Source organism: Eleutherodactylus coqui, chromosome 4, assembly GCF_035609145.1.
Source record: "Eleutherodactylus coqui strain aEleCoq1 chromosome 4, aEleCoq1.hap1, whole genome shotgun sequence".
Classification (NCBI taxonomy): Eukaryota; Metazoa; Chordata; class Amphibia; order Anura; family Eleutherodactylidae; genus Eleutherodactylus; species Eleutherodactylus coqui.
Window position 1 is genome coordinate 148,147,814 of NC_089840.1, and position 72,089 is coordinate 148,219,902.

The window sequence follows — 72,089 nt, forward strand, 5'->3', positions numbered from 1 at the left end:
CTTGGCCAGGCAGCGTGCAAGGGGCTAAGACCTCCTCAAGAGTGTGGTGCCAAGATCAGAGGTGAGATGCTTCCTCGTTACCCACCCTGCAATAAGTTGCTATTAAAATGCAACATTTCACCTCTTTAAAATGCAGCTGGAGAACCGCTGATTGTGGTCAGCATCTGTAATCGTCATGCTGTTGACTTGCCGAGTCCAGGTTGCCAGCTGCAATCAGCGCAGCTCCTCCTGCATCATGTATTGGCACGTTATTCTATGTCTACTCCTGGATATTACAATGAATAAAGCTGATTAATGTGGCCATGAAGGTTTGTAACAAATGTTCACAATACGGCCCAAGAAAGAAAGGAATAGACACAATACGTCCCCCCCCCCCCCCCCCCCCCCCGTTTTAAGGAAAAAGCCTGACTCGGGGCTGCCTCACACGAGCATGTTGGTATAGCATATTCCGCACGCATCGGATTTGCGTCTGGAATATGCGGTACCAATCTTCCATAGGTGGCAATGTTGCTGCTCACATGAAGAGCACAAAAATCATGAGCAAGAAAAGTGGCGTCACACAGCAAATACGTAATGTCATTATGTTTTTGCTGCATACTGTGCATGTGTCTCCCACGGGTGGCGGCACGCAGTGAATTATTGCTGTATGATCCTGGCATTTCGCACACTATTGTTCTGATGACCATCTCTTCCTGCGGCAGCGCTCCGTGCGGTGACAACGGCCGGTAACTGCGTCTTTTCTAAAAGTGTTTTGGTGAAAACCCTTGTAGACATAAGTTACTTTAGTCTATAGGAAATTATTGAATAGTCTCCATACTGCGTATTTCCTGTGTTTGTGAAATAATACAACGGAACAAAAAAGAACCATCTGTTGGCGCTGTCATCAGAAACTTATCGGGAATGGGTCTTTGGAACCTCAATTTCCTTCTGCTTAAGGGTGCGTTCCCACGTACCAGTTACCAGCTTATGCTGCAATTCCACCCAGCCGCGGCCGCTAATGTGAGCGCCGAAGGTCCATAAGATCGCGCTACCATTCTTGGCCGTGGCTGGGTGGAAGCGTAGCCGTATGCTAGTAGCTTAGCGTGGCAGTGCAGGCGAACTCCTTAGGTTTTACGATGCATTACAAGGCTATGGATGTTTAGATTTAAAGGTAAGGTGGCAGCAAAAGTGGACCAAAGAAGTCAGAGGTCACAAAGGACAATATTATCTAAAATTATGCATGAATAAACATATAATTGAAGGTCCGAACAATATAATTCATAAATGCCTTCTATATTTCAGTACTCCGTGGCAATGAGTTTTAACCAATCTGAGCAGTGGACATGAATGAGTGACAACCATCCATGGCCGGACTGCTAGTTCTGCTGAATGCCAGCTGGGCTGGAGTCTGCATTGGGCCACCCGTTCTGTCACCATTATGTGACTACACTGCTGATCACCATCCCTCATTTACTAGAGGACAAGTGGTGCTGTGATGTCGCCACCATGTGACCAGTGCTTAGGGGGCGGAGCTCGGTAGCATAGTGGCCTGTGATGTCGCCACCATGTGACATTGGGGGCGGAGCTTTGCTTGGATTCGAAAAACGATGGTTTCAGCCTTCTATAGGGTGAGAGCTAGTGGCCGATGAGATGCTGGGAGTTGTACTTCTCAGGTCTATACCACCTCTGTGATATCCTCTGGATATGCCAGCAGTTGTAGTCGTCTTCTGATATCGCATACTAGCGCGGACATGCTGAGTCATATAGTTCCCCCATCATGCTGGGAGTTAGAGTCCACTATCTTACACAGGGGCATAGCTGGGCATGTGCCCCAGACCTGGCTCGGATTTACCTGCTCTAAAGGTATACCTCATTAACCCTTTACTGTCCACCATGGATGTAGCCATTAATCCTTTCTGTTCTCTAGACAACCAGATTTCTGCTTATTAATTCCCTCCTTGCCTTAAACCACCAGCGATGCGCCTTCACTGGCAAGGCTGCAAGACATGGTTAGAAGACAGGCTGCCAAGAGCTTCCCGGCCATAAAGCTGTACCCGATATGGTGTATCTTGTGGACACCGGAAGAATGGGTGTAGAGAACGTGTATCCAGTTTGACAGCCAGGTGACGCCCACAGGTGGTGATTGGCTGCCGGAGGCTGTGAGTGTAGGCGATGGGGTGGCAGGCTCTTGCAACTCCGCTTCTGACCCACTACCCATGGCAGTGAGTGTTCCTTAAATGCTGCTGCTCTCACTGTCCCTACTAGGCAAGGTATCTGCGGCTGTGAGGGCTGTGCGTCAGCTTTTTGTTGTGTCCCCGGCAGTGCCTGTCTAGCAGTAATCCCAGTGTGTCCGCCTCAGCCGCCCTGCAATGTCCTCTGGCGACCTCTGCCCTCCAGGCTGCCGTAAGAGTTAACCTGTCGGCTCCTGTAACCTACACACTCTGTACCCCTCCCGCCTCCTGTCACGGACCCTGTCGCAGCACTGTTTGTTGTGGCGTTGCGGCTTGCCCCTCCCGGCTCCTGTCACTCACCGTGGGCCTCTCCTCTAATTTGTGCCGTACCGGTGATGCTGGGACCAGTGTGAGCATGGCTGCATGCAAGGATCGTCTGGGGAAGAAGGCATGGCGCGCTGTCACCACCACGAATTTAAGACCGAGAGTGGCGGCTGCTCTGGCTCCCTCGGCCCCTCTGCTGCCGCTGATCATGCTGCGAGGTCCCTCCCAGCCATTCCAAAAACCCACCCTAGCCAATCAGCAGCTTGGGGGCGTTACCTTGGTAGATACTGTCATTCACCAGGTCTCCACCTATCCTTCTGGTGGAGACAAGATACACCAGTACCGCTGTACCCTCCATGCCCCCTTCCTATCTTGTTGAAGCCCCTGCTGCTCAGTCCTCTGTGGGGAGGTTTCCCTGCTGCCTGCCCACATCTGACAACTAGTCGCAGTATGGCAGTGGGGTCAGACTAGGACTGCATGGCGAATGGAAGTCAGGGGCGGTTGCGTTGCAGTTTGGATTTCTTTGGTTCGTCTGATTGTGGGTGCAGCAATTTTGCAAGCCCTGACCACATTGATTTCCATTACTTTGCAGTGTCACAAGGCTATGCTGCGATCTTTGGCTGTTGGATATAAAGTACGTTTGTATAGAAATTACTGTCATTCCCTCCATGGGGGAACTAAAACTCCCAGCTGTAAACTCTGAAGGCCTGCTTGTCTGGTGGTCTGTTGGGGGCGTCCTGAGCCCGGTCACCTTGTGTTCCATCCACTGCCCCTAACACCCCCTAACAGTCTGGTCAGAATGGCCCAGGTGGGGGGACAATTCATCGGTAGGACCATCCAGCTTCTCACATCCTAATAATGCACCCCCTCTCAGATTCTGGTAACGGGGTGACATCTCTTCTCTGCGTCGTAGAGGCATCTAGTGGTCAACAAGCTCCACACAAGTGGAAGAAGAGGTCACTACACACAAGGAGCCTCTGAGAGCCTTTTATAGGACAAGGGGGGAACCACTTTTAGGGCCTCCGGTGACAAGACTGTTCATCTAATCAGCCCACAACTCTCATCATTTACAGATCTGCCTGAGATGGAACTGCATGCCGAGTTGTACAGCAGAAAAACAACTGTTAGGTGTTTTTTTTTTTATTGTTTTTTTTTATTTAATTTTTTTTTTTTTTGCAATTAGCATAAATTCTCCGACTGAACTCTGGTACCTTTTTTGTTGACCTGCGCCACCGCTGCTTTCCGGCCAGGTTCAGATTTCCATATTATTTAGCATGGCTACCAGGGAGTGCAGAAACTACATCTCCCACAATGCCCCACTGCCAATTGCTGACGAGTGCGCGCTCACGGTCGTCATTACAGAATGTAAAGGCACTGAGCATGTCTGACCGGTAAACAGCAGAGCGAACAAGTCGTAACCGATGAAGAACCGTATGAAGCATAGAACCATTACTGTGGATTCGCCAGAATGGGAATGTTGCCTCACGAGCAGAACTACTTTCCTTTGAATTGTATGGAGGTTGCAGCCCTCTAAAATAGAAAGTGGGCAAAGCTTCTGATGTAGAAGGAACTTGGGGGCCTTGAAGGCGAAAGGAGCTGCCGTCCTATGGAGGAGCGGGTTGTACTGTGGTCAAGTACATGGAGGGAGGTGCAAGAAAACGTCTAGAATCTTAGCCCGAACCACAATGGGATGATTGACTTGCAGCTGAAAGATACTTTCAGAAGAAGCTGTCATGTGTACATGAGGAATATCCCCATTTCTGGTCATTATATGACTTTGAATTATTTTTTAGGCTCCCCCTTCCCAGGAACTTTCTGGAAGCTGCAATTCTTGTATCTGTCTGTATGAGTGACTTATGAAAAGTTTGTTAAAGGGGTTGTCTCGTGAAATCAAGTGGGGTTCAGCACTTCTGTATGGCCGTGACTTTGTAATATACATCGTGCATTAATTATGAGCCATACAGAAGTTATTCACTTACCTCCTCCGTTGCTAGCGTCCCCGTCGCCATGGATCCGTCTAAATTCGCTGTCTTCTGGCGTTTTTAGACGCGCTTGCGCAGTCCGGTCTTCTCCCTGGTGAATGGGGCCGCTCGTGCCGGAGAGCTGGTCCTCGTAGCTCCGCCCTGTCACGTGTGCCGATTCCAGCCAATCAGGAGGCTGGAATCGGCAATGGACCGCACAAAGCCCACGGTGCACCATGGGAGAAGACCCGCGGTGCATCGTGGGTGAAGATCCCGGCGGCCATCTTGGTAAAGGAAGAAAGAAGTCGCCGCAGCGCGGGGATTCGGGTAAGTAATAAACTTTTTTTTTAACCCATCCCTTGGGTTTGTCTCGCGCCGAACGGGGGGCCTATTGAATAAAAAAAAAAAACGTTTCGGCGTGAGACAACCCCTTTAAGAGTATAGTTCTTGTTTTAAGATAATACATAATCGGTCAGAACCGTGGAGTGTAAAGTGGAAGCCTTCTAAGATTATAACTATATAAATGTATAGAATAGTCATCCGCTACTATTAGTAAGTAGTATTGCTGTTCTTCCCTTGCTGCTGGTCTATGGGGTTTGTGGCGCATTTTCTGGGTATGGAGTTTTCTGCCATTTTCCCTTAGGCTTCTCTGTAGGACTGGCATGACTTTAATGGGACATAACAAGCTACCAGTAACACTTGAAATACCCGACGTTTTTACAGGCATTTGAAACAAAACCCCTAAAAGTGTGTATGAAGGAGCCGGATGTCCACAACAGTTCATGGAACAAACCAATGAGAACTGAAGCAGCTGCCTGTCACAGCCAAGTGAATGCGTCATTTTACGTCTGGAAGCTGAAGGATTGCACGGCTGCGGCCAGCCGCTGTACTCCGCAGTATTTGCTAGGAAGTTGCTGCAGGCTTGCTGACATCTTGCTGCCTGTCATATGAAGCTCTGTCAGTTGCTCCTCAGCACAAGACTGCAGTACAGACTGGCACTTTTTCATCATGTATTACTAAATGTCTAGTTCATTGCTGAGGAGCAACTGGTAGGATTACATGGCATGTAGCGAATCTCTACTAGACTCAGCATACACGTTGAAGCCTCGCAGTTGTCTGCCATCTGCAATGGTTTTACTGCAATTAAAGTCAGTAGTTTTTTAAAGAAAAAGGTTCAGGAAGTTTTCCTCGCTTCTGCAGGAAGTTGCATCAGGTGTTTTATCTGAAAACCACTTTTCATGGCTGCTGATAATTTTCCCAATTGTTGCCAAAATTGCCGTCGTGACAAGAGGAGAGTTGACACTATAAGGGTGCCATCACACAGGGTGGGCATTACGCAACGGAGTGACTGCGGCAATTCTGCTGAAATCCTGGGTGGCCTGAATGGTGAATGCTGTGGATTGGGCCACATCTTAAATTGTGGATCAGCTGTGAAATATCCCCCTTGCAGTACAAGGACTGAACTCTGCAGCATAAACAGACATGCTGCGGATTTAGAGTCCGCAGTGCTTCCATGTTTGATTGAGGCGGATTTCAGACGGGCGAGTGCGATATCTGGCCATGAATCATGCCAACATGAAATTTCCCCACAGATTCTTACCCCAAAACCGCCTCGCATCACTTAGTGGAAGAAGCAATCCCTTGACAGCCGCGGCGGAGGAAGACAATGGGTGATTCGGGGGCACGCCCAAGGATAGGACGTGCCACGATTTTGTTTTCTGCATCGCGATGCAGGAGGAAATTGCTCATATGTAATGACCGTATTCAAAAGATTTTCTCGGCCGTGTGAAAATAGCCTGAGGGCGCTATCATATGAGTGCTATCTGCTGCTGCTAGTGTTCACAATCACCGGGCTGAACACGCAAGCACAGATGTAGCAATTAGCGCTATTACCCCGAGTAGTAACGGCGCTCGTGTAATAGCGCCCATACACAAAGCAGGAATCTTTAAAACTAAAAGTACTGTACTCCTTTTACTGAATCCCCCGCAGTGCCGTCCGCTACCAACCACTTCCACCACTGCAATGTGGCGAGGGCCGTGTCTAAACCCCAAGGTGCTTGGGGAACTAAAAGCGATATGTATGGACGGCGCACACTGCAAGTCATGGTCTCGTCTGTGAATGGGACAGGCTACCATTTTGTATTGTCTCACAGCAACCGTCGGCCCACGTGATAAAATGCTTACATATAGCCTCATAGGTTATAATGGGTCCATGTGCTGTCCGTAATATACATGGACCGTACAAGGACTTAAGATACACCCATCTGAATAAGCTGAAGTGGTAATATTTTGTGTATAGATTGTATGCTGATACTGTGTTTTGTGTGTTAACTTTTTTTCATGTATAACTGCATGGACGCTATTTACATTGACTTTTTGTATTAACTGTAACTAGGGCTTAATTTTGGAGTAGGGCTTATAGTTCAGGCATCCATAAAAATCATGCTAGGAGGATCATACATATATAATATTACATTTAGTATAGTCATATTATTTCTGTGTACAATACAGCAGCTGTCCAGTAACGGTACGGTATTAATAGGCTATGCCCACATAAGTTCTCCGTCTCCGGGGTCCATCTGAATCACCAAAATCGGGGATCTGAACTGCAGGCTAGGATTGTTCTAACGGAAACCCGTAAAGTCCATTTTTCACTTCCGTTGTGGTGCCAGGACCCGGCTATGTACTAGGTGGCAATGCCATGTGTAAATGTCGCCATAAATAGCAATTACATTTATCAGTCTGCTTTAAGGGTGCTATGACATGAGTACTAGTGCATGCTACCAGCGCTCATGTTTTCACGACAATTTTAATACAATTGCTCATAAACAGGTGAATCATGATAATTGGCAAGTGTAAGGCGTCATGTCCACGGGCAGATCGGATTCTGCAGCGACAGACCTGCGAAAACCATTTGTAGGAGATCGTGGATATAATGGTTTTTCCACGCAGATGGACTGTGATCATGCGTGCAGAAAAAATCTGCAGCCCCACCTGCCTAATTGACTTTAATCTTCAAATCCGCAATTGTATTTGTGGATGCACTGCGGATCATCCGCACTCATTGACTTCTATTGAGCCCGTCCATACGAAATCCGCACTGAAATGGAGCAGGCTGTGATTTGTTTTCCACACCAAATGGTTCGCAAATCAAAACACGCGACTTCTAAGCCCAGAGTAAGGCGCTGTTTACACCAAGCATGTTACATGTTGAACGAACGATGTCAGAGTTCACTCGGGCCGCCTGTTTATACAGCAGATGCATTGTTGGCTCGTTCACATGAGAAATCGTTTAGTCGTTCACATTCGCTGTATAAGGGCTCTTTCGCACGAGCGTTTACCGGCTGCCGTTTTCATGGCTGTCCGACATATGCTACGATCTGATGCATGGGATTCCAATGCATCAGCTCACATGGCCGTATTCCTGTGGTGTAAAAGCGCCCAGCTGGGCCAATATAGCGTTGGGCGCTTTCGTACCAGGCCGAAAAGATAGTGCTGGAACTATATTTCCAGTCTTGGAACTATATTTCCAGCCCGTATTTTCGGCCGCTGCATGGGCTCCTATATACCATCCGGTATTTCACTGCGGCAAATCCGCCTGCGGCCGCTAATTCCGGTGTGGCCAGCCATGTGGACGAGATTTGTCAAAAATCTCGTCTACAAAGGACGGCCAATCCGTCGCGGCAAAGCCAGCAATAACCGGCGCTGCGGCCAGAATCCCCGGCTGCAGCATGTCTATTTTTTATTTTATTTTTTTTACCTTTGCAGCCGCGCTGCTCTCTATGGGAGCACCAGCCGCAAAGGAAAAGCACGCGGCCAAGCCGCGTGCCTCGGGCTTTGAAGCTGCACTTCCTTGGCGGAAATCTCACGTTTTTTCGCTGCGGCAAAAACGCAAGATTTCTGGCGGGATTCTGCCCTGTGAGAACCCAGCCTAATTGTTCCATGTAGGAGGGCCTTAAGTAGAGATTTAAATGAATAAAGTTCTAGTTCTACTGGACGTCTGCCTATCTCCACCTGCTCCATAACATGCAGCCCGCAGATTGCACTGCATTGTCACAGTGATGGGTTCACTTCCTACATCCTGAACAGAAGACCCGAGAATATGCTTGGAATATGTCACTGCACTCTGAAACCAAGCAGAACGTTCAGATGCCCCCGCGTCTTTTTAAAATTCTATTGTTTATATTGATGTTTTCATCTGTTCATGTAAATATGTCAGGCGGAGGCACAACTGGCTGCATACACTCTATCTGCAGGGTCAGAAAAGTAAGCAAACTTCTGGCTGCATACACTCTATCTGCAGGGTCAGAAAAGTAAGCAAACTTTTTGAAACTCTCTGGCTTTCTGCATTGATTTCTAATAAAATGTGGTCTGGTTCCTATCGAAGTCACAATTGTAAACAGTTGAAAGATATTTTAATTTGATGCATTGAGTAAATATCCTCAGTATTTGCTCCTGATCGGACATGCCTTGAAAAATGCATTTCTGTGCCACGTGCGGAAATCAACTGCGATATTCCACTCGCAGGATGGAAATCGCAGCATGTCCTATTCTAGTGCGAGTCTTGTAGAGACTTGCACTATCCATGTCATCGCCAGACTGACTGCACTGCATTTGCGCGGCTGTGCGCCAGCCAGCGCATCCGGGGAGCAGAGAGAAGACGCCAGAGAGGTAAGCCGGGTGTCACTGCAAGGGCACAGGGTCGCATCCCGCTGTGAGGATCTCGCAGTCGGAATCCGACCCAGTCGTCTGCATTCGGCCTAAGGCTGCCTGTCCACAGGCGATGATCATGCTCTGTAAAGCTTTCCATAGGATTACTATGCAAAGCGCAGCACCGGCATCCACGAGTGGAGAATCAAAGTGATTCTCTGCTCGCGTGATTTAAACCGCGGCAGCTGCGATTGCCCCGATTCTCCGCGGTGAGCCTATCAGTGCTCCCCTGCGGCGAAATATTGCTAGTGATATTCTGCCTCGGCCGTGGACAGGGGGCCTAAGTGTTGTTCATGGAAGGACACCAAGAAGGAAGTCACTGCTGTACATAGAAAACATTGCAACGTTTCTCAAGTTTGCCTGAAACCACCTGAATATTCCACAATACCAAACTCTTTTTGCACAAATGCACGCTGCTACACTTAGGCCTTATGCACACGGCCGTGACGGGCTCCGCAGCGGAGTCCATCACGGCACCCCATCCCCAAAGACCCCATACTTGCCTCCGGATCTGCTGCGCGAAGTCCCGCATGTCGCTCCGGCACGCATGCGCAGTACAGCGCATGACCCGCCAGCGGTGTCACATTAACTGCCGGCAGCGTCATATGACGCGGTGGGCGGGGCGCGTGTTCACGCTGTACTTCTGCTGTGCTATAGCGTGACGGGCGGCTTCCATTGATTACAATGTTAGTTAGGGTTCCTTTCATCGTTTCATTGTCTCATCGCCTGGACACCTTGTAATCATTCAAGGAAAAATGAATTTTAGGGTGTATCAAAATGTTTTACAGGAGAATGTAAGGGCAGAAGTCCATGAACTCAAGCTGGGTGATGCAAGAAGACAATCGTCCTTCCAAAACAACATTATTCTTCAACCTGAGTCCTGACTAAACCATTTCAGATGGTTTTGCATTATCTACCTAGGGCTGTGCATGCAAGACATCCCGGAAATAGTGATCAACCGAAACTCATTTGCCGGGATGCATGGTCCACAATTACTCTTCAGCTACAGAAAATGTTTGGAGGCGATTACTGTTAATGGGGATCTATGGGTTATTAAATTCAAGGGTTCACCTTTCCTTCCTGCACTGTGGATGTGTACAGAATCTACCAAATAAAGTACATGAACCATCCAACTGTGCCTTAGTTAGATTATTTAGGTCATAATTATAGACCAATACAATCAGACTTCTTTTTTTTTTTTTACTAATTCATGCAGAAATCCTAGTAATTTCAAATGTTTCACTTTTCTTGCAACTGTATGCAGACTGAAGGGTAGTAAAGAGTGCTCACACTTTCTTTTGCAACTGTATTTAAAAGATAAATACAGGCCCATCACATTTGCTACATACATCCAACATACATTTGTAAAACAATACACTTGGTCAAGAAAAATCCAGTTCCATCTCAGGCAGATATGTAAATGATGAGAGTTGTGGCGTGATTAGCTGAACGGTTGTGTCACCTGAGGCCCTAAAAGTGGTTCCCCCCTTGGCCTATAAAAGGCTCTCCGAGGCTCCTTGTGTGTAGAGACCTCTTCTTCCACTTGTGTGGAGCTTGTTGAACACTAGACGCCTCTACGACACAGAGAAGAGATGTCACCCCGTTACCAGAGTCTGAGAGGGGCGCATTATTGGGATGTGAAAAGCTGGATGGTCATATCGATGAATTATCCCCCACCTGGGCCGTTCTGTCCAGACTGTTAGGGGGTATTGGCACCAGTGGATGTGTGAGGACACACAAGGTGACCGGGCTTAGGACACCCCCTACAGACCACCATAGACTCCTAGAATAATAGAGTTGGAAGGGACCTTCAGGGTCATCGGGTCCAACCGCATGCTCAGTGCAGAATTCACTAAATCATCCCAGACAGATATTTGTCCAGCCTTTGTTTGAACACATCCATTAAAGGAGAACTCACCACCTCCCGTGGTAACCTGTTCCACTCATTGATCACCCTCACTGTCAGAAAGTTTTTTTTTCTAATATCTAATTAGTGTCTCCTCCTTTTCAGTTTCATCCCATTGCTTCTAGTCTTTCCTTGTGCAAATGAGAATAGAGCTGATCTATCAGTAGAGTGGAGCATCTGATCATCCGACAAATACCAGCAGCTCCAACTGTTTTGTCCGCCATTCAGAGACAGGTGGCGTCTTTGTACACCCCTGTGTCTGTCGAAAACATTTCCAAGCACTTGGCTAAAGTACGTTTGGTCTTGCAGGCCTTATTACATGCACGGCCTGTGACGCCCACCGCTGTCACCGTTTGCAGTGGTGTCGTAGATGATGAAACTGGAAACTACAGAGTGGAATGGTTTGTTTTCAGTGATGAAGCCAGGTTTAGTTTGGGCTCTGATGACGGCCGTCTTCATGTCTGGAGTCCTTGGGGTGACCGCCTCAATCCTACCTTTGCTGCGAAGCGGCACGCTGCCCCTGCTGCTGTGATTGCCATATACGATGGCCCCCCAGACCGTCGGTAACCCCTAGTAGTGGTACGAGGGACCATGACAGCTCAGCGATATGTTCAGGACATCCTGCAGCCACATGTGTTCCTCTCATGGCGGCTTCCAAGAGGCAGCAGGATAATGCTTGGCCGCCCACCCAAGGAGGTCACAGGAATGTCCCCACAGCATTACCACACTTCCATGATGGCCCGATTGCCAAGTTTATTGCCAATAGAACATGTATGGGACCATCTGGGATGACCACTTCCACAAACTATGAGTTTATATGATCTAGAGGCTCAATTACAGCAAATGTGAAGCAATATCATACAAAACCTGTGTACCTCCATGCCCGCACATATCACAACTTGTATCTAAGCTAGTGGTGGTACAACAGGGTACTAGAGCCTCCATGCCCACCCATATCACATCTTGTATATTGTTTCCTTTCTTTTAGCGATATCGCCAATTGTTTTCAATTATATCAGTGGCCCTAAAACAATAAAAGAACATTGCGATATCCTGCTGCAGCTGTGACAGCCGCATCGGGGGATTCCTTCAGCCCCACAGGGATGTAAGGCTGTTTTCACATGGAAACGCCTTGCATCCAGCAGTTTCCACATGGATTTGCAGTCCGATATGGCCCTCGCCTGTGTGAAGTAGTCCTGACTGTCCCTAGCGGTGCTGTTCGCTGTAGCACACCAATGCCACTAGATTTAACATAGGAACTTTGACCTGGCCTGACAGATCACTCGATGTATCAAGCTCAAATATATTTTTTATATTTGTGTGTGTGTGTGTGTGTATGTATGTATGTATGTATGTATGTGTGTATATATATATATATATATATATATATATATATATATATATATATATATATATATATAATATATATATATATAAAAATTTTTTTTTTTTTTTTTTTTTACTTATTCTGGTTTCCCTGAAAATAAGATACTGTCTTATACTAAATTTTGCTCCAAAAGAGGCACAGTGTCTTTTTCTTCCAGGCATAGGGTTACTCACCTGGTCCGCAGCGTCCGATCCTTGCACTGGTCTCTGATGCTGTCGCAGGTTGCCGTGTCAGCCTGACCAATGATTCTCTTCTTTCTAGTAACGGGGTTTTGAATTACCTTGCCTCCGGCAAACGAGTGCTGTGATTGGATCAAGCTTCAGCCAATTACAGCCATTCAGTGATGTCATTCAGTGTAGCTAGGGTATATTTTCAGGGAGGGATTATATTCCAAGCCTCCTCCGAAAATCAGGGTAGGCCTTATTTACGGGGAAATATGCTTTATAAATTTATTATACTAATATAATCTTTATTTGTATAGCGATTTATTAAATTAGTATAATAAATTTATATACAGTCTTTCCCCAAAAATAAGATCTACCCCGATAATAAGCCTGATATGATATATGTATACACTCCTTCTAGGGGAAGTAATGTTATGGACAATGAGTACATATACTATGTCTGCATGGTTTTCTATGGGAGAAAAAACCCTAAGGCTGGGTTCACACAGGGTGGTTTTGCCGCGGCAAATCCGCCCGCGGCTGCTAATCTCGGTATTAGCCAGGCATGTGGATGAGAGTTCTCAGAAATCTCGTCCACACGGGACGGCCAATCCGCTGCGGTAAGTCAGGCTGGAACTGCGGCTGCGGCAGCCGCGGTTTCAGAATATGCAGCATGTCTGTTTCTTTTCTTTCCGTTGCGGCCGGCGCTCCCATAGAGGAGAGCGAGTGGCCGGGCCGCTTCAAAGCCGCCGCTGGTTTTTCCGCGGCGGTTCTCCCGGCGGAAATCTGCTGCGGCCAAACCGTGGAATTTCCGGCAGGAATACGCCCAGTGTGAACCCAGCCTAAAACTGAGTGCTTTTGTCATACTTTTTGCAGCTTCCGGTCACTATTCCATAAAGAGTTCCATTAAGCAAATTTTTTTTTACAAAGCAAGTCAATGGAAAGACATGTCAACTGTAGTAAAAACAACCATGGGGTGAGCTTAACGTAAAAACATGCATGTAATATTGTGGTGACAATGTAAATAATATCTAGCTGAAATCTGGGTTCATGATGGCTCTTGAAGGCTTGTAGTATGCAGCAGTAATAGGGTGTGTGAGGGCAGAGTCCAGGACCCTTCACCTGCTACATATGTCAGGTATACCAGTAAAACAATAAGCGCTCCTCCTCCTCTTATCACCGTCGTCCCCTCCCTGCAGCGTACGAGCCGTGCAGCAGAATGTGGATTTGCCACTCTGGAGTGTAACGCCCTGTAATAGTTCCCTGCATGGAGGGGCGCTGAGCTGCCCCAACCGGTCCAGAGAAGAGCAATGCCTGCACACAGCTGACCACGACTTCTTGTAGCCCACTCTACTTGTGCTACCAGTGTGTGAGTACCCCATATCTTACTTCCTTCTTGCAGCCGCTTTGTCCAAGAGTTGGACTTGTAACATAGTAACACAGTACGTCTCTCCTGAGCTATAATGTAAATCTCCAGCAGGAGTGACTAGCACTCGTTGACTGCCATCAGCAATGTTGGTGTAGGTAAAAGTTCCTAGAAACTGTTCCTGCGTGTCTGAACCTGCGCTCCTGCGGCGTGCTGCGGTCTGAGGAGGGTCCGGGGAGATTCCAGGCAGGCGGTGATTGTCAGGTTACTTTGTGTCATATGGAGTGAATGGGTTTGTGTAAAATCCTGTCCCCTATGGCAGCAGAATGTGACCTGGCGGGGCGCAGGACAAGGCCTCGTGCCGTCTGCATGTCACATGTGGCCGACTCCATGCCTTCACCAATCTATTCCTATACATATGCCGTCCAGGGAACTAGAGACCGCCAGAAATCGGCAGGCGACTGCAAACACAAGTGTACAAAACATGGTAATCCGTCTGCTAGAAAGCTGCGACCATCATGGAGGAACAGAATGTAAATGACACTTTATAAACCCCACCAGTATACCCAGTATACTACAGATAGAACCATGAGAAAACTACGGTGAAGCGTAGGCTTGGAGACGGCACAAGGGGGGCAGGCCCCTCATATATGCGATTAGGCTGTATTCGCTCCACGTTTCATCTTGTTGTTGTGGCTTTTTCATTTTTGCCTCTCAGCAATTTTTTTGTTTACAGTCTGTCCAGATGTCACTCTAAGCTAAGGCCTAAAGAAAAATCATACATTGTCTACATACAGCGTTTGTTTTTTGCTTGTGTTTTTGGGGTTGTTGCCTCTCCCACATGCAGCATCTCTGTATACGGCACTTTCCCAAAGCCTTTTCTATGGGGCTTCAAAGCCACAAAAACACAAAATGTTACGAAGTAGAAAACCATCAAATAGTTTGTTTTTTTTAAAAAATGCCACGCGTATTCAAGAACTTTTTAAAATGCTGAAAAAATGTGTGAGTGACCCATTAAAAGACATTTGTCCCAAATATGGTGTGAAAGTGGGTAGTGAATTGCTGTTCTGGCTACATATTGTACACTTTGGCCCAGGTAGCCGTGTTGGGCGATCTTCACATGCAGCAGACTTCTGGTTGTTGTGTTAATCTGAATGGAGTTCCAGAAACAACCCTTTCAGCTGAAGTTTAGTCTAGAAATCCCTGCTACACGTTTGTGGGGTGTGTTAGCACGGGGCATAAATGCTGCGGATTTTACAAGTGGAGAATCCGCAGTATTTACAGTACAAGCTATGCAAATAAGATTAGAAGGGTTTTCCAGTTGCTGACCCGACTTCACCTGGTAAAAAGTGTAGTGCTGCTGCAGCTCTCCCACTTTGTACTGACAGCGGAAGACAGGTGACTGCTGCAGCCAATCAGCAGCCGCAGCATGATCACCCATCCTACTGGTATTGGCACTCACATTCTGGACACCACGGTGCCAGGAGTTTGGAATGGTGACGTTGTGGTCTCATCGGCTGCAGCGGTCACCTGACTTCCACTGGGCCTTGGCAGCCGCTGTTCTATTCACTGGGGGAAGAGGAGAGGGGGGAGTCCTGCTTATTTTGTTATTTTATAGTATGGCCAGTTGTTTAAAAAAAAAAAAAAAAAAAAAACATTTTTAAAGTCTGACAACCCATTTACCAAATCTCATCGACATGGTGCAGATACATTCTATGCAGAATTGGGATATGCTGCAGATTGTAAATGCGCAGCAAGCAAATTGTTTGCAACGAAAGGTTGAAATCTGTAGCAGAATTCATAAAGGAAATGACCCATCTGCCCACAACTGCAGGGTGCCTTATTTTGTAGCATTTTTTTCAGTTTTTTTTTTCGCTGACTAAGAAAAGCCGCAAAAACCACCAGGAAAGATGCCTTTAAAAAAGGAGTTTTTCGTAAAAATGTGTGAAACCACCTAATCTAATATAAAAGAACCTACAGGCTTTTTCTTGCACCACACTTTGCCCCCCTTGCGTGACCTTTGGTGGATGATTTTGTTGTGATTTAGATTTGTGACATCACCACCACAGTAAAATCATAAAATTTGAGTTTGATACATTGAGCAATGTCAGGCCAGGTCAGTGCTGCTAGGGATATCGGGTGATCCACGGCCCGATATCGCACTTGCCATCCGCATGGAAACCCGTGGATGTGAGGCATTTTCACATGGAAACAGCCTTGCATTCCTGTGAAAACAATGGGCAATATTGCAGAAAGGGCATGCTGCAATTTTCTTTTTTTCCCCCTATAGCATCGCAAAGCGAGGCCATACAGGAAATCATTGCTAATGTGAATGAACCCATTTTATGTTCGCGTAGCCAACACTGCGTCAATCTAGTAGTGTTAGACCACTATCGCATTCAGAAAACTGCTGCAAAAACCTCTAAAAGATGAGAGCCTGAAATAAATCTTAAAAATGTCTCTTACAGTTCGGAGTGAAAAGTGTCATTTTTCTTTTCAGTCACATGTATCATTTCTAGCGAATTATTATAATTGTATCATTTGGCTGGAGGAAAAAGTATTAATTGGTTGAAAAATAATAAAACTGTGTTTGTCACGGAGTGTAACGATTTACAGAAAATGGTAAATGCTATGCTATACACGTATATTGCTCTCTTCCTCAGGTTGAGAGAAACGTCATGATGGTGGAATCTGCATCTGATTCGATTCGATCAACTCCAACCAGTCAAAATGGAGTTGGCAGTATTCCCAGCCAATCAGATGGCGTTGGCGCACGGGAAGGCAGTGCCAGCGGTGACAACAATGGAGACTTAAGCACAGCAGAACTCCTGCATTTCCAGCAGCAACAGGTAAAGGGAAAAAAGAACTATGGAAAACTAGAAAATCTGAACCCTGAATCTCAAAATATTTTCCACGTAGGTGAACTACTCGTCCGAGGTTACATCACACAACCGTTGGCACTCTGAACCTTGCAGCATTTAGCATTTTTGACGCTTTTCTACTTTTCCTAGAAAACACAATAAAGTGACACACACAATCACTTTGCCTGCAGTAGAGCAGCTTCTATTTCTTAATCAGAATTTAGGATTTTGACAATGCAGAATTACCCCCAAACACCTCAGTAAAAGCTCACGGTGGTCACACATGCTCAGTCTTCTCTCTCTGCTCCACTGGGTACGTGAAGGGATCCTGGGGCGGCGAGCGACTGAAACTGCAGCATCTTCTCTGCTTCTCAGAGTAAATAAAAAAGCAATAAGAGAGTGAGAAAGGAGACGTTTGTGTGCGACTAGACTTAGCAGGGTTTTAGGATGTTTTATTTGTATCTAGATTGTGACATTGAAAATAAAAAATCACCAAAATTCCTGAAACAAAAAGGAGAAAAAAAAATAGGTTCAACATGAAAACTTTCCTTATACTAGTACAACAGGCCGTTCTCCAGAGACACATTTCCTTTTAAATAATTGCTTGTTTGTTTTAAACTAAATTCTGTGTTTGGTTTTTGTTTTTTTTTAATTGCAATTTTCATAATATCCAAAAATCAAAAATGACAAAACAAGGAAGTGTCCCATTGGTATCATATAATACAGTATGGCCATCTGCAGACAACCGTGTCGGATCCCACTGTGAAAATTCTCGCAGCGGGACCTGACCCGAGCCCCTGCAGGGACTAGCGCGGCACTCACCTGCTCCCGCAGCTCCGGCACTGTGACGTGCCGGCTGCCGCTCAGCCGACGCATGCGCAGAGCGGAGCCGGCGGTCCAGCAGTGACCGCACAGAAATCGGGCATGCCACGATTTGTTTTCTCGCGCGGACAAATCGCGGCCGTCTGCATAGGATTGCGTTTTCCAACGCAATCCTATGGCAGCTTCCGCGGGCAGAAATTCTGCGGGAAATCCTGCAGCGGAATTTCCGCCCATGTGCAGGAAGCCTGTATTTTCATTCGCATATACAGGTTACATCTCAAGTAACGTACTGAACAGTCATGAACAAATCCAGGTCTTGCACGTATTGCCCACACATCCTGTCTGGAATATTCATACATGTTCTATATTCCTTACTGACATTAGTAAATAGATATAAATGGGAGGTGAGGGTATTATACAGATGCTAATTGTAGTGGGATTTTATCCATATATTCTGTTCTCGCCTGAACCTATAGGTTGGTATATATCCATACATCTTTCTCCTCCCTTTCTTCCCCCTTTTCTATAGCTCACGAACTTCATAACCCTACAAAAATAAAGCAAAGTAAATTTAGTATATAATTCTGTTTTTTTACAACTGGAATATTATTTGTTGCTTGCTATACATGATTATAGCAGCGCTGGATCAGAACTATACATATAGATATGTATCCTGTATATGTGGCCTAAGAATACAGCAGGACAGCCAGGGGATTTCACATTGTCCTACATGCTGTCAGTAGCCTATACTGTGTATTATACATGGGGTGTGACTATAGTGGGTGCAGAAAATGTGGTTGGTATATTAGGAGGGCCATAAGGTTTGTCTGACATATCAGACGACCAGCACTATGAATGGAGCATTATATATTTGAGAGCCTGATTTTTGCATTGGGGCTGGCAGCTTCCGGTAACACCTCTGATACTATACTGCACATCACTGAAATAAGGGTGACGGTGATTGTAAACCACCAATGGCTGCAAGGTTCTACGTTGAAATCAGTTCCACTATCATCATTATGTTAACAGGAACCTGTGATACTATTAGGGAACCCTATTATGACAGCATATTGATATATGTGTTTCAGTGCAGTAACATGGACTTGCTTCCATAGTTGTCTTTGTAGCTGTGTATTCCAAGAGGGTCAGTTGTGGGAAGTGTCGTAGGAGACACAAAGCGAGAAAGTAAAGGAATGAACACAGGATAAAATTGATGACTTTTCATTTAAAAGCCTAAAAACTAAGCGTTAGAAATGGCAGCAGATAAGAGTTATGTTGAGTGTATTCTGTATCCCTCTAAGCGCTTTCTCCTGTAGGCTCTACAGATGGCCCGGCAGCTTCTGCTCCAGCAGGCCACAGGACTGAGCACTCCTAGTACTGAGAACAAGCAACCGTCCGTTCAGGTGAGACCGCTGCACAGGTGACTTGTGAAGCAAATGTCTGTTCATAGGGGTAGAAAGATCCTATCTCTGCTGTATCATTTCCGCAGGTCCCGGTCTCGGTCACCATGATGTCCCCACAGATGATCACGCAGCAACAGATGCAGCAGATTCTGTCTCCAGCCCAGCTCCAGGCTGTTATGCAACAGCAGCAAGCGCTTATGTTACAGCAGGTGAGAAATCTGAATACGTCTGGATTGGGCTTGTACAAAACAATTGCTGCACATCCATATATATCTGACACTGCGTCAGCAGCCAGTGAGAAAACACAAGTAGTATTTAAAGTCCTATATGCCCATCTGCAGAATCCTACATTTATCAGTGTTACACCTCATCTGACACTTATTTGCCCCCAATTTATCAAGATCCTCTTGCAATATCCTTGTTTCCTCTCTTGTGGTAAATACTTTACATAGTTTTGTATCATCTGCAAACATTGATATTTTACTGCACAATCCTTCTACCAGGTCATTAATAACTATATTACAGAGGATAAAATCCATTACTGCCGCCTGTGGTACTGCACTAGTAACTGTGACCCCCTCCAGTACTGCCCCCTGTGGTACCTCATTAGTAACGGTGACCCAATCAGCATATGTACCATTAATTACCCCCTCTGCTTTCTATCACTGACCAGTTACTTACCCACTTACACACATTCTCATTTTATATACCAACCTTTCATGCAGCACTGTATCAAACGCTTTCTAAAAGTCCAGATACACAAGATGGAGTGACTCTCCCCCGTCCAGTCTAGAACTTGCCTTCCCATAGAAGCAGCAATTGAATGTGGCTTTCCTATGCAGCTATAGTCTCTCCTACTGTATATTGGCTGCATACTCCTAAGCCTTTACAGACTTCTACAAGCTTCCAACTTAAGATTGCTACTTTCTGTGGTGAGAGGTAGAGAGATCTAAAATACTGCATCTTGTAGTTATGCCGCTGTATTTCTGAAATGAAGTATATTATACAGTTTATGGAATATGTTTATATACACTATATTATATGATGGTATGGTGTATCTTGAAGCACCTGGACCTAAATGCATAATGTGTACCGGGGTCCCCAACGTCGCCTGCCATAGTCTTGGCATAGTCTGACGCATTTCAATGCATTAGGGAATCATACGTAAAAAATACATCTTGATAGTGAAAGACGTTGTTAGTAACAACGTCTTTCACTATCAAGATGTATTTTCTTTCTAGATCACCTGTACTTCTTGCATGCTGTACATGCAATGCAGTAGAGACATCCATTATGGTAGTTTTGCTATATTTGTGTGCTCGGTTTACAGTACGTAAGCTTGTCGGACAAGAAGCCTCCAGTCGCTGCTTCCCGGAAGTTATTGTTTTCCTTTTTATCTTGGCAGCTTCAAGAATATTACAAGAAGCAACAAGAACAGCTACACCTCCAGTTACTCTCCCAGCAACAGGCAGGGAAGCAGCAGCCTAAGGAGGTGAGCAGTTGGCAACCTGACGACTTCTCCAAATCTTGGTCCTAATCCTTCAAAAATAAGCCCTCACCTATCAATTACCATGCACAATGATTTCTCCACAATAACTGATGTCAGGGGGGGGGTCACGAGGGAAAGATTCGCCAGTGACTAATCTGCTGCAAAATCCACACGTCTTGCAGTGGATATATAACGTCTGCACACCCCTAGCAATGTGCCAGGTTTTTGTTGTGTTAAAAAATACAACAACGTTAAATAATTTCAGATTTCTTTCCACCTTCCATGTGCCCCGTTATCTGTACAATTCCATTGGAAAACAAACTTACTGTAAATCTTTTATACAGGAAAAATATAAAAATGACACAACTAAAATAATGTGATTGCATAAGTGTTCACGCCCTCTTATATTTAGGATGTGGTTGTATTCAGAATTGGCCAATCACATTTAGACTCCTGATAGTAGTAGTCAGCACTCCGCCGCCATTATTTACAAGGATTCTGGGTTCCCCCATATAAAAGTTTGGTTCTTCTAGCAGAATCTTTCTGACATTTTCTTGGTCAGTAAAGATCTTCCAGCACATCAAAGGGGTCCGATTGTTGGAAGGTATCAGTCAGGAGAAGGGGACCAAAACATCTCTAAGACATTACATATGCCATAGAACATAGTGAAGACGTCATCAGGAAGGGGATTACATTTGGGACAACAGTGACATCGCCAAGAACTGGATAGCCCTCAAAAACTGATGAGAAGACCAGAAGAAAATTGGTCCGTGAGGCCGACAGCAACATTAAAGGAGCTGCAGCGGTTATTGGCAAATACTGGTTATGTAGAGCATGTGACAATCCTCTCCCGTGTTCTTGATATGTCTTCCACGCTAAAAGATTTCAGTTTGTTTATCAATGGCATTGTACAGGTAACGGGTCACATGGAAGGTGGAAACTAATCTGAAATGATTCAGCTTTGTCGGAACTTTCAGCAGGGGTGTGCAGACTTTTATATCCACTGTACATGGGATTTGCTGTGGATTTTGGCCTTTGTAAATCTGCTGCTATTCCATAGAAAATCTGCATGTAAGATTTTGAGGTGGATTTCTCTACTATAGGTGAAGACACCCTTAACCCCTTCCTGACCAATTCTTTGATACCTAAGGCCTCATGCACATGGCACGCTCGGATTCCATGTGAGGAATCCTGCACGGAATCCGCCCGCTGCCAGCGACCCTGCTTACCTGTCATTTCCTCTTTTCTTCTGTACTGCGGATGTGCCATCGGTGCACATGCGCAGTACAGATTTTCCTGCACTGTCGATGACACGGATCCCGCAACACTTCCTCATGCAGCACTTCCGCAATGAGCATTGTAGGATGGCTTCCATTGACTTCAATGGAAGCCGTCCCTGCGTAGCCCACTCTAAAATCATTCTGTGATTTTATTTTCGCCTTGTTGTGTCAGCAAATAAAATTCGCTTGTGTGCTGGGAGAGGGGAATCTCCATTCACATCTATGGGCAAATTAAGCAGCGGATCGCTCGCGACATTGATTAGCGCGGGATCCACAATTCAATTTGCCCCGTGTGCATGAGGCCTAAATGTCCACATTTACAGTTCATATTTACAAAACAATACATTTTAAAGGTTAGTATTTTTTGTAACCCAGGTTTAATCTTTTTAATGTTTTTGTGGTATAGATTGAGCTTTCATATGGTGGCAGGACAGGTTTGGTGCCTATTTTAATTTTAAGTTTTTGGGTTTTTTTTTAAATCGCAAAATATGGCTAAAATAGTATAATATACAAAAAATGTTCTATTGTTTTATTTTTAATTTTGAAAAACTATATTTATACAAAAAAAACCTTCTTGGACTCCTGTATATAATGATACCAAATATGTGAACTTTAACCTATTTCATCACTATAATACCTGAGAACAAAGGTCCCTATTTATTATTTTTTGTAGCTCCTGTCATTTGGCTTTGGCTACCACGTTTCTCACTTCATGGCCAAAGAGCTGGTTATTTCAACTCCCTATTGCTTTTTTTGGGTCAAATTGTTGAAGTGCCGACCCAATATCTTTACTGGCAGGGAATATGCAGTGAGATTTGTCACTAAAGTGAAGGACATGTATATGGCTGCATGAACAGTTATGACAGAATATATATACATAGATGGTGGACGCGAAGGGGTTAAACATTGTCCAACTTGATTTTGAGTCAGAAACGCTATCTTTTCTCCTTAGGGAGAGCACCCAGAAGGTGAGTAAGTGAGGAGTCCTGTAAGGCTATTCATGCTCCTCTGGGTAATATGCAAATAAAGGAGATGGAACAGTACCTCTGCAGTGCCACCTATTGGAAGGCAGCATTCCTGCAAGTCAATGTTAGACTCTTTATACATTGTATATAGCGTGTGTTACACTTACCAGAGGGAGGCGCTGATGTCCTCCATCAGACTGCACTACCTACTTCTTCTGCACTGATTGTGTCCATTGTCACTGATGCTTTTTTCTTGCACTCCACTTCATTCTTGTGTGAATGTAGCAGGTTTAATCCTGCGTGTGTATTAGTCACTGTAGGTAGGCCGACCCACTAAATACCGGTTTGTATAACATTGTGTGTCTTACGGAGGTATGATCTTTCCAGGCAGCGCTGGGGAATAAACAGCTAGCATTCCAGCAGCAGCTATTACAGATGCAGCAGCTCCAACAGCAGCATTTGTTAAACCTCCAGAGACAGAGCCTGGTAGGACTGCAGCCGGGCCAGGGACAGGTCACACTGCCAGGCCTGCCACAAGGTCAGTGATGATAAGGGGCTGCATAATGGAGGGTGAGGAACTCTTCTATACCAGAGCCGGATGTTTCCTTACATGTGATCTTGTAATCTCCTTCCAGCTGTGTCCCCATCGGATCTTCAGCAGCTCCTAAAGGAGATGAGTAACTGTCAAGAAGATTCCAGCAAACCAGATAATGCCGAACTGAGCAGCACAATCTCTACCTCATTTCCAAGCAACAAGCTGTCGCCCCCCACAGTTCACCCGTCGTTAGTCAATGGCCAAAATGCCCTCCACAATCCGCGGCGGGACAGGTAATTATATAGGGGTGTCGTGGATATCTGCAGTGTTGTAATTCTGCATCATTCAAATGTTGGGAACTAATTCCTTACATATCAACCGTTTCCATAAAACAGGACAAAACGTCTCCGCTAGTCTTTTCTGTTGGATCATCTCTAACCTCCCTGCACTATTTCTTCTGATGGTTTTCATGGTGTACCTTCTTTCTTTCTACAGCTCGTCACATTATGAGTTGCCCCCCAGTTCGCACCCACTTTATGGACATGGCGAATGTCGGTGGCCGGGCTGCGAGGCTTTATGTGAAGATATGGGACAGTTTGTCAAGTTAGTATCAGAAGTAAACTTGTATAATCTGTTATACTCTGTAAAGCTTGTGTCACACATGGGGTCTCTTATTTGGCATTTTACACCCACTCTGATCTAAAAAAGAAGTTGAACATTTTGCGCAAACATTTGCAGCGTTTTAGTGTTTTCTGCCCTTTTATTTTCTTTAAATGTGGGCAGGGCTAATAAGAAGGGAGGAGGGGCTGGCTGCCCGATTTACTTCAGTTTACACCAAAGACTAGTGTCATTTCAGCTCCTAACTGGCGTTGACTTCACATTCTGGTGCACATTTATTCAAACACCCATCTTAATAAATGAGACTTCCCTTCAGTGCCCCCTCTTTATTAACACTGCTCCAAGCAAACTTAAGCCATAACCCTTTTAACAAAAATGCTTTACCTTCGGCAGGTTGGTCATGATTTTTGTAGTAAAGCAATGCTGCCTGCAGATGTTCCCGGTAGGTCCGGAGGGACATTGTGGTTTTAGAGTCCTTTTTTCATCACATTTGGTGCTTCTTTTTGCTTCTGACGTCTATAGATTTGCACTATAATTTCCGCACGTTTCTGGTGAGAATCCTAGTAAATGTCTCTGGCAGTGATGGGCCAAACTCCCTTTTTAAGTGCCACTCAAACTTTTTTTTAATTCAGGTGCAATCCGTTTAGTAAATGTTTCTATATGCCTGAAGGACGTCCAGGAGTCGTCATCAGACACACATCCATGATTTTATTGTTACTATGGTAACATACTACAAACTGTCACTTTGTTACCTTGGACTGAGAGATTCTGCACACTTGGTTACCCCTTAGTGACAGCCCCATTGCCTTTTAACGTCTTTGCTTCCTGGGCTTTAATCCTCAGGGACGTAAAAACATGCTTCCCCTGAGGATTAAAGCCATGGTGGCTGTGGATATAACCGCTCTATGCTACCGGTTTTCGGAGGTAACCGACAACCTAGAGCTGTCACGGGGGACCACGGTGGCCAATGGATAGCGCCAATCACAGAGTAAATAAGAAGGGAAAAAAGTTAGTTTCAGCTCCCCCGACGGATCACATCCATAAAGGGCACCCCCATCCTCCATGATGTCCATGACGATCTGGTCCGAAAAGGACCTTCGGCCGTCTTCTGCACATGCACGCCAAAGAAGAAATGTCTTCTGTAATACCTCTTGGAAGAATATTTTCTTTTCTTTTTAAATAGTTCTCTGTATTCTTTAAATTTTCAGATTGACGCTGAAAGTAAGAAACTAGGTCCCCCGCTGTTATGGTACATAATATGCACAGTCTTGGGTGCTGCTATGGTCACAGTTTTTGTTGGTGTAGGCAGTGTTTTTTTTTCTTGCCACTTTTATTATTTTCCTTAATGTATGTAAATATTTTTGTCACACAATACCTCTGTGGGAGATTTTCTCTTTAATTTTACAATTTTCCTCTGGGACTCGGGCCTCTATAGAAGCCCTGTTTCCAGGGGGGACAACTTCCAGCGGTGACATTAGTCACTGACAGATCTGGATTTAATTTTTAAACTAACTCTTTAATGCTTTTCAAGGCTATTTAGCAATACAGCTTGTCAAGACAAGTATTGTAAAGGCCCATTTACACGGCCGGATGATCGCTCAAACGACAGTTTGAGTGACAGTTTTGGGCGATCATTTTGCATAAACTATTAAGTAGCTACTCAGCTACTTAATAGCAGTTAAGTGTGCAAATTAAGCCCTAGCTGAAAGCAGTTAATAGCCCGAGGGCTATTATCTGCGCTCAGATCCTTTGTTCTCCACAGGGAAATAATGCTATCAGCACTCCCCACTGAGAACTGCTGATAAGGCTGACCGACTATTTTTAGGTTTGACTGAATTTGACCAGCTAGCAGTGCACAAAACGTGCACAATGGGCGCACATTTAGACGCCTTTTAGCGATTTCTGTTTTTTTTTTAAAGTGATTATCGCTCCGTGTAAATGGGCCTTAAGGCTGGGTTCCCACAGGGCGGAATCCTGCCGGAAATCTTGTGGTTTTGCCGCAGCGAAAAAACACAAGATTTCCAACCAGGAAAGCACTGCTTCAAAACCCGCGGCACTTAACCGCGGGTTTCGGAGCGGCTTGGCTTTATGCTTTTCCTTTGTGGCTGGCATTCCCATAGAGGATAGCGTTACCGCAACAGAAAAAAATTGACATTCTGCAGCCAGGGAACCCATGCTGCGGGCCGGCTTTGCCGCGACAGATTGGCAGTCCCGTGTGGTCGAGATTTTTGACAAATCTCGTCCTCATGGCTGGCTAATACCAGGATTAGTGACCGCAGGCAGATTTGCTGTAGCAAAATTCCAGATGAAATTTTCGCAGAAAATCCGCCCTGTGTGAACCCAGCCTAAAGGCACAGAGACATTTGGAACTATTTTAAATTAAAAAATAAGAAAAAATGTATTTGCGTAATGTGTTTTTAATTGACAAAGCCATAGTGTTCACTGTATGAAATATCCTGAGGCATAGATAACAGAATGTGAGAGTCCATTTACCCATACATATTACAAGTATCAGAACAGTATAGAATTCATATCAGTTACTGGATCACATTTAGGTCTTTGGGTCTGCGTCTCGCTGTGGATCTGCTGTGCCTCACAGCTTGGGGCTGTACCCACGGGCAGCGGTCTGTGCTATTCACCCTATAACTCCACCAGTCTGGATTTGGTCTTCACTGTGGGAACCCCCAGACCCTTAGCCCGGAAATAGTCTAAGGCAGCTGACGCATTGGTTGGGTTGGAATAAATAATAATGCAGAACCGGATGGCGTAGACAGATGTTGTCAGGAAACAACTGAAGTCAGGGCAGGCGGGTAATATGCATGGACGAAACGCAGGTCAAGAGTCAAGGCAGACTGAAGAATGCGTAGTCAGGGCAAATCAGGGATGGAGAGGTCAAGGAAGCTGGGTGGTTCAGGTACAATCAGATACTGGGAGGTCGGACAGAAACATACTTGCACCTTCACACAGTATGGAGACTAATTAGTCAGGCATATACTGATGGACGGTGTAGCAGTGTAGGCCTAAATAGCCCAGAATTTGTCAAGATTGCTTGGGAGTGAAAAGGTGTGTTCACAGGCTAGCCCTTTAAGAGATGGGCTAGGCACACACCCTATGGGGACAAAGAAATTGACAGATGATGTGACGTCTGCCTCAGACAATTTTGAGGGACACATCGCTGGCTATGCCCAGCGGAAGGTGGTGGTAGAGGATGCTGTTGGCCATGACCAATGACCATAACAGTCTAAAGCTTGCCAATTGCAAATGGTAGATTGATATTCACCTAAGCTGTGCTTTGCTGAGTCCAGTTCTACTTGCAGTGGTAGATAATATTCTAATCCTTTGTCTCTTGTGTTCTATGAAGGCATCTAAACACAGAACATGCGCTGGATGACCGCAGCACGGCTCAGTGCCGGGTGCAGATGCAAGTGGTCCAGCAGCTAGAGATACAGGTAAATGGGATCCATCGTCCTTCAGTGTATCAGTTCTATGTTTCATAAATGTTTAATACTCCTCTTCACTGTGTAGCTTTTACCACAGTACATTGTTTTTACATTAGCTGGCAAAAGAAAGTGAACGGTTACAAGCAATGATGACACATCTGCACATGAGACCATCAGAACCAAAGCCATTCAGTCAACCAGTAAGTCATCTTTGCAGTGTCAATCGCCTTCCCTTTTCCCTCTTCGTCTAGCTCGGTGCTTATGTTTTTGCATTTCTGATTTCTTTTTCTCAGCTTAACTTGGTCTCTGGTGCGACCCACAATAAAATGTCTCCAGACAACTACCCAGATGGCTTACCTCAACCTCCAACCTCTGCAACAGCCCCCATCACTCCCATGAGAGCAGGTACTTCTGTGATTAGTTCATCAAGTCTGCCTAGCATGGGTCCTGTACGGAGAAGGATAGTGGATAAGTTCTGCACTCCAATTTCCTCCGGTGAGTGCTGCCTGGTTCCTAGTTTACGGTACAATACATGTTTTGCTAAGCGTGCCCTCATTAGTGTGTTGTCTTCTATTTATGAACAATTGATCTAGTATTCACAAAGTGTGCATTCAGTGTAGTTAGTGAGTGTAGACAGGTATCTTAGATGCAGGAACTCCAACTTAATAGCACACTGTCTCCCCAATTTGCAAATACTGCGTAATAAAAGAATATGGAAGTTTTCATAATAGTACATAAAAGCACATTTCTAACAAAAAGCTAAGCTTTCACTTTTTACAGCAGTTAACCCCAATCTCCCATTCTGTCACCTGAACTGTTGTATGCAGGGTGTTTGCATGTAAAGGTGCTTTTTCAGCGAGCGATTATCATTCAAAAAACACTGGAAAGTTGAAATTTACCGGTAATTATCGTTCCATGTAAGCACGGCCAATGACTGAACGATAATTCATTTGCTTACTGTTCATGTAATGCAAGCGTGTAAATCCCCGTTGGCTTGTTCGCTAATCGTTCAGTTTAAACATCGATAGTTCAGTCGTTCTCACTCACCGAAAAAGCAAACTGAATGATTTATCTTTGTGTTGAAACTGACTGCCCGAATGAACGAACAAACTGTGACATCATTCACTTGGGCGAACTATTATCACTACCTTTAAAGTACCCTAATGGGCCATTTACATGGGACGATCATCACTCAAAATTCATGCAAATGAGCAAATGTAAGCGATGATCATGCAAACAAAAATCATTTACTATTCGTTCGCAGTTGGTTATAGTTGACGGTCAGTCGGTATAAAAACCATCGCGGGCTTGTTTTTCCATGTAAACACCTCCTGCTCAGTGCTTCACATAGGTGATGCGCTGAGCGAGACACCCGCGATCCAGTGACAAGTCTTTCAGTGTAAGCGCTCTGCATGAGCGCTTACAACCGTAGCGGGGGCGTTCGCGCTTGTGCAGTCGTTTTAGCGGACTGTCGTTTCGTGTAAAAGGGCCATAAAAGCTGCTTTATTTATCTTTGAATCTCCTTGTTACATGGTAGTCACCAATGAATTTCTTTCCCTGGCTTGGACTCCTTTTACAGGGAGCGATTTATCGTCCACACAAGCCATCGATGTCAGAGTTCGCTCGTGCCGCCTGTTCATACAAGTAGATAAATTGATTGGTTGTATTCACTGCATCAGTGAGTGTCAACGACTACTTGATCGCGGTTTACACGCAATGACCTATAAATGAGCGAAAAATTATTTTTATGCCTGCAGAAAATGAACGACGAATGAAAAGCTAATGATCTCTCGTTGGTCGTTCAGTCGTTGGCTGCGTTTACAGTGAACGATGATCATTCAAACTCAAACGATTCAACGTTTTGTTTTTCTTTGAGCCATTATTGTATGTGTAAAAGGGCCCTAAAGTAAGTGGTTCAGCAGGACTGAGTAATTAGAAACAGACTATTATTATTATCTTCTATTCATAAAGCTCCGACATGTTATGGAGAGTCGTCAGAAAATCTACTCCCTAGGATGAGATGGTTCCATCCATGTCAGCTCTGCAGGTAGAGACAGCATCCTGAGCCTCGGGGCTGGGACAGTAACTGCAGACAGAATGTTACCGAGTAGATACAATGTTTGTACGACCGCACTGATACATGTAAGCGATGAATCCACACAGAATGGCTGCGGCTCACCGGCAGTTCCATCAGACAGCGCTGTTCTTCCCATCAACAAGATGTACCCCATTATAAGTCAGGGGGTCTGTTGGGGGCTGCAGTTCTCACATTGTGTGATGAGTCCAGTAATGTGCCGCGGTTTCCCTTGTTCTGGTGGAAGTAGTGTGAACGCAGCCTTACTGAAGTGCTAATGTGGCCTCTCTTTCCCTTCTCTAGAGCTGGCTCAGAATCATGAGTTTTATAAGAATGCCGAGGTCCGGCCGCCCTTCACATACGCCTCTCTTATCCGACAGGTGAGCTGCAGGGGATTGCACAGCAGACTGTTGTGAGCGTATGTGACATACTTGCCCCACCTCACAATTTGTTTCTTAACAGGCGATTCTCGATACGCCGGATCGGCAGCTGACTCTGAATGAGATCTACAATTGGTTCACTCGCATGTTTGCATATTTCAGAAGAAACACAGCCACGTGGAAGGTAAAGGACAACATTCAGACTTTGTGTGTTTATATAAAGTTTATCTATGGCACCGCCCAACTTTTAGGCCTCATGTCCACGGGAAAAAGAACAATTAAAATCCTCAGCGGATCACCCGCACGCGGATCCGCATCCCATAGGGATGCATTAACCACCCGCGGGTAGATAAATACCCGCGGATGGTCAATAAAAGTGAATTAAAAAATTTCTGGAGCATGAAAAAAAATGGACATGCTCCATTTGGTGCGGGTCTCCCACGGGGACTGCTCCCGCAGGCTTCTATTGAAGCCTATGGAAGCCGTCCAGATCCGCAGGAGACCCAAGCCTGAATTAAACTCACCTGCTCCGGGTGATGCAGATCTTCCTTCCTTCGCAGCAGGATCTTCTTTCTTCGGCCCGGTGGATGTGCCCGGTGCATGCACGCGGCACGCAGCCGGCATGCTGAGCACATCCACCAGGCTGAAGAAAGAAGATCTGGCCGCGAAGAAGGGAAGACACGCACAGCCTGCAGCAGGTGAGTTTATTCTTATTTTCATCCCTCATGTCCGCGGGGCAGGAGGGACCCGCTGCAGATTCTCCATGGAGAATCCGTAGCGGGCCTGATTTTCCCCGTGGACATGAGGCCTAAGAGTTTTTGTATGTGAAAAACAAGCTTTTTACATAATTATTTTGCAAGTCTAAGAAATCCCTTACTGGTAGTGTGTTGTACTTGTACCTTGTTGCAGTGAAAGCGCAGTATTACTAAAACCTCAATATTTTTAATGCTGATCATGAAAATCTGACCCACAATTATACTTAAACTCATGGGTTACAAAGTGTCACCATGTAGCCCTTGCCTAACACTTTTTGAAAGCAGCAGAGTCTGTGCTGAGGTGCAGCCGTCTGCTCTTCTATGCAGCACTACATTATAGTTACTTAATATCCCCTTAGGATTACTACTAGCGGAAGATAGACCTGTATGGAGGCATACTGAGTTACAGGAAAGTCTCAGAACTCTATGGTGGACTTTATACAGATCCATAAAAGGGCTGTCCATTAAAGCATGTTATCTCCTATGCAAAGGATAGGGGTTTACTGTGATTGGTGGAGTTCTGACTGCTGGAACCCCCACCGATCATATGAACGGGGTCTGGTGTGGATGGTCACTCATATGTGCTGCCCCCCCCCATTGGTTTCAGTTCGACTGCTGGAAATAGCACAGTGCTTGAATTTGGTGATCTCTGGAAATTCCATTGAAATAAAAGTACAACAGGGCACTAGAGTCTCCATGCCCACCATATCATAGCTTGTATCCCAGCTAGAGATGGTATAACAGGGTACTAGAACCTCCATGCCCCCCGTATCACATCTTTTATCCAAGCTAGAGGTGATACAGTAGGGTACTAGAGCCTCCATGCCCGCTCATATTACATCTTGGATCCAAGCTAGAGGTGGTACTACAGCATACATGCCCGTTGTATCACATATTGGATCAAAGCTAGAGGTGGTACAGCAAGGTACTATGGCCTCCATGCCTGCTCATATTACATCTTGGATCCAAGATAGAGGAGGCCAAAAGGGTACTAGAGCCTCCATGCCCGTCCGTATCACATCATGTATCCAAGCTAGAGGTTGTACATCAGGTTACTAGAGCCTCCATGCCCACTTGTATCAAATCTTATATCTAAGCTAGAGGCGGACCAACAGCATACTAGAGCCTCCATGCCCGCCTGTATCACATCTTGTATCCAAGCTAGAGGCTCTATCCATTTTGTGTCCAAGCAACAAGGTACTAGAGCCTCCATGCTCCCCGTATCATATCTTGTATTTTTTTGTGTGGTGACTTTTTAGCTCACACATTTTTGGCATGTGGATTTTTCCTATGGAGAAGGCTATTGAAAGCAGTGGAAGTAGAAGCCGTAGTTACAGCATGCAGCGCTGTGCAATGAAATGTTCTATGAACCCCAAAAAACATCAAAATAGAGAAAAAAAAATAAGTGGTCGTCCGTCCCATAACTGCCGCCGTTCCTGCAGCTGACTGTACGATCATTTTACTGATAAAATGCTGCATTTCCCTTAAAAACTGAGAATCTGCTGTGAATGAAGCACAGTAGTCGGCCTGCCGCCACTCACCAATGTCGCCTCCACCCCCCACCCCCGCAGCAGCAGGTTTATATATGGGGTAGTTGTATAAGTGTTGTGGTGACATTTGTAGCAGCTTTGTATCTGCAGTAACATTTCTTCTATTGTCCTCCGCCGCTTCTCCCCGCAGCCTGCTCCCTCCCGCCGCTCCGCTCGCCTGACCCCTTTCTGACCTCTCAAATTGCTGTTAATGTTTTAGCCTAACGAATTAGTCTCTCATCTCCAGCCAGGGCTTAGAATGAGGGAAGGGGCGCTGCTTTGAAATTGGGGTCATATCATTTGAGTGTGGGAGTGTCAGGAAAGGGTGGTGATGCGCACGTGCTGCCCGCTGTTAACTCCTTGCTAATCACAAGTGGCAGCAATCTACTGCACTGATTAGAGACAAATCACTTGCAGGAAAAAGCAGTACATTTCTTGGCTCCTGGTTCTCTCTAAAATGGGACGCTCTTTCACGGATTAACCCCTGCCTGCCAAGATGTGCGGTCACACTGCAGGGAGGGCCCTTTTATATGCAATGATCATTGTTCAAAAAAATCATTGGATCTTGCAAATTTGAACGCTAATCATTCAGTGTAAACACGGCCAATGATTGGACAACGAACGAGAGTTTGTTCACTTTTCGTTCGTCGTTTATTTATGCAGGCATAGAATTGTTCGTGCGCTATTGCATGTGAACAGCGATTGTTAAGTCACCGACATTCCCTGATACAGTGAATGTGAACACAATTGTCAGCGATTTTTCTGCCTGTATAAACAAGAATTGTCGCTCTATGTGAAAGGAGCCTAAGGAATTGGTGTTATGAAGAGCCAAGACGTTGTGGTCAAGTGTCGGGCGCATTCTAGCGTGTGTCTGTGTATGTGAAGTAGGTTTGGAGCCCCTCTAGAGCGCCGTGTAGTGCAGCACAGATCCACATGTTTCTTGTGTTATGTAAATGGCAGATGAATAGGAGACATAACTGTTACATTGTTACTCTCCTGCAGAACGCCGTCCGACACAACCTCAGCTTGCACAAGTGCTTTGTGCGCGTGGAGAACGTGAAAGGGGCTGTGTGGACCGTAGATGAGCTGGAATACCAAAAAAGGAGACCACCAAAGATGACAGGGTAAGTTACCGAAAAACAGAACTAGCAGGCTTTACGATAAGTTTACAGCTCGTCTGAGGCCTTATTCACACAGGCGTATGCAATTTGACCTGTGAATCACACATCATTTTCACTGTGTGCGCGTTGGGTGCATAGTTGTGTGCTCTTTCCATCCATATTTACTGCATTTTTCATACAAGCACAAAAAAAAGAAAACAAAAGCGCAAGAAAGCCCAAAATGATGTCACATTCTTTTTTTTTTTTTTAACAGTTCCCCAGCAACATGCATAAAAACCGCAGTGAACACTCATGTAACTGCATATGTACTGTGCTTTTATGCAGTCCCATAGACTTTTATGAGTGATTTCAGTCCATGATATGGACCACAATAGGACCTGCTGTTGTGTTTTTTTTTTTTATGTGTTTAAAAAAGCACGTCTGAAGACACCAATGCAGATCCATGATCTTGTATGCTGTCTGTATTACATCTATAAATACAAGCATAATATGAACGGAGAATGCACAGGTGTGAATGAGCCCTAAGTCTTGTGTTGCCTGATACCCATCAACAAAGTGTAATATGTGGGTGACATGTGGACCTTGGGAATGAATATGCAGCATATTTTTTAGCACCACATGCGAATCCACCCCGGTTGTAACAACCTTCGTGTAGACATTGTCTCACCATCTTAGGCCAGGCTCACATGGGCGGACCGCATTACGCATGCTGGAGGCCTGCAGCAGATTCTGGCTCTGGGAGCCCGGACCACAACTCTGCGTACCTTCTATTTCTGTATTGCGTATAACCACGGCGGCTTTTTCAATGTTTGTATTTCCCACACCATCGCTAGACAATGAGGCAGGTAGTACCTACCCACAGCCCATATGCAGTTAACATTGTATATTGGCTGCAGGTCGGATGGCCTCCATTGACTTCAATGGAGGCCGTCCACGCAAATTCCCCGGCAGAATAAAGCATGCTGTGATTTTACTTCTGCTCATGGAATACGCAATTCATATCCATTGGTGTGAAGATAAAAGCGAAAGTACATGCTTTTCAATGCCTGTGTTTTGCCGCAGGTTAATTAGTGCCATTAAAATTGTCATAACTACATATAGTTGATGCAGGGGCGTAAACTCTCAGCTGGTGGGTGCTGAAGCCTCCGTCGCTCTGTACTAGCAAGGGATTTAAAAAGGAGTTGATTGAATCCTATTTACCCAATCACTGTATTCTAAAAGACGAGTTGCACGGTTGCTTTCACTTCTGCCATTTGGATGCAGTTGGTGCCGAAGTCCGTGAAAGAGAGGAATCCTACAGGAGAAATTCCTCTTCTCATGTTTGTTTAATCCACTCCTAATTTTAGCTTCAAACTGGCATAAAATGGCACCTATTAGGGCGCCTGAAGGTAGAAGCACCCAATACACACAGCAGTACCAACATAGTATTTAGTGGAACCTTCCAGACAGAATTCCTCCATCTTTTAGATTCGAGCATCCTTGCTCACAGGTCGTCCGTATCAACGAGGAGACTTATTCTTCCCGACCAAACCGCTTCCCGTTGTACCAACATTAATGGTACAAAAATGAGGAAGATTCATCAACCAGTTTTTGGCGATAAAAAGTGACACAAATTGGTGACCTCTCTGCTTGTGCAAAAATTGTGCAACTTTTTGAGCTGTAGGCTTCACTGCTTTTCCAAGGAGGGGGCGTTCCTTATCAGGAAGGGGTGTGGCCAGCCAGGACCAACACATTGATGTGTAATTTGCACCAGGAATTTTCATAAACCATACCAGAAATCTGCGCCAGCTCCTAGCATGGAGTTATTTTGCAGTAATGAAGACCTCTGTAATCTAATTCACTGAATCATGCTTTAGTGAGACGCAGAATTAAAGTGCAGTACCAAGTATCTCCAGCAGATGACAGCAGATATACATATTTTCAAAAATTGCACAGAGAGGTGTACAAAACCCCTCTGCGAAGCCTCGGCTGATCTTAATGACATGAAAAGCGGCAGCATGCTATTGTATATAATCCCAGCCATATCACTTTCTAGACCTCGCCTGGTTAGCAGCTGTGCATGCCGCTTGTCTGCTTCCAGACTGCATCCCACTTAATCATTATTTCTGATTTTCTAAGGTTTCTTAAACAATCTTTACATTTTACCACATTGGATTTTTGCAGAAGCCCAACCCTTGTTAAGAACATGATTTCAGGCCTTGGCTATGGAGCTTTAAATGCAAGCTACCAGGTGAGTTGGAACATTTGGGGTGAGTTCACTTTTGTGACTTTGCAGGTGATCAAAACAGTATTTTTTTTTTTATGTGATGACTGAGTTGTAAGACCAATGCTACATAGTGGCATTGCCACGACGCACTTCGTGTGACCCGATACTACATTTCAGCCTAATGAAAGCAAATCTCATGTTGTGACTCCCAAGTTACAGCGGCCGAATAATTGGAAGAGATCCAGCAGACTTGTGTCCCATTTACACAGAACTACCGACGTCTAAACAATTACAGGAACATGTGACGTTACCGCTGGGGTTGTTAGCGCTCATGCAGAGCGGTTACATGGATGGGCTTCTTGCTCAGCGCTTCACTTCCTATGTGAGCAGAGAGCGAGGAGCGCTTACACGAAACAGCGATTATGAAAGTCAGCAATAGCGAACTATTAGTAAACGATTTTTTGCATTTACACTGAACGATTTTCGCTCATTTGAACAAGAATTGTCCCATGTAAATGTCGGGTCTTGGCTAACTGTGAGTTGTAATGCAGCCATGCTCGCTTTTATTAGGTTGCGATGAACCGTCTGGATGCTGCTTTCCTTGGCTATGCTACGTGTAATCCTAGCCACAGCGTGTTTTCTCACTTAGCGGACGAGCTGCGGTTAATCACATCTGAGAACATTTACCACAAATAACCTGTTCTACAATGGGATTCTGTAAAGCCGTTAAAAATCGCTTTGCCTTTCTCCTCCGGGTTCTCAGCTGTGTCTGACAACTGACAACCCGACCTTCTCCTGATTAATTGCAAGAGCAGATGCTTTAATCCCGCACCATAGTTTTGCTATTGACAGGGATTAAAGTCCAGGACAAAGCACTTTATATTTACCGCACTTGGTCCTTAAGGGGTTAAATAAGGAATCCCCATGTGTTTCTCCCCAAAACATTTTGGGGTGGACTATGGAAGGGAAAAAATTTCACTGTTACAATACAGTATTTCCAAATTGGTAATTTTATTATAGGCCACCTGTCCACAGGCGAGGTGGAATATCGCTAGCGATATTCTGCCACCCGGGAGTAGGCAAGAGAACTGTCAGTTCTCTGCAGTGAGCCTATCTGACAGATAGGCACACCGCAGAGAATCGCGGCATGCCGTGATTTGAGTCCCAAGAGCCGAGAATGATTCTCCGCTCGTGGACAGGAGGCTGCGCTTTCCATAAGCAAATAGTGTAAATATTAATTTGTGCTAAATGTTGGGTTACTTCCCTTGCACATTTCTGTCTTTGTTCCAACCAGGCTGCACTTGCAGAAAGTAGTTTCCCTCTGCTGAACAGCCCCCCGCTGCATAACAGTTCCGGAAGTGGAATCCATGGTGGCCATGATGATGTCACCAGCACCGGCGAGCCCGGACACAGTAACGGGAGCAGCCCCCGCCTCTCTCCTCAGTACAGGTAAGAAGAAGAATTGGAAACCTTTTACTTGCCTTTGGTTCAGCTTTAGGTATTTTCCATCATGATGGAGTTTTGGGAAATTGTGCTAGTGGTGTGCCATAATTTAACCCTTTAAGGATGCAGCCTTTTGAGCTTTTTTTCCTTTTTTTTGCCCACTTTCTAAACATCCTAACGCTTTTATTTATCAATGTAGCTGTCTGATGACTTGTTGCTTTTTGAGGGACGAGTTGTATTTTTCAGGGATACTATTTAATATACCATATAACGTACTGAAAAACTTTCCAAAATTGAAGTGAAATAGAAAAGAGACGGACTTCCGCCATATATAATAATCTATCTCTCTTTGGAAAAACATAAAATTATTTTCTGCCATCTCCGGCCATAACTTTATTTTTCAGTCGACATTTTCTTCTGAAAAGAAAAGTGCAATTTCAGCGTTGTGATTTTTTTTCTCCCTCCCAGACAACATTCAACGTTTCACTAAACATTTACCTTTTGTTATTGTAGTCAGTCTGTTCATGTCAAAGAAGAGCCAGCCGAAGAGGACGTCAGACCTGCCTCTGTCTCGGTTACTAACCAGAATCCAGTGCTACCGGAAGACCATGACTTGGAAACAGAGACAGCTATGGAAGACTTGCCCTAATAGATCTAGTGCCCAAGTGTTACCTCCCTTGCCCCAAAGTCCAGCACTTCCATATTGACCCTTTAACCCCAAACTTTTTTCAGTTAAAACTGAATGGGACTTGATCATGACTATTTACAACCCTTTGGGTCTTCCTTGGTCTGGCAGCACTTCAGTGGCTTATGGACAGAAGAGGGATGTCCCACAGTCCTTTTCTCACCAAGCAGATATGGAATAGGCACAGATGGTATATGGCCATATATTAACAACAAGAGGGCACTCCTGTGTTTCTACCCCTTCTGCACACTATGGGAAGTATGGATTCCTTTTATAGATGGTTCAGAGGAACACGCCTGGACTTCTCGCTCCGTCCCACTAAGCATGCAGGACTGGGTGTCCCTCATCAAATTACCTTTTCTAGCTCTTTTGTCTGGTCACTTCTGAAGGTACCAAAAAATCCAGACTTTTTGTTATTTATTTTCTTTGCTTGTTTTGGATCAATGTTACTGCTGGCATTCCTCACACAGATGTGAGCCAATGGTACGTACACTAACAGATGAGTCCAGACACATCCAAAATACCAACATAATGCACACTAAACCCATGCTTCACTTGTAGACTAATGCACACAGGTGGAGGACTATCCAGAGCAGTGTTGCTTGTGCCTTGGAGGGAATATGTGCACCATAAAATAGGACAAATGCTGCTTCGTCTGTCTACAAAAACCACATGAACACCTGGACTTATCTCTTCAAAAACTTTCCAAATATTTTTTATACTAGTTAGATATATTGCTCCAGGAATGGTGCAAACGAGTCACAAAAGTGGTGTTGAAAATCGGCTGTTAATGCCCCATTACAATAGAACCTACGGTCTCCATAAGCGGCGCACACGCAGCACTTATAGGCTTACAGAGCTGTTTGTAATAACGGTGTTGGATGTTGCTAGATACTTTTGTATAAAGATGGTTTCTGTGTTCACTTAGTACAAGAATGACAACTGACACATGTGGCACATACAGTTTCCACTGACTTTACACAATGGACCCTTCTTTGCAGACTATAAGAGTGAGGCAATCAGGATCATCAGACTTCCAAAAATATGGTTACATACTAAGATTACTTTATTCGGGACCAACTAGGTTGCGTATGGTGGACACGGCCCAACTCTGCCATTCATATTGTTTCTGTTAATATGTTGTGCATTTACATAGAAAGCCACTTCACTTCTACATAATTTATTTTCCATCGCTTGCTTACATAGTCTATTGAAAATCTGCTCCCTTGTTTTATATGTATATGACCCAGTCAAAGAATTCTCCCCGGTTCCTGTAGAAGTGACGAGCAGATAGGACCCTTCCTCCTATGCCTCCCTGACCAAAGATACCTCTTCATGCCAAATAAACCAAAACCACCTCTTACTTTTGGCTTTACGGTCCTGGTACAAGTATGGAGGTATTCCCAAATCAAAGGTACTTGTGTATCAGCAACAGTTATAGGGGTTGTACCAAGGTTACAGGTTATCTCCTATTCACTTGCTGATCGGTGGGGGTCTCACTGCAGAGACCTCGTCCGATCTTGAGAACAGAATTCCTGTGTCCCCAATCCACCGCGCTGTGAGGTTAATACATCATGCCGAGTGCCGCTCAGCTATTTGTCAGCCCCATTGTAATGAATGGAGTGCTGCTTAGTGAGCGCTCCATTCATAGTGACATAGTACAAAGGGAGAAGCGACCCCTTCAGTGACAGGAGAGCGGGACATGGGAGTCCTGTTCTCGGGATCGTCGGGGGTCTCAGTGGTGAGACCCCCATCCATCAGCAAGTCATCCCAACCCTGTGTAATTATACATCATTGTCCCCACTTCCTTGCTGGAGCCCAGTCTCACCTCGCTCTGTCATTGACCTGCAAATATATATATATATAAATATAATATATATATATATTAAGGCTTGGTGTTGCATCAGTTGGGGCCATCCTGCACTTGTGCAAACATTTGTTGATTGTGTATGTTTGTAGACGGTGAGACTAGAAAAAAGTATTAACTTTCTTCATTTAGAAGTCATGTCTTAACTTGAATGTGTGTTACACACTGACAGTTTGTGCCCAGATGCACAATGTGTGCAAGTTGTTGGTGACTATCTGGGTATTTTCGTTTTCCTTTAAAAGGTGTATATACACACAGTATTTAAAGATGTGATGGGCATTGTGTGTACCGCCATAGTTGAGAGGACGTGCCCACGCCGTGCCCAAGGAAGTGCCCATACGTTGTGTCACTATGCTGCTGGTTGGTGGAGAAGAAGAGAACAGAAGAAGGCAGGAATTGTTACCTCATCAGTGCGAGGGTCTCTGTATAACAGATCCAACACTGCGCCAGCATCACGTGTGCGCCTGCTCCAGAATCCTCCTGTACAATAGGTTCTAGGTGCATGAAACAAATATGTATGGACATTGGCATATGAAATGCAATAAATATAATTCTGTCACACATCTGTCATTTGTGTAACAAAGAACATGTTTTATAATCGATGTATATGAACACGACAGGCTTTCTCCACTGTCACAGTTAAATGCTAAGGGGGACAATTTCCTCATACTGGTGTTGTATATGCTAGTCTAAGGTAAATAGGGCCACAGAGTGAAGTGCACCAACTTTATTAAGGAGCGCATGCATAAACTGGTCGGACATGTGCCAAGACAGAAATCTAAGTCGGCTACAAGCTAGTACAGGTTTAGGATAAAATTTCTGCCAGTTTTTGGCATAAATTATAGTAGATCCAAAGTGCCCGTGGCACGCTACCTCCTTTTTGCCATGCCACATCTACTTTTAGAAAGTGTTGATCGGGAATCAAAAAGGCCGAAAGATTACAAATTTTGCCTCATATGTCGTTTGCAACAAAATTTGTGCCTTTTCTACGCCACTAAACTGCTGTAAGCATCTTTTATGAGTTCCCCCAGTATTTCCCCGGCAGTGTATGAACAGCTGGCACTTTTTTGAAGTTGAACACTTGCTGATTTCAATGCCACCTTAAATATATGAGAGTGAGTCAAAAAGTAATGCCTTCATGTCTGAAACCTTTTTCTTTGCGAGTGAATACGGCTGTGAAAGATGTCATATTGATGTCATTACTCCACTAATGTATGCTTTTAATTTTCGTCTGAGTGATTAGAACCACGGAGCGGAGGCTAAAACACAGAGCGGTCATTGACTTTCTGATAAAAGAGGGGTGTGCACTTAAGGAAATCCATAATGGCTGAGGAATGTGTGTGGGGACGCCATAATGGACATTAGAAATGTGCAGCTATAGACTAATATATGTTTCAAGCAGAAGAAGCTGAAATTGCAATCAACATGAGTCGTCGTTGAGAACTGACAATGTGCGGCGGAGTTGATTCAAGATGACAGACGCATTGATAGTGTCATCTGGTCCTGCACAAGCGATCATTACTGGATTTCCGGTTTTTCACCAGAAAGTAAATGACCACTCTGTGTTTTGGCCTCAGCTCTACGGTTCTAATCACTGCCTGCATGTGAAAAGCATACATTAGTAGAGAAAGAGCACCGATATGACATCGTTTATTGCCATTCACAGTCACTCAAACAGACACAGACAAGGAAGCATTGCTTTTGGATTCACCCTTGTAAACTGGTTGTAATTATGAGATGAACTTTCAAAATAATTAAAGCTCAATTTCTTTCAAACTTTATTATTTTCAAAAAAAGAAAGAATCCCACAACTCTGGAAGCAAAAAACTGCGTTGTAGAAAGAAGGCAGATCTACAATGAGTTGTGGGATAGTGAAAACGGCAAAAATGGGAAGGAAAGGGACAAATAACGTGAGATGTATTTAGAGCATCATAAAGTAATTCTGATATAAAAAGATTCAAATGTCCATCAGAGAAACAAACACATGGTTACATTTTATATGAAATGAGTGTACAGTGGGGCAACCAAAAATCTGGTAAGGTAACTAGAATAAAGGGTATAGCTAAAACTAAAGCAGTATGCTAGAACATCTAAACTCCATCCAGAATAAAGCCAGGAAAAGGGGAATAAAAGTGAAGGATCACAATGCTTCTGGGTTTTGTGGCTGGGGGCCAAACTGACCAATCTGGGAAATTTGACTACAATAATACTGAATTTTTTTTTTAATTTTTTTTTTTAAACTCTGAGATTCCTGTATTTTATTTGGGGTTCCTGGAAATGGGATATTATATGATTTCCAACAAATAGCTATTGTCCAGTTGACAGCTAAAAGAACATGGTCCCGTAGCTTCCTGACATCCTTAGGAAGGCCACCAATGTCTGCATTAAGTACAGTAAACCGAGGCAATAATTGAATATTAGTTGGCAACCTAGAATGAATTTGTTTCTCTACCCACTTCCACTGAGAACCTATAATTGTACAAAACCACCAGATGTGTGATGCAAAATCCACATCTCCACACCCACTACAGCATCACTTTTGAATAGAAAGTGCATTTTGCTAATCTCTTGGGTCAGATACTATCTTGTTAGGATTTTGAGATGTTTTTGTAATAATAAATAGGGATATACTTCTAGTTCTGTCAAAAAATGATTGCACGTTTGGTAGAGGTTCCAGGTCTCTCTGCCATGTGCTCACGTATGAGGTAGAGCTGAAATAGACCATATATCTACTTTGACTGTAGAGTAAAGAAATAATCAACCTTGTTCTTGTGAGGGACCAGGCAAGCAACTTTAAAAGTAGTTCTTTAAGGTCCTATTGGTACGTATGCTGTGGAAGATAAAGTGATAAATTTACAATTAATGGTCGTGTTCTTTGGTGTACTCTTGCCGTAACCGATTAAGAGAATTCACTTTTTATTGAAGCAGAGTTTAGCTACTGAGGGGAGATTTTGTTGTTGCTACCAGATAAATGTTCTGGGGAAAAATCTGGGTTCATTGCCATCTGTAATGAGAGGGACAGAAGATAACGGTACACTTTTTCTATAATGCAAGGGAATGGAGGGTAATTTATAAGCATTAAATGTTGGCCCAGAGTGGCACAACCATAGGGTGTTTCTGTCCCTTATACTGGTAGGACGGATGGAATTTATGTCTAGATTGTTTTGTTGGTTTTTTTCTGTCCTGTGGACATGCTGCACTGATGCTTGTTGCAGTCTCTTCAGTGCTATAGGTGGTTTGCAACGGTCTGCATAGATGTTCTTTGTCTTCAGGTTCTTTTGCGGCCTCTATATTGGCGAGAACACATTGTTTTTTTTCTAATGCTCCAGTAGCACTATTGATTGCTGTGTTACAGCAATAGAAGCTTCCTAGTTTAAGGTTCTGTTGCAGCAGTAGCGCCACGGTTACAGCTGTAGTTGGCAGTTGCTCTTGAGTGGAGAGCGATTGATGGGAAGTAATGTGGCGGCCATCTTTATGATGTCACTTCCACCCTTCCTGTGCATACTCTGTGTGTGAGTTATATAATTTTATTTTTCTTCAGTTTTGGAACAGTTTTCACTGCACTAAGGCTACCTTCAAATGGACAAGCGTGATGTTATGCTGAGAAACCTGGCCAGATATCGCGCTTGTCAACGTGCATTTTATCCGCAGGTGCGAGGTGTTTTTCATGCAAAAAACGCTTCGCATTACTTTTGTAAAATGGCGATTCTCCGGCGCTTGTTTCATGCTCTTCGAAAAGGATCGGCAAGTGTTTCCCATTGATTTCAATAGGGAATATCACATCGCACCTTAGTGCACACCACACGGCATGCGATGTGTTTGACTGTCCCATTGAAAACAATGCGATGTGTTTCAAAGGAATGGGCAAAAAGAAAAGGACATACAGCCTTTTTTTTTGTTTTTGTTTTTTTTAAATGTCGCCGCATCACTTGTGTATGACTCCATTCAAAGGAACATAGTTAATATCCGCACGAGTTTTGCGCTCGTGTGAATGTAGTCTTAGCCTGGGTTTATACCGGGCGGATTTGCTGCGGTTTGCCGTTGCATATCCGCACTGCGGCAAAACCGCTGCGTATGCAGTGCAAATGTGTTTGGGCAAAAAGCTGTTCTCACACGATGGATATTTTCTGCACTGCCGCAGTGGGGAAATGTAGCTGCGGCATGGCTTTTTAAGACGCAGCATGTCGAATCTTTTGACTTTTCCACAGCATTTTTGCCTTTTTTTTTAAGGTAGTTTGATCAGATTTTTTTTGTTTTAATAATTTTTTTACGCTTTTGTTAATCGCGGCAATCCAGATCATACTATCCGGAGGGAGCAGGTCAGAGAAGAGGCCCTGGTTGATCTCGTAGTCATAAAGATATGAAAAAAACTGATTTCTGACAAAGAATTATGCATAAAAGATCCTGGTAGGAGGTTGACTTGCCTAGGCATCTAATTCAGGACCCCGTGGTTCTAAATATTGTTATATAAAACAGCTATTCTGTAGAATTCAGTCGATGAGAGTGCTTTTTCTTCAAATCTGAGAAGTTGAAGCAAGACAGTTGGCCCCTTCTCCATTTTGCTCTGTAGATCAAGGGGGAAGCAGTAAAAGAAAGATTAGACAACGTGATAGCAGTCCTGTATATAAACAAGCAGGGAGGCACACAATCCCAAGCCGTGCAGATAGAAGCAGAGACTTTAATTGGGCAGAGAAGAAACTAACCCATCTGACAACAGTCTACATTTGAGGCATACTCCTTATAGTAGCAGACCAGTTGAGTTGCCGGCACCCTGGGGCAGGAGAATGGTCATTGAAAAAGGAAATCTTTCATCAGATCCCTCTCAGATGAGCCATACCAAAAGTCAACCTCATGTCAACAAAATGCAATGCAAAGTGAAAATATTTTGCTCCCTCTACAGGGAGAACAACCCTTTCTGCAGTAGATGCTCAGTCCATTCCTTGGGGGTTTAGGCTGGCTTACATATTCCCTCCAATTGCTATGATACTGAGAGTAATGTCGAAAATCAGACAAGACAAAGCCACGGTAATGATTCACCATGAAATCTAGTAAATCGGGTTTCTTACTTACTTTTCATTAAAAACGTCATCTGTTCTACCAGTACACAGGGGCAGAAATACCCCATGGTTGTGCTGCTGTTGGGACTAAGGGAATACAGATTAAGAAATAGAAATCAACATTTAGGGCTCTTAATGAGGAAGGAAAGCTAGTAAGGGATTAAAAGAAGCAAAAACATTTGACCTCTAGGGGCTTGTAAGTCCATGCTGATATTTGAGCAAATTGTGCCACAGGAAAGTATTTTAAGCCCTCATGGTTCAAGTGCCTAGGGCGTTTGTTTTTTATTCGTAACTTTTGTTTTACTTGCCACAGACCCTTGCCTCTACTTCAGTGGCTAGAGGGGGCAGGGGAGGTCCCTGGTCCTGAAAGCTAGTGTTGGAGAGGGAAGAAGACAGGAAAAAAGATTCTACTTCCTTCCCTCTGTGAGTTCCTCATTGATTAATGGAGTGCAGCATTCAGCCTGCTGCTCCATCAATCCGCACTAACCTAGGTGCAGAAGTTAGTCTCAAGTTTGTAAATAGACCATTTTTCCTGCTTCTACTTCCAGATCACAGGGCTTTGTCTATTGCCGAAGGACTGAGTAACTGCTCTTTCTCCTCCTTCCTGCACATTCTGCTTCAGCCTGTGTCTTTTGATGCCTTATATTTGATACCAACAGCAGGCCTGTGAGCCTGACTTCTATACCGGGAAAGACCTTTGAACAAATTATTAAACAGCATGTATGCAAGTACTTGGATGAGAATGGAGTAATTAACCAGAGCCAGCATGGGTTTGTAACAAACAAGTCATGCCAGACTAATCTAATCTCCTTCTATGACAGAATCACCAACTGGGTTGATCAGGGAAATGTGGTGGAGATGGTATATCTTGACTTTAGTAAAGCATTTGACAAAGTATCTCCTACCATACTTATTGAAGAAATGACCAAATATCAATTGACAAGGCAACTGTTAGGTGGATTCACAACTGGCCGAGTGATCGTATTCAAAGATGGGTCATAAATGGCTGCACATCCAAGTGGAAGAATGTATCAAGTGGGGTACCACAAGGCTCTGTCCTAGGCCCAGTGTTGTTCAACATTTTTATAAACAATCTTGAAGGATTTGAGAGGAAAGTGATCAATTTTGCTGACGACACAAAGCAAGGAGAAATGGATAACACGGCAGAAAAGAGAGAGAGGCTTCAAAAAGATCTAGACGAGCTTAAACAGTGGGCGGTGACCAACAGAATGGTATTTAACAAGAAGAAATGCAAAGTACTACATATGTGCAAGAAAAATAGAATGGGAGGATTTGAGCTAAGCAGCAGCACATGTGATAAAGACTTTGGTATTAGAGATGAACGAGCATACTCGCTAAGGACAATTGCTCGATCGAGCATTGTCCTTAGCGAGTATCTCCCCGCTCGGGAGAAAAGGTTCGGCTGCCGGCGCGGGTGATAGGTGAGTTGCAGCCATGAGCAGGGGGGAGCGGGGGGGAGAGAGAGATCTCCCCTCCGTTCCTCCCCACTCTCCCCCGCCGGCAGCCGAATCTTTGCTCCCGAGCGGGCAGGTACTTGCTAAGGGCAATGCTCGATCGAGTAATTGCCCTTAGCGAGTATGCTCACTCATCTCTATTTGGTATACTAATAGATCACAGACTAAACATGAGTCAAGAGTCTGATGCAGCAGCAGAAAAGGCAAAAACAATTCTGGGATGGGTCAGACCTCATCTGGAATACTGTGTCCAGTTCTAGACACCCCAATTTCAAAAAGACATAGACAAACTGGAGCAAGTTCATAGAGTCTGCAAATCATGTCCTATGAGGAACGGTTATAGGATCTGGGAATGTTTACCTTCAAAGTATGTCTTCAGAGACTGCACAGACATCTGCTGGGATGATTTAGTTAATCCTGCATTGAGCAGGAAGTTGAACTAGATGACCCTGGTGGTCCCTTCTAATGCTACGATTCTATGTGAAAAAATGCTTGTGTATGGCCTCATAGGCTATAATGGGTCCATGACTTGTCCATAAAATACATGGGCAGCACATGGATGAAAAATACAGTCTGAACAAGCTGAAATACTAATATTTATTTATACATGGTATACTGATACTGTGTGTATATTTTATATATTATATACAGTGTGTGTGTATATATAATTTAGTATAGTGCTTGTGAATTTCCAAAACTGGGGAACTGAACCATAGGCATGCATTGTTCTAATGCACACATGCCAAACTTAAGGCCCACGGGCCAAATCCGATCTGCCATGCAGCAACCTAACCGGCATTCCATTCCCCCAACCTGCAGCAGCGGTCTAGCGGCAGCAGTGCAGAGTCTGTGACTACTGACCTCTCCTCCCCGGTGTCTGTGTTTTTCATGAGTTATGCAATGTGTCCTGGCATGCTGGATATCAGCTTCTGGGCCAAATCCTGACTCATGACAACACATTCTTCCAAATCAGTGATTGAAGTTTATCATAATTTCTGTATTTTTGTCTACTCATTTTTAGAGCATTGACCACAGCTTTGCAATGGCATGAGATCTGGGTAGTTTCCTGACCATGGACCCAAAATATCAATGTTTTGTTCACTGAGTCACTTCGTTATCCCTTTTGCCTTGTTACATGGTGCTCCATCATGCTGGAAAAAAAGCATGGTTCATCAGCAGATTGCTCCTGGATGGTTGGGAGAAATAGCTCTTGGAGGATGTTTAAATCCCATTCTTTATTCATGGCAGTGTTCGTGAGCCCACTCCCTTGGATGAAATGAAACCCTACACTTGAATGGTCTCAGGATGCTTTACTGTTGGCATGACAGAAGACTCATGGTAGCACTCACCTTTTCTTCTCAGGACAATCATTCTTCCAGATGTTCCAAACAGTCTGAAGGGGCTTCAGCAGAGAAAATAACTTTCCCCCAATCCTCTGCTGTCTGGTCTCTGCACTTCCTGCAGAATGTCAGGCTGTCCTTGATGTTTTTCTTGGAGAAAAGTGGCTTTCTTGCTGTCCTTATTGACACCAGGCCGGCCCCAAAGGCCTTTGCCTCACTCTACATGCAGGTGCCCTGTCACCTGCCTGCTGCCACTCCTGAGCGAGCTCTGCACTGATGTTGAACCAGTTCCATAGCCGAATTCTCTTTAGAAGACAATTCTGGCACTTGCTGGCCCTTCTAGGGTACTCTGAAGCTTTCTTCAGAGCAATTGAACCTCTCTCCTTGAAACACTTCATGATCCGGTAAATGGTTTAGGGGCAATCTTACAAGCAGCAATGTCCTTGCCTGTAAAGCAACAAGCTAGAGTTAACCCTTTCCAATCCACTGTCTGACGTCTGAAGACATTATGATTTGAGGCTGTACAGCTCTGATGTTGGAAAACGTCCATCGGGGCTCTCTTACTGTATATTGCCAGCCACTCCACTGTCGGAGCATATCCAACGTGTCACCTCATGCAATACTGGCTTTAGCCAGCATATAGCGCCGTTGTATAACAGCAAAAAAAGAGTAACCCCCCTAGGAAAACCAGGATACAAATTGGATTGGAAAGGGTTAATGGAAATTGCCACTATAAAAACTAAAACTGCAAACTTTGTGAAAAGCACAATTTGTGTGTCAGTCTCAAAACTTCTCTCCTCAACTGTAATTGGTGTGAAGGATTTAAGACCTATGATCTTTTAAGTTTAGCTAATTTCTGCAGTAATATGGTGAGTGTGTCCATCCTAGCCTTCTTAAGCTTAGAACGTAATGTCAGAATCTGGATGAGGGAAACCCTACCTGCCTACATGTATCATGTGAGTGACTTCCCCATGCTAAATGTCTTCTGCACTATAACCTGTTGAAAAGGATGCGGGCCCTTCTTTTTCCATGAGGAAACAATCATGGGGATTTCGTACCTGGACATCCTACAGATATGGTTTCTGCTGCATCTGGAACAGGAAATCTTCCAACAGGACCTGGCAACCCCCAATTTTCACAATGAAGTCAGAAGTGAGTGGCAACTACCAAGGAGATGGATTGGTTGTGCAGGTGCTGACAATAGTGAACTTCTTCCTTAACCCTTCATTTTTCCTGGATCTTTATGCCTTGCGTTTTTTATTTTTTATAGTGTTAGGCTATATGCCCTCCTTACCACCCACCATGCAAGATCTGCGAGGACACATCACAGAAGCAATTGCATCAGTCAATTGTGATCTGCTGCAACGTGTATGGCAGGAACTTGACTATAGCCTCCATATGTGTCGCGTGATAAAGGGAGCTCATATTGAACACCTCTGATGTGGAAAACATTTCTGATGTTGTGCAACAAAACTTTTGGAGTTTATTTTCATTGATATCAAATATATGTTTTAGAGCCTATTTACACGGCTGTAGGCGTTTTGCGTGCGCCCGCTGGTGCCGTAACAACGCCTGAATGGCAAAGGGCCCAGCACATATACGCCGAGGCCGTGGGGCCTGGGGAAACATTCCCCCTTCCCTCCCTCTCACCGGCTCCCCTCCCCTCCAGCTGTTTGCAGTGGAAGGGGGTGGGGCGCAGCTAAGCCCCCTTCCCTTGTCCACAGCCAGCAATGGGAGGGGGTGGAGTTAGATCTGTCTCTGCCTCACTCCCTCCCATTGCAAACAGCCACAAGGGGCAGAGAAGAGAAAGGGGAGGGAGTTTAGCAGTCATGCTGCTAAACTTCCTCCCACCTCCCTTCTCCGGCAGCTAGCATCAGTTCCCATAGGCATCTCTGCTGCTCCTGCTGCCACCGCTGACGTAAGAGCACCCAGTTGGGCGCTTTCACGCCACGGAAATACGCCCCCTGTGCACTGATGAATTGTAAGCCAATGCATCAGAGGGGCAGCGTATATAGGCCGGGTGTGAAAACCTGTCTGATATACGCCCGTGTGGATAAGCCCTTAAAGTGGAATTACGAGGGTTAAAATTATGCACACGGGCATAACTATATGCCAGAGCTTCAGTTACTCCCAGGACTCTTAGGGAGCCCATAAGGCCCATCTTCTCCATATAGTAAGCCTAGTAGTATGAATAAAGCATTAAAGTTGGTGGTCCTGTTACAGATTTTGCATTGGGGCCCAGAAGCTTTAAGTCATACCTCTGTATACACATACACACCAGTATAAATGAAAACATGCATTCAGCCATGGTATTTTGAGCAACTTACCATTAGTTAGTGAAGTCTAATGTGCGGTTGCTGTGGGGCAACAAATGCTTGCAAGCAGCATGTAAAGGGCCAGGAGGCTGAAAGCCAGGTTGCTGTGCGGCACCTAAAGGCTGCTGGAGCAGCGCTAAAAGGGCCAGGAGGCCGCAATGCAGCGGGTCACAGGAGTGTGCACGGCCGAAATGCTAGGCAACCACCCCGCCGCAGCTCCCAATACTGTCCCCCCCCCCCCCCCAATGCTGCTGCTCCCACAGTGTGTGTTCCCAACTGGCGCTCAGCTGCGCTGACATGTGGGGAGTTGCGGCTCTCTCAGCTGCCTTCTCCCACACTGCATCACCAGCCGCACGGACGCAACGAGCGGTCAGATGCGACGACTGCTGGCTGTCTGTGCTGCCTGCCATCAGGATCCAAACCGGCAACAGCGGCCCAGCTAGAACGAGCGGAGGTGGAACGGTAAAGCCACTGGGTAACAAATAGGAGCAGCAGCGGGGAAGTCGGGAAGCCTTGGAGAGGGGCCGGGAGGTGGGACTGCAGGGAGACTGGGGTGGCTTGGAGAGGGGTTGGGAGGTGGGACTGCATAAGTATACTGGCCTACCAAAGGGGATCACGAGCAGCAGAAGAGGCAAAGGGCTGGCCAATAAACAAGAGCATCGGTAACCAAAGTGATTCGGCAGCAGTGAGGAACTTTTATCAGGGATGGTAGCCAGGACATGACAATTATAGTGGCCTGCCAGGACCTGCAGGGGAACCTTATCTGCAGCCAATTAGCTTGAGGGGGCGTCACCCAGCTGTCACTCTTGTCTCCACCAGGACTTCCTAGTGGTGTCAAGATACAATAATACCTTTGACACTTTAGTTCAGCTGCAGGAAAAAGAAAAGTGACTTTTTGCTGCCAGGAATGTTCCCCAGATGAAACCAGAGTGTGAACAGGCTGCTACAGAGAGTGCCATCAACGCCCACGTCGGGGTCAGTGCAAATAGTCCTCTAGTGAAAGAGAAGAGAAACAGTGAAGATAGTGTATATAGGACTATAAGTGTGGGAATCCTAGAGAGAGACCGCTAGAGTTTCCTGTGAAAAAAAAATAGTCGCTAGTAGCAACCAGAAGTCTGCTAAGACAACAGATAGTGCTAAAAGTGTAAAGAAGGAGAGAAAGAAAAAGACTGCTTCCAGAGGGATAGAAGAGGCAGTCAGTGCGGACCCTGAGGTCCAAAATCCGAAACCTCCGCAGGCGGGTGACCCCAGCTTGCTACAGTGGCCAGAGTCGCTGCATTGATTGGCTGAGCAGCGGGTGAAGAACCAATCATGGCCATCGCGTTGTGGAGGCGGGATTTATGAATTAGCTGAGCTGCGGCATTGATTGGCCAATTCATAAATCCCGCCTACACAATGCGATGGTTGTGATTGGTTCATTGAGCGCTGCATTGATTGGCCGAGCAGCGCTCGAGAACCAATCGGAGCTATCACTTCCTGGAGGCTGGATTTATGAATCCTGTAACCAGGAAGCAATCTTCTGTTGGCTGAGGACTGAAACAAACTCGCTGGAGCTCCGTAGACCAGTGAGAGGACATAGACTGTGCCTGCTAGGTAAGTATTATAAGACATTCCCTAAAAAAAAGACCTGGTGCCTTAAAGAACACCTTTTAAAATCAGTCATGAATTGTCAGTCTTATACCTTTTTATTTTTCTAGTCACTTCCACCACTAAATATAAGAACCACCTTATATCTCCTTGCATAGCAAAATTCTGAATCGGGCATCATTGACAAACTATCTATACTTAAGGGCTTATTCAGACGACCGTATATTGGCCGGGTATTCACGTCGGCCAATATACGGCATCTCTCTCTGCAGGGGGAGGAGGCTGGAAGAGCCGGGAGCTGTGTTCTGAGCTCCTGCCCCCTCTCTGCCTCCTCTCCACCCCCTCTCTGCCCCTCTGCACTATTTACAATGAGAGGAGGCGGGGTGGGGGTGGGGCTAAGTTCTGGGAATTAGCTCCGCCCCTGTCCCACCTCCCTTCATTGCAAATAGTGCAGAGGGGAGAAGAGGGGGTGGAGAGTTGGCAAAGAGGGGGCGGAAGCTCAGAGCACTGCTCCCGACTCTTCCAGCCTCCTCCCTCTGCAGAGAGGGACGCCGTATATCGGCCGGCGTGAATACGCGGCCGATATACGGTCGTCTGAATAAGCCCTCAAGGAGTATTCTCATCATATAAAGTGATGGTATAAGGCAAGTGGGTGGCCAGAGTCACTGCTGCATGGAGAAAGGGTATCAAGGGGCTGCAGAGCTGAATTAAAGCTGTGGCCACAAGGACGTAGCTATAGGGGGTGCAGGAGTAGCAGTTGCTACCGGGCCCTGTAGCCTTAGGGGGCCCAAAGGACCCTCCATCACATAAGACACCAGCATTATAAGCAGCACATGGTAGGTAAGGGGCCCTGTTACAGTTTTTGCATCAGGGCCCAAGAGCTTCTAGTTACACATCTGCTGTGGCCCCTTAAGTCTCAGAATTGTTAGGGGTTCCACAGTTTAGAGCCCAACAATTAGCCTCTCAAGGACACAGCCCTTTTTTTTATCCTCCCCACTTTAAAAAATCAGTTCTCTTTTATTTATCTATTGATGTAGATGTCGGAGGGCTTGTTGTTTTTTGCAGGATGAGTTGTATTTTTCAATGGTTCTATTTAATCTACCATATAATGGACTGAAAAACTTTAAAAAATTCTTTTAAAGTGAAGTGAAATGGAAAAAAAAATTCTGTGATCTTTTGGGTGCATCTTGTTTCTACGACGCACAAACTACAACAAAAATGACATGATAAATTTATTCTATGGGTCAGTACTAGAGATGAGCGAGCACCAAAATGCTCCGGTGCTCGTTACTCGAGTCGAACTTCCCGCGATGCTCGAGGGTTCGTTTCGAGTAACGAACTCCATTGAAGTCAATGGGCGACCCGAGCATTTTTGTATGGGACCTATGCTCCGCTAAGGTTTTCATTTGTGAAAATTTGGGCAATTCAAGAAAGTGATGGGAACGACACAGAAACGGATAGGGCAGGTGAGGGGCTACATGTTGGGCTGCATCTCAAGTTCCCAGGTCCCACTATTAAGCCACAATAGTGGCAAGAGTGGGCCCCCCCCCAACAATTTTTACTTCTGAAAAACCCTCATTAGCAAGGCATACCTTAGCTAAGCACCACACTACCTCCAACAAAGCACAATCACTGCCTGCATGACACTCCGCTGCCACTTCTCCTGGGTAACATGCTGCCCAACCGCCCATTTCAGTAATAGTAGCAGTCAAGACAGGCCCCGGTAACAATTCCGAAGCAGCAGTATAGGGGGAGCACAGTATAGGGGGATCATGTAACGGACACAGCAGAGCCAGGAAACAATTATGCGCAAGCCTGCTGTAACGCTTAGCTGGGTAATAATGAACGACTACTACCTCCAGCAGACACGCAGTAAACTGTACACGGTCACAGGCTTGGCTGGGTAATAATGAGCGACTACTACCCTCAGCAGACAAGCAGTAAACTGAAGACGGTCACAGGCAGCCCAAATATAGTATTTTTTTCCAATTTTTGGGAAAAAGCCCACTGCCTATATAGCCTGTATATGGATTTCCCTGTTGGAGGATGACTGTGGTTATTGAAAGCACAGTGCAGCCAGAAAAAATTATGTGCAAGGCTGGGTATTAATGAGCGACTACTACCCCCAGCAGACACGCAGTAAACTGAACACGGTCACAGGCAGCCCAAAGATTTTTTTTCCCAATTTTTTTGAAAAAGCCCACTGCCTATATAGCCAGTATATCTCTTTCCCTGTACCACTGTCCCTGCCTCACCAGTTACTGCCCCTATACTCAGTAAAATGACTGCAGACTGAGGACGCTATGGTCTGCACGCCCGATTTACAAAAAAAAAAAATGTGCAAAACTGCTAAAAGCAGCCTCAACAGTACTGCACACGGTCAGATGTGGCCCTAAGAAGGACCGTTGGGGTTCTTGAAGACGAAGATAACAGCCTAACACTCTCCCTATAGCAGCTACAGCAGGACGGCACTTTCCCTAATGTCTCTCAGCGTGCATCTGTGGCGAGCCGCGGCCGGCCCCAGTTTATATACTCGGGTGTCACCTGATCTCCCCAGCCACTCACTGCAGGGGGGTGGGATAGGGCTGGAACTTCACAGGAGGAAGTTGTAATGCCTTCCCTGTGTTTCTATTGGCCAGAAAACGGCGCAAACTTTTCTGGGAAGAAAATGGAAGTGACTCGAACACCGCGTGGTGCTCCTCTCGAGTAACGAGCATCTCGAGTACCCTAATACTCGAACGTGCATCAAGCTTGGACGAGTACGCTCGCTCATTTCTAGTCAGTATGTTTACTATGATACCAAACTATTAGGTTTTTGTGTTTTTTTTTTTTTTTGGTGCACTACTTAAATTTTTTTTTTCCAAAGATATTCCAAGTTATTTTCTGCTGCCATCTTCTGACAGCCATAACTTTTTTTATTTTTTCATCGACACCAGACAGTGCTGACACCAGAAGCCTCGCTGGGCTCATTGCCACCCAGCACCACTTATGTGACACAGGTGGCACCATGATGTCATCAAGTTGCCTGCATCGTTCCACCGGATGTCAGTCAGAAAAGGCCAGGCAGTGGACAGAAGTCACCGTGGTACCGGGAGGGAGGTGAGTGGCTTTATCATTTTACTATGGGGGCCACCCCACCATAACTATTACTAAAAGGGATGGTATGGATACTACTAAAGGGGACATTACGCTATTCAATACTACAGGGGGACTGAATGTCTATTAGTGTTGAGGAGATTAATGCTATTTATTACTGTGGCAGAGATTATGGCGATATATTACTACAGAGGGAAAGTACAGCTATTTATTACTAAGAGAGAATAGTATGGCTATGTATTAATATCAGGGGACATTTTTATTACTATAGGGGACATTATGGCTATTACTGCAGTGGTCATAATAGGTTTTTGTTGCTAGAGGGGAACAGTGTAGTTTCTGATTTATTGCAAGGTAACAGAATAGCTATATATTACTATAGGGGAATAGTACAGCTATTTATTACTACAGGGAATAGTTCATGATCATTGTTCATTATAGGAGGACAGTGCCCTGAAAGTTGCACTGTTATGTGGCATTTAGGGGAAACCATGTGTGGCACTATTAAAAGTTTATTTTAATATAGGGATTACAGATATAAAAAAGCAAAGAACTAAACACATCCATGTGGTAAGCTCGGAAGAGACAAACTGTTTATAGGATAAGTTGTCATATTGGTCTGAATAGGATGGAGAAGAAAACGTCTATGCAAATTAGAGATCATTTCATGTGTGAGTCACAATGTCATTGTTTATTCTGTCATTGGCTGCCTATGATGAGTCTTAAGTCACTGTAGGGTCTGTAGACAAGTAGACATAGATACGGTGCTAGCAGCACAATCCAGAGCACTTTAATAGTGAGGCAACAAATATATGGTCACCAGGAACCAGAATCCATGGATCCAATCTAGAATCATAGAAGGAAGACATGACAGCATTCAAGGTGCAAAATTTAAAATCTTTATTCCTCCAAGGACATACACATACATGAAAGTGTCTCATATATATACTGACTCAAGCTAGAATTAGTCATATAAGCCCCTCATGAAAAAAACCAATACAATACACTTACATCATCACTTATCAGCCTTCACCACAGCATGCAAATCCAACATGGCGCCATGTACATCGCTCAGCTTCAAGGCAATTTGCGTAGTAGTGACCAAACTGTATATATGTGTAACTATCGCATTCAGATGTAACCCACGTAGGGTGGCCCCATCCAGGCTCTTTTCTAACCCTGTGTCTGAGGATAGGAGACTTGTGTTCTGTGTGCGGAACAAATATAGTATGAGGAAACATAACGCGATCACTTAGTTATGTCTGGGTTGGATTTTCCAAAATATCAATTGCGATGCTGTTTGTTTGTGGACCCATAAACCAATTATTACACAAACGTACCAGATTAACCCTTTAAGGCTCTTTTAAACGCCATGATTCTGCTCAAATTCGTCCAAATAGCCGAAAATGAGCGATAATCGTTACATGTAAACGTGGGCATTGTACACTTTTTGTCGGAACAACGGATTTTGGTTTACTGGAAATCTATCGTTCAGGTGCTAAAAGACTGAGCAAATACATTCCATTTGAATGTATTTCGCTCATCTTTCAATATAATGCAGGATGTTCTCCATGTGGCATGTTTACACTAACCCAGAGCAGAACATTGCAATCTGCTGCAGCCATGAGGAGAACAAAAGAATCTGTTGGCAGCTGTTTACACAGCTGGGTGTGTTCAAACACACACTGGGCTCTGCAAACAAGTCTTCATTCACATGCAAATGAAGATGATAAATTGATTATGTCTATTAGCACTTTCTGCAAATACATTGCTAAATCTTTCAGTCATTTAAAAGATTATCTTTGCGTTTAAAAGGGCCTTTAGTGAACAAACCTGTTTGCGCCTTATTGGCCAGACCAAATTTTAGAAATCTGACATGTGTCACTTTAACATAGAATAACTCCGTAAAGGTTTTGCATATGCAAGTGATTCTGACATTGTTTTTTTGCCACATATTGTACTTCATTTAGGTGGTAAAATAGACCAATAAAATTTGTGTATATGTATTAAAAATGCCAAAATTGGGAAAATTTAGAAAAATTATCACTTTTTCACATTTTCAACTGCAATATGTCAAATATGTGCAAACATACTGTACAAATTTTGATGAGATGGTATATTTCCACCTGTTTACTTTATTCTGGAAGCACATTTGAAAATCTCTAGGTTTTTTAACCATTTAGGAGACATACACATTTAACATTAGTTATTAACATTTTGAGGAACGTTTTGTTTTCCTACACCAAGCCAAGATTGCAAAGGCTCATATGTTACCTCTAGAGCAGAAGTTGGTGAGGGAGCTTGGCGACGGCAACAGCCTGACTATCCGTATGGCAAACAATGATGGCGCCATTGTTGTTATGGACACTGTATGTTACCATCAAGAGGTCCTTTCTAAATTGGCTTGATGAAGCAGTATATGAGGTTTTACCATCTAATCTATCGACGCAGTATAAAAACATATTGAGAGATGTACTTGAGGATGCTTTATTTAGGAGTATGATTGATAAACAATTGTATGATTTTTTTGTTTCCGGCATTCTCTATCGTACCGATATTGTACACTCTGCTGAAGATCCACAAAAATTTGTTACAGTCACCGGGTCGTCCCATCATATCCAGTTTTGTTTCACTATACAATAATATCCCACGGTTTCTAGACAGAGTGCTACGTCAATACGCTATGGAAGCTTCCCCCTATTTAAAGGACACCTGAGATTTTTTGGTTAGATTGCAGGGATTTAACGTATGTGAGGCGGCTATTCTGTGCTCCTTCGATGTCACATCCCTCTACACGATTACCCAGCACGAAAAAGGGCTTTGAGCTACTAGATTATACCTGTGTAGAAGAGATCTCACAAACGGGTGCATTTATCCTTACACTTATGTCTTTAGTACTGAATAATAATTTTTTCTTGTACGACAATAAATTCTACCGTCAACGGCGAGGGGTGGCTATGGGGTCCAATATGGCCCCAACATATGCCAACCTCTTTATTAGTCATGTGGAGAGCACAGTGATATATACCTCCCAATCCTGGACCCGTGTCCAGGTATGGTGGAGGTATATAGACGACGTATTTATGATTTGGAATGGGACAGAGGTGGATTCGAGGGAATTCCATCAGGAATTGAACAGCTTCCTGCCAGAACTCAAGTTCACCTTTACTTCCTCTAGGGAATCCCTACAGTTTTTAGATGTGCTGGCCATCAAGCAAGGAAGCAGTCTGAAGACTGACATATACTCAAAGCCTACGGACCGCAATAATCTGTTGCACTACAAGAGCCATCATCCATCAGCCATGGTCAGATCCTTGCCCTTATGCAAAATGCTCAGGGTAAGACGCATTGTGGACAATGGGTTCCTGGAACAATGCTTGGCAATTATGTGCAACAAATTCTTAAGTAGGGGATACCCTAGAGAGAATGTTGAGCAACAGAGTGCAAAGGCCAGAGGACTGGACCATGGGACATTATTGACGCCTGCGCTCAGGGATTAGACAGCAACGACGTGTGTTCTGTTTGCATACACCTTTGGCCCCCTTAGCAATAAAATTAAGCTGATAGTCAACAAACATTGGCATCTGTTGATAAACTTTCAGGAAAAAGTATTGTGTCAGCAGCACTCAAATCAACCCTGGGTGAACAAGTCAAACCAGATGGCATCTGTTGATAAGATGTATTCCAGAGATTGCAGAATTTAGTCGTCCCCCAATGATGGCCTATCACAGGGGACGTAATTTGAAGGATCAACTAGTATGAAATATGTCCCATGTGGAACCATGGAATAGTCAACATACATTACCACCAGTGAAAAACGGAAATTTCCCGTGTTTAGGTTGTGCCTCCTGCAATGGCCCCATTTGGGGTGATCGCTTCACCCATCCGCAGACGGGAGCCATATACCATATTAAAGGACAATATACGTGTGCATTGTCATATGTCATTTACATCATTAATTGCCCTTGTGGCTTGATGTATGTAGGTGAGACCATTACGAAAGTCCGAAAAAGAATGGCGAACCAGAGGAGCAGTATTAGAACGTGCAAAACTGAGTTGCCAGTCCCTAAACACTTTATAGAATATGGCCATATGGTAAACGAGCTCCGCTTTAGAATAATAGACTCCTAGCATTAGAAGTGGGGATAGGGAGAGGCACCTACGGCTATTGGAGGCGAGATGGATTTTTGAATTAGAGACCCTGCAACCAAAGGGATTGAACATCGATTATAATCCATTGCCTTATTTATGACTAGCTGATATACCCGGCTTCGCCTGGGTCAATTTGGTACTGGTGTTTATAAGTTTCTATAACATTGCGAAGCGAGAAAATTAGATTCCGTACGTAAAATTTGGACACCAATTCTTTTGCGCATAGAATTGAATAATCGAGTTGCTGCGAAGACAGACATACATACATACATACATTCATTTTTATATATCTACAACCAATCACAGCGCAGCTTTCAAGTTACCTCAGCGGTATAATATATAACAACCAATCACAGCGCAGCTTTTCTTATTTATGACATAATCAATGCTCATGCCAAATTTCAGGTTTCTATTACATTGGGAAGTGAGAGAATTAGATTCCGTACGTAAAATTTGGACGCTAATTATTTTGCGCTTAGAATTGAATAATTGAGTTGGGACCCATTAACTTTTCTTATTTATGACATAATCAATGCTCGTGCCAAATTTCCCGTTTCTATGACATTGGGAAGCGAGAAAATTAGATTCCGTACGTAAAATTTGGACGCTAATTCTTTTGCACATAAAATTGAATAATCAAGTTGGGACCCATTAACTTTTCCTATTTATGACATAATCCTTGCTGGAAATCGAACGATCTACGTGGGGGGGTCGTAACTGTTGACGACGCACGCACGCGCCATTTATAAAATTTGGACGCTAATTCTTTGGCGCTTACAATTGAATAATCGAGTTGGGACCCAATAAATTTTCCTATTTATGACATAATCAATGCTCGTGCCAAATTTCAAGTTCCTATGACATTGGGAAGCGAGAAAATTAGATTCCGTACGTAAAATTTGGACGCTAATTCTTTGGCGCTTAGAATTGAATAATCGAGTTGGGACCCATTAACTTTTCCTATTTATGACATAATCAATGCTCGTGCCAAATTTCAAGTTTCTATGACATTGGGAAGCGAGAAAATTAGATTCTGTACGTAAAATTTGGACGCTAATTCTTTTGCGCATAGAATTGAATATTCGAGTTGGGACCCATTAGCTTTTCCTATTTATGACATAATCAATGCATGTGCCAAATTTCAAGTTTCTATGACATTGGGAAGCGAGAAAATTAGATTCCGTACGTAAAATTTGGACGCTAATTCTTTGGCGCTTAGAATTGAATAATCGAGTTGGGACCTGCCAAATTTCATGTTTCTACAACATCAGGAAGTGAGAGAATTAGTGGCAATGATGGAAATCGAATCTACATGTGGGGGTCGTAACTGTCGACGACGCATGCATGCGCGCCCTTTATCGTAGCATAAATGTACTATGCCTATAATCTTCCTAGGAGTGTACTCAACAACTTCCCAAAGTTTCATGGCGATCGGATGAATGGTGTAGTAGCGCATAAAGGACAAACAGACACGCACGCATACAGACATACATTCAATTTTATATATATAGATGTATTACTGACTTATGCATTGCCTTATGGGGGTGACTATGGTCACCATATGCTGTTCTATCAAGTGTCATGTTTTGGAAGGAGGTGTTATGTAGATTGAATTCATTTTAATCTGTGTTTGTTTTATTTATTTTTTAGTGGTATGTACATCAAGTTCCAGAATGCCAGATGCTGAGCTTTAGGCCTCATGTCCACGGGCAAAAGAAGAATTAAAATCCACAGCGGATTTTAACTCTTTTCCCGCATGCGGATCCGCACCCCATAGGGATGCATTGACCACCCGCGGGTAGATAAATACCCACGGATGGTCAATAAAAGGGATTTTAAAAAAAAATGGAGCATGAAAAAATCTGGACCATGCTCCATTTTCGTGCGGGTCTCCGGCGGGGACGGCTCCCGCGGGCTTCTATTGAAGCCTATGGAAGCCGTCCGAATCCGCGGGAGACCTAAAATAGGAATTTAAAAGAATTAACTCACCCGCAGCGGACCGGGAAGGTCTTCTCTTCCTCACGGCCGGATCTTTCTTGCTTCGGCTCGGCGGATGTGCCCGGCGCATGCGCGCAGCACGTCGGCGACGTGCCGCCGGCGTGACGAGTTCATCCGCCGGCCGAAAAAGAAGATCCGGCCGTGAGGAAGAGAAGACCTTCCCGGTCCGCTGCGGGTGAGTTAATTCTTTTAAATTCCGATTTTAAGCGCTCATGTCCGCGGGGCAGGAGGGATCCGCTGCAGATTCTCCACGGAGAATCCGTAGCGGGCCTGATTTTCCCCGTGGACATGAGGCCTTAGGCTATGACGTGCTTTTCAGCAAGAAGAACATGCTAGATTGTAGTTTGTTATCGACATGATTCGACCAGGGAAAACAAAGAATTTTTCATGAAAATTTCCGGCTAACAGTAGAAATAAATTGAGTAGCAATTCGAATTAGCGACGCATAATAAATTGATTGAATGCATTGGTTGTAGTCGTCATGTTTTCCTTTTCCTTGGTAATGCAGGATAGGTGGTCGATATAAGGGGATGTCCTATGTTTACATCAAGTAATTGTTTGGTGTCCTAGCTCCTATATCTGGATCCAATAGGGATACTAAAGAGCGTCTGGGCCATATGTTGTTATAGCCAGACAAGCCCACAGTGCGCAGACGCAGACAGTTTCACTTTTTTGGATACCATGGTTACTATGGCAATCCTCCGGCTGTGGGGGTAGCCCATGTGTTTACACCTCATCTTCGGCGCGTGCGCAGCATAATAGTTGTTTTTACATCTGCACTTCACTCTAGCTATGATGCGCCGCTGGAGTGTCACGCAGGAGTGCACACAAGTCTCATGCATGCGCAGATTGGCATTTGGGCTCTATTTTGGTAATGGGCAAGGAGTACCCAGCTGGATACAGTGGCATAGTTTGATGACATGACAGGGCGCATAGCGGCTGCGTGCTTGCACTACCAGTTGACGAGAATGCCAGCTGCACCTGGTTTTGCCCTAGACTTATGTAGTTACTAGAGATGAGCGAGCGTACTCGGAAAAGCACTACTCGCTCGAGTAATTTGCTTTATCCGAGTATTGCTGTGCTCGGGTCTGAAGATTTGGGTGCCGGCACGGAGCGGGGAGCTGCAGGGGAGAGCGGGGAGGAACGGAGGTAAGATCTTTCTCTCCCTCTCTCCCGCCCGCTCTCCCCTGCTCCCCGCTGCGACTCACCTGTCAGCCGCAGCGGCACCCGAATCTTCAGGGACGAGCACAGCGATACTCGGATAAAGCACATTACTCGAGCGAGTAGTGCTTATCCGAGTACGCTCGCTCATCTCTAGTAGTTACCCAATGGGCTATCATCATTAGTGATTGCCTGCATCTGGAACATGACATTAAGATGTATTACCTACAGGTATGTGTTTTTAGCAACACCTTAGGATGCTGCTCTGGAGGTAATGTTGGCTCTATGGATCCAGAACCATTTTTTGAGCATGCATCCCTATTCTCGGTACAGTAGCCTCCCCTCAACATTAAGGTATTTTTTTGTGTGCTGCTGCGCATTGGAGTAGTTTGTTTGTATCAGAATGATAGATACCCCCACAAGTGACTCCATTTAAAAAAATTCAGAATTTAATGTATTCACTGAGGGGTGTGTTTTGCCAAGTTGAAAGGCAACAAGTTCGGATATGGCTTTAAAGAATGACAGATAGGTTGATGCAACTCAATTTTATTAACAAGATAATAATTGAATAAAATTGTACGATATGGTATACACTTTTACAATATTTCTTATGCAAAGGTTAAGTACTGATATCACCAAGAGTTATACATGAATCATATTCCCCTTACCTAGGAATATACTCACATCACAAACACATCATCAGTATGGGCATCCACTGGAGAAGCGGGCAGCAGAAAACAGAGAGCCCCTGGGAAACTACACCATGAGAGAGTCCTCTACTCATGGGTCCACGGCTTCTGTCCTCCATGCATCAACTCCAATCTTTTATCTATATATATAAAATTGAATGTATGTGTGTCTGTCTGTCTGTCTGTGTGTGTCTGTTTGTCCTTTATGCACTACTACACCATTCATCCGATCGCCATGACACTTTGGGAAGTTGTTGAGTACACTCCTGGGAAAATTATAGGCATAGTACAACTATCCTACGATAAATGGCGCGCGTGCGAGCGTCGTCGACAGTTACGCCCCCACGTAGATCGTTTGATTTCCATCACTGCCAGTAATTCTCTCACTTCGCGATGTCGTAGAAACATGAAATTTGGCACGAGCATTGATTATGTCATAATTAGGAAAAGATAATGGGTCCCAACTCGATTATTCGATTCTAAGCGCAAAAGAATTAGCGTCCAAATTTTACGTAGGGAATCTAATTTTCTCACTTCCCAATGTCATAGAAGCTTATATTTTGGCACGAGCATTGATTATGTCATAAATAGGAAAAGCTAATAGGTCCCAACTCGATTATTCAATTCTAAGCGCAAAAGAATTAGCGTCCAAATTTTACGTACGGAATCTAATTTTTTCACTTTCCGGTGTCATAGAAACTTGAAATTTGGCACATGCATTGATTATGTCATAAATAGGAAAAGCTAATGGGTCCCAACTCGATTATTTAATTCTAAGCACCAAAGAATTAGCGTTCAAATTTTACGTACGGAATCTAATTTTCACACTTCCCAATATCATAGAAACTTGAAATTTGGAACGAGCATTGATTATGTCATAATTAGGAAAAGATAATGGGTCCCAACTCGATTATTCGATTGTAAGCGCAAAAGAATTAGCGTCCAAATTTTACGTACGGAATCTAATTTTCTCACTTCCCAATGTCATAGAAACTTGAAATTTGGCACGAGCATTGATTATGTCATAAATGGGAAAAGCTAATGGGTCCCAACTCGATTATTCAATTGTAAGCGCCAAAGAATTAGCGTCCAAATTTTACGTACAGAATCTAATTCTCTCACTTCCCAATGTCATAGAAACTTGAAATTTGGCACGAGCATTGATTATGTCATAACTAGGGAAAGCTAATGGGTCCCAACTCGATTATTCAATTGTAAGCACCAAAGAATTAGCGTCCAAATTTTACGTACGGAATCTAATTTTCTTACTTCCCAATGTAATTTAGCACGATCATTGATTATATCATAAATAGGAAAAGGTTATGAGTCCCAACCCAATTATTCAATTCTAAGCGCCAAAGAATTAGCGTCCAAATTTTACGTACGGAATCTAATTCTCTCACTTCCCAATGTCATAGAAACTTGAAATTTGGAATGAGCATTGATTATGTCATAAATAGGAAAAGTTAATGGGTCCCAACTCGATTATTCAATTCTAAGCGCCAAATTATTAGCGTCCAAATTTTACGTACGGAATCTAATTTTCTCACTTCCCAATGTCATAGAAACTTGAAATTTGGTACGAGCATGGACTATGTCATAAATAGTAAAAGCTAACAGGTCCCAACTCGATTATTCAATTCTAAGCGCCAAAGCATTAGCGTCCAAATTTTACGTACGGAATCTAATTCTCTCACTTCCTGATGTCATCTATATATATATAAAAATGAATGTATGTCTGTCTGTCTGTCCTTTATGCATTACTACACTAGATATATAAAAACGAATGTATGTATGTATGTCTGTCTTCGCAGCAACGCGCGATGGGTAAGCTAGTACACTATAAAATAGCTTAGTCATCTACTATGTCCTAAGCTGCATCTTTGCAAAGAACAAAGGTTTGTTTCCCTGAAGTTATCACACATCCAAGGTGGACACATTTAGAGTGTAATAAAATCTGTTTATATAGTTTATTTTAATGGCTACTAAGACACAAGATGGTGGGCTGCAAATAGCCACTTTTATACATTTTCACCACAGGGTGTCACGAGTATTTTGACCCCACAGGTTTTTTTTCAGGAGTTAATGCAATTTAGAGGAAAAAAAATTAAAATTTTATATGCACAACGCGGCCCATAACGAAGAGCCCTTGAGCTGCCAAAACAATGGAGAACCCCCACAAATTACCCTATTTTAAAATTTAGACCCCCTTAACAAATTTATTTAGGTGTTTACTGCATATTTTGACCCCACAGTTTTTGAATGAATCTAAGCAAAGCAGAAGGAAAACATTACGATTTTCATTTTTTTGCAATTGTGTAAATTAAAATAAAGGGTTTTTTTGTACAGCACACATATGAATTAAGATTTTCACCCAAAAATGGACACCCCTGTTTCTTCTGTGTTTAGAAACATACCTATTATAGCCCCAATCTGATTACAGAACACATGGCTAGGCCTGTAATGGAGGGAACACCCTTTGGCTATCGGGGCACAACTGAATACATTTCAGGCCCCATTGCTCACTTGCAGAGCCATCAAGCTACGAAAACGACAGAACGCCCCCCACAAGTGACCTCCTTTTGAAATCTAGACCCCTTAGCTCATTTATCTAGATGTGTACTAGGCATTTTGACACCACAGTTTTTTGCAAAAATTATTATAAAGCAGGTGAAAAGTAGAGATGAGCGAGCATACTCACTAAGGGCAATTACTCGATCGAGCATTGCCCTTAGCGAGTACCTGCCCGCTCAGAAGAAAAGATTCGGCTGCCGGCGGCGGGCGGGGAGTGGCGGGGGAGAGTGGGGAGGAACGGAGGGGACATCTCTCTCTCGCTCTCTCTCTCCCCCCCCCCCCCCGCTCCCCCCTGCTCACTGCTGCAACTCACCACTCATCCACGCTGGCAGCCGAACCTTTTCTTCCAAGCGGGCAGGTACTTGCTAAGGACAATGCTCGATCGAGTAATTGTCCTTAGCGAGTATGCTCGCTCATCTCTAGTTAAAAGTAAATAATTTTTCTTTTTTTCCCACAAATATGTCACTTTTAAGACTGTTTTCTTTGTTTCAAACAAGAAAAACTGGGGAAACGCATCCCACATTTTATAACACTAGTTTTGCTGTGCTCAGCAATACCCGTATTGTAGCCCCAATCCGCTTACAGTACACATGGCTGGGCCTATAATGGAGGGAACACTCATTGGATTTCAGGACACAACTGAATAAATTCCAGACCCCATTTATCATTTGTGCAGAAAAAAATAAAAAGAATCCCCCCCACCTCCACCCCCACCAAACACACACTTTTGGCATTCCTGAAATCTTGGATAAAAGTAATAATGTAAATCTGTGTGGTATGTCTGAAAACAGGTAATTACGGAGGCCTGGTTGGGATGGGCACGTTGGGCAGTAAAACCGGGTATTCCTCCTATGCTTGCTGCAAACCCGACACTTTTTTGGAGGGTATTTCTTGACCTCAGTGGCAGGGGTGGGGTGTAAAAAGTGGCGCTTTGTGAACCTTCGCACCTCGTAAGCTTGATGAGGCGCAATGATCTCACGCAGGAGGCTCTCAACAAGCTGCTCCTGGAACTGCAGGAAGGTGAGCTTTCCCTGGGACTTTATGAAAATTACATAAGCATTACAGGTAGCGGTCTGAATAAGATCCTCTGTTAGTGGCATAGGAAGGGGGTGCAGGCCGCCCCAGGTGCTATCACTTAGGGGGGTGACAAAAACATTTTCCACCTGACCTTGCTACACCACTGACTAGCAGCAGCTGCTCACTCCTCGGCAGATGCCTGTTGAATGTCTGACCTTCACCCCCCCCCCCCCCCCCCGGCTACAAGCTGCAATTTACTGGAAGCCACTGTCACGCACCAGAGCCGCCCACTTCAACAACAAAGGAAGGGTGTTGGGCGGGGTCTCTCTGACAGAGATGTGCCCAATCACAGCGCTCGGCCTGTGGCCTTTCTAGATTTGAGGGCATCTGCGATTGGCTGCGCGTTCTACACCCTGGTGTGAAAGGGGTTAGGCGTCAGCAGTGGATGATCCCATGGGGTTGTTAATATAGTTGTGTGGGACGCCAAGCTGTGCGGTTTGTTTATGTTTCTTGCGTGCAACGTGTCTACCGGCAGCGGCCAAACAGAGGAGGGGAATGACCCCTGCCGGTCATGGACTGCACACGTGTGCTCCCCGTGATAAAAACAACTGCTCATCCTGGCAAAGAATAGAATCCTAGGCGTAGAACTACTGATATCACTGACATATTATAGGATACATGTATAGGTGACGTAAGAGTGCCACTTTCTGTTTTCCAGTTCTCTGAATTTAGCCTGCAGTGTAAAGTAAGGTGGCCATAAATTTGTGGGGCCTATAGTGGCAAATAGTTGAGGGAAACAGAAAACTTCCTATGGCACCATATTAGGAAGCTAAGTTGCTGATATCATTGTGAGTCTGAACCCATTAAATACGCATCCTAGTTTGCCAGTTTAAGGATGCAATTTTGGGGGGTATTGTACTGTGATATATGGGACCCCATTGTTCAGGGGATTTAAATGCTGCTATCAGAATTGACAGTGGCATTTAAAGGGTTAATAGTGCCGATCAGCCATATGGCTGATTGCAGCTATTGCCAGCAGGTGTCAGCTGTAATAAACAGCTGACGTCCGCACTGTATGAAGAGAGGTCACCCTGTGATCTCCCTTCATACATACACTTTAAGTCCTGTAGCGTTAAGGAGTTAATGCATAAAAATGCCTAAGTGTGAGAGAGTACAAAACATACTGGCATATGCCACGCCTAGGCAGCTGTAAGGTAATCTAGCACTATTGTGTGGTGGCTAGTAACTACAGCCCATTAAGCTTGAATTGCATTAAGACCTTTTTACACGCAACAATTATTGCTCAAAATTCATCCAAACGGCGAAAATGAGCGATAATCGTTACATGTAAACGTGGGCATTGTGTACTTTTTGTTTGAACTATAGATTTTAGCTCCGCATAAAATCCATCATTCAGTAGCTGAAAGGCTGAACAAATATGTTCCATTTGAATGCATTTTGTCATCTTTCAAAAGACTGCAGGATACACAGTGTACTCCTTGTGTTTTGCTTCACATACATAATCAGTACACTGTGTACGCTGCTAGGAGGAGAACAATGGAATCATGTTTACACACGTCTGACTCAGCAAACAACTCATGGAGGAAAAAGAAGATCCTTTTACATGCAAATGAAGATGATTAACGTGTTAATGGACATTAAAGCCATTAACACTTTATGCAAATACATTGCTAAATCTTTCAATCTTTCAGCTGTTTGAAAAATTATCTTTGCATGTAAAAGGGACTTTAGTTAACTAGCCAGCCCTAATACTGGGAAACTTTGATCATCTAGACAATCTGTAGCTTTCACTAACTAATCCTTCATTTGTGGCATGAATGGGCAAATAAACCATTAGCCATGCCCATAGACACCACCTGAGGCTTACCATGTGGCCTTGGCCAATTATCTGCAGCTCTGTTAAAGAGTGTGTGTTCAATGCTCACCATTTATGACAGACCATCATGCTGGGACACGAAGATGGCATGGCTACTACTGTGTAATCTAGGACTCCAGACAACTGTCGTCCAAAGATCAGGACATCCTACTTTCTTATGTCTTATGTTGTCCAACCTTGAAACCTACTTTCCTTGTATAATTTAAACAGTGTAGGGATTCACTTAGTGTGTGCTTAACTCCCACACATTGTACTTGTTTATTAGGTATCCATTGCAATCCCCATATGGGGATGTGATTTGAAAACAGAGTTGACCCATTATTTGTGACTTCCACACATGCACATTTTGTCCAAGAGAGGGTGACAGTCTATAATGACACTTTCCTGGGCAAATGAGATTATATGGTGATTCCCTGTCCACGAGCAATTAGGAACCAACATGGAGTTACCAAACATTATCTGGGGCAGTTGTGCTCTGGTGTTTTTGTAACTACACAGTGGTACCAAGAATTTTATTAAACCGTGACCTGATCTCCTTCACAGTGAGGGATATAGTCACAAAGGGTGTAGAAAAGGAAGCTGTAGGGACAGGAGTACATACATAACAATTATTCAATTTTCTACATCATCAAATGCTACAAATACTTAATGATGTTTAACAAACTTATTGTCCCAATCATTTTTCAACATATTTTTCAAGCCCCAAACCCATGTTACCATGACCATAACTAGATGGATATGCATGATTCTAGCAGGTATTTTATTCTTCTTTTTGGACAGAGTCATTTACGGTGGCCGGTGTGGACCCCGTTGTCTTTTCTTTCCAATTTGATTAAAGTGGCAGTCATCAACTAAATCTGGTTCATCAAATCTCAGTTCCAAACTTTTTTCTGATATGTCCTTTTGAGGACAACCCAGTCACCTGAAAGCAAAACTATGCAACTCCTCTTTTTAGTCTGGATCTGAAATCGAGGAAAATATATGTTTTGTAAGTGACAGTTAACTCCTGATATCAAGCACTCACGTGGGAAGTGATGTCCTCTTGCTGGCAATGGATAAAGTATAGGCATGCTACACACTTCATAGGGGCTCAACTGTCTTGCACAGTTTGGAGTGAGTAGAGGGCTAATAAAAATGTGTACCTCTATTATTTTCTGTGACTTCTGGTACACCATATATACAAATTCCTTAATTCAACAATTTCTTAGCCATAGTTTTGGTGTTGGCCTTTTTATTTATATTATTTTACAAGCAACACCTCTAGCTAACGTCAGAAGAGGTCTATGTAAACCAACATAAACTCCAAAACACCTACCTTTGCTAGCTGTATGCAGTCAATCTGCAGTCGCTGAAACAAATAGTCTGGCCTTCAAGAAACAGTGAGGAGGTACTTTGACAAATTGGCCTTGGTTGTGACGGGCGAATACCATGCAGCCCTGTAGAGATCGGGTCGCAGCAGGTTGAACCCTGGGGCAAGCCAAGCAGAAGACACTATACCACACACTATCTCCTTAGATTGATTAGTTGGCTCATAGCTCAGGTGTGGCACTATGGAGTAGATCGTGTGGGGGAGCTGACACTTCCTGCAGACCCAGTCAGTGTTCTGTTCGCTCTTCTCTTTTGACACTCTTCTTTTTCTCTCTTTTAAGGCCTGTTCCTGCAATTTAAGCAACAGAGGGCTATCCACACCCATTTCAGATGCAACCAGGTTAACAGCCTTTACTTCAGTCAAAGAGAGTCAGGCTGCTGGTTTGGCTGCTGCATCTACTCTCCGGTTCTTTGGAGGAACGGGAATTACTTCCTTGGTATGAATGTGGCGGACCTTGATGACAACTGCTTGATTGGGAAGAGCTAAAGCCTTGTACAACAAATACACTTCTCTTGCTTTCTGGATTGGTTTACCCGGTGATCCAACAAAATTTCCACTGTCACAAAGGTACAAAATTGAATGTGATTCCAAAAGCGTACCTCAAGTTGTTACACATATTAGCAGTCTTACCATCAATTCCAGCCTCCTAAGTAGGCTTCCCAGGAAAGGGAGTGCTTTTTTCTACAGTTACCAATGTTGGTAATCACTGCATAACATGTTCTGCTTGTCCATCTTCATGATATCTAGAAAAATCTACAAAAAACTCAAAATCTGCATTAGCAATTGGTTCATCTTTAATATGCTAAAATCCAATAGTTTCCTGCATCATAAGGGCAACGCAATCTTGTTGACATAGGACATCTTGTTGTTCTGTGGGCTCTAGCGGTTTACAATACAGAGTATTTTAAAGCTGCTCAGTGGTTACTGTGTCGATTTTTTCCCTATGAATCTAGAGAAAGTAATGTAGCGGGATTTAATGTGGTTTCTTTTATGGCCCCCGGCTGTAGTAAGGCATGAATTGTTACTTCAATGGCTTCTTGTGCAAGGCTCAGAGGGTACTGAGGCGTGCAGGGAAGCCCAGCCCCTTCTTTCAGCTTGACAAAGACAGGTGGGACCAGAGGTTTCCAAATATCTGTTTTGCTAATCGCTCATAGCATCTGTAGAACCTAAGTAAAGGCCCATTTAGACACAATGATTATCGCTCAAAATTCGCTCAAAAGCTGTCTTTTGAGCGATAATCGTTGTGTCTAACTGCACGGACATAATGCAGTTTTCATTAAGCCGTCGCTCATCATTGTCTTTCAGCATGCTGAAAGACAACAATGAGCCTTATCAGGGAATCACAGCGGGATACAGCTGATACTATTGTTTCAGCAGTATCCCGCTCCTTGATGACAGGCTGGGTATGAAGAATAGAGCGGTCTAGCTCTGTTCTCCATACCCCGCTGGGAGCCCTCGGCTGTATAACAGCCGGGCGCTCCAAGCAAAGATACGCCGCTTGTCTTCTGCATCCACTGCTTGGAGAGCTCGGCGTATAACAGCCGAGCACTCCGAGCAGGGAACAGCTGGATGCAGAAGACAATCGGGGCTACTCATCGCTCATCATGCAGTTTAAACAGCAGCCGTTCAGTAGTAAACAGCAGCTGTGTTATGTGAATAGAGAGGGGCGGGGGAGCGAGAGGAGAGAAATCTACTGCAGTGCCCTGCCCCCCTGCTGGCCGCTCCATGTTGAGCCAGCTGTGCTAGCTCCCATGCATGAGCACGGGAGTGCGGGGATACAGGGACGAGTGTCAGGCATCGTTTGCCCGACACTCGTCCAGTGTAAATGGGCCTTTATTCACCTTAGGCTTATCTCACAATCTTTGATGCAGATTAGAGATGAGCGAGCACCAAAATGCTCCAGTGCTCGTTACTCGAGTCGAACTTTCAGTGATGCTCGAGAGTTCGTTTCGAGTAACGAACCCCATTGAAGTCAATGGGCGACTCGAGCATTTTTGTATATGACTGGTGCTCCGCTAAGGTTTTCATTTGTGAAAATCTTAACAAATCACCAAAGTCATGTAAAAAACACAGAAATGGATAGGGCAGGCAAGGAGCAACATGCAGGGCTGCATTTCGGGCTCCGAGGTCTCACTATTAAGCCACAATAGTGGCAAGAGTGAGACCCCCCCCCCCTCCCCGCACTGTCAGCATAAAGATCGTTCTCCTCTGCCACAGCTGTAACAGCTGTGGCAGAGAAGAACAATGTTAGCCCATTGAATTCAATGGAGCCGGCAATACAGCCGGCTCCATTGAAAGCAATGGGCTGCCGGCAAGCGCGGGATGAATTTTCGGGAAGGGCTTAAAAATATAAGCCCTTCCCTGAAAATCATCCAAAACTGTGTAAAAATAAAAAAAATATATATACTCACCTTGTCCCGGCAGACAGAGTTCAGCCGCGGCCGGCCGGCAGTTCTCCTGAACTGCTCTAAGTAGTATTCAGCAGCCGGGGATTTAAAATCCCCGCCTGCTAAATCAGCTGCCTCTGATTGGTCACAGCCTCACCAGTCAGAGGCAGCTCTCACTCACCCATTCATGAATTCATGAATGGGTGAGTGAGTGCTGCCTCTGATTGGCTCAGCGCAGGGACCAATCAGGGGCAGCCGGCTCCATTGAATTCAATGGTCAGTGCTCGTTTAATCGAGACGAGTACCGCGTGGTGCTCGTCTCGAGTAACGAGCATCTCGAGCACCCTAATACTCGAACGAGCATCAAGCTCGGACGAGTATGCTCGCTCATCTCTAATGCAGATTCAAAGTCTGGTCGCAATTAGAAAAGCCTGTTTGTGCCAGCACACTTCTCAAAACCACACCCTTGGTAGTATTCTACCCTGTACCCTTGACAAAGTACTTATTTCAGGAAATGAGCGGGTGGCTACCTTT

At 44.5% G+C, this 72,089-nt stretch overlaps 1 protein-coding gene across 1 annotated transcript; it reads left to right on the plus strand.

Moving 5' to 3' along the window:
- Nucleotides 1–13,816: 13,816 nt before the first annotated feature.
- FOXP4 (forkhead box P4) lies at nucleotides 13,817–40,000 on the plus strand. The gene is made up of 17 exons (XM_066600281.1): nucleotides 13,817–13,971; nucleotides 16,632–16,817; nucleotides 18,968–19,054; nucleotides 19,141–19,263; nucleotides 20,460–20,546; nucleotides 23,176–23,326; nucleotides 23,424–23,616; nucleotides 23,819–23,926; nucleotides 27,303–27,390; nucleotides 27,498–27,581; nucleotides 27,675–27,876; nucleotides 29,759–29,835; nucleotides 29,918–30,019; nucleotides 33,122–33,243; nucleotides 35,404–35,470; nucleotides 36,741–36,895; nucleotides 37,403–40,000. Exons 2-17 carry the CDS (start codon nucleotides 16,647–16,649, stop codon nucleotides 37,536–37,538), a joined length of 1,953 nt encoding a protein of 650 aa, XP_066456378.1. The 5' UTR covers nucleotides 13,817–13,971; nucleotides 16,632–16,646; the 3' UTR covers nucleotides 37,539–40,000.
- The last annotated feature ends 32,089 nt before the right edge of the window (nucleotides 40,001–72,089 follow it).

Excerpts from the sequence above, each read along its gene's own strand:
- FOXP4 (XM_066600281.1), top strand. The coding sequence starts at position 16,647 with ATGATGGTGGAATCTGCATCTGATTCGATTCGATCAACTCCAACCAGT. Across the intron at positions 16,818-18,967 it reads TGCATTTCCAGCAGCAACAG|GCTCTACAGATGGCCCGGCA; the intron begins GTAAAGGGAAAA and ends TTTCTCCTGTAG. Across the intron at positions 23,927-27,302 it reads GATATGGGACAGTTTGTCAA|GCATCTAAACACAGAACATG; the intron begins GTTAGTATCAGA and ends TGTTCTATGAAG.